At 55.8% G+C, this 69,930-nt stretch overlaps 2 protein-coding genes across 5 annotated transcripts in view; one reads left to right on the top strand and one right to left on the bottom strand.

Moving 5' to 3' along the window:
• Positions 1-5,411: 5,411 nt before the first annotated feature.
• Positions 5,412-42,946, bottom strand: Slx9 (SLX9 ribosome biogenesis factor). 4 transcript variants are annotated; one of them, XM_076868089.2, is made up of 6 exons: positions 42,900-42,946; positions 36,045-36,153; positions 18,038-18,106; positions 12,475-12,622; positions 8,638-8,706; positions 5,412-6,325 (listed from the first exon to the last, which is right to left on the bottom strand). In XM_076868089.2, the coding sequence occupies exons 1-6, from the start codon at positions 42,906-42,908 to the stop codon at positions 6,202-6,204; spliced, it is 528 nt and encodes a 175-aa protein (XP_076724204.2). In that variant the 5' UTR covers positions 42,909-42,946; the 3' UTR covers positions 5,412-6,201. The 4 variants fall into 4 exon arrangements, with proteins under 4 accessions (XP_076724204.2, XP_076724203.2, XP_076724202.2 ...); XM_076868088.2 differs by having other exon boundaries at positions 42,807-42,942; XM_076868087.2 differs by having other exon boundaries at positions 8,638-8,703; positions 42,765-42,942.
• Positions 42,947-65,105: 22,159 nt separating this feature from the next.
• The window catches only part of Itgb2 (integrin subunit beta 2), a 13,870-nt gene continuing 9,045 nt past the window's right edge, over positions 65,106-69,930 (top strand). The window contains exon 1 of the mRNA XM_077110432.1: positions 65,106-65,464. The gene's annotated coding sequence lies outside the window, so the exon portion shown is untranslated. The remainder of the gene's footprint in view (positions 65,465-69,930) is intronic.

Raw genomic sequence — 69,930 nt, forward strand, 5'->3', positions numbered from 1 at the left:
ACCCACCCAGAACTGCCTGAGAGATGGCCTCGGCCACCCACTGCTGAAGACCCTGTGGGCGTCTGCCTCACATCCCCTCAGCCCCGCCTTCACAGCTGGCAGGTGGAGCTGCGGGTTCAGGACGTCCCTGTGGTGCCAGGAAAGCAGGGGCACAGTGGGGGCCTCTGCTCAGGGCTTCCCGGCCTGCAGGCCCAGTCTGGCTGCAGGACAGACCACTAGTGCCCCGGCCCCCGTGCACAGCCCCACGGCAGCATCACCAACCCCCACGCCCCACTGACTACAAACCTCAAAGGGCAGCAGGGTGCACTGGACACGGCAGGCCCGCTGTCCTGGCCAAGTCTCTGACCAAGGTGGGGTCATGTGGTCAGGAAAAGGGCGCTCCCGGGAAGGCGCTTTCTTCCCCTCGCTTATCTCTCCTTGTGCCCCACCTCCCTCCCACCTGGGGAGGGGACGCCAGTCGGGTGCACTGGATGGCATTTTGCTGCTGACTGGAACCCCACGGCTTGCACAATTCAGGGGCGAAAGGTCATCTGGATCAGGGCTTAAGGCTCAGCCCATGGCCAGTGGCTGCTGAGGCAGAGCTTCACAGCAGCTGGACTGGGTGGTGGAGGAAGCCACTCGGCTCCTGGCTGCTGGACGGATCCACTGATGAGGTCAGAGTCCCCATGACCCAACCACCATCCCAAAGGCCCCGCCACTGGACACTGCTGCACCAGGGACCAACCATCACACCAGCCCTGGCTAGAGGTGGACGTGGACATTGCTGGGTGGGCCCGGAGAAAAGCTTTTACAAGAGAACAGAGTATCCTTCCTAGTAAAAGTAACCTTCCTAGTTCCTTTTGCCATTGTTCTCGTTCCTTCTTCCTCCGGCCTGGAATGTGCATGTGATGGTCGGGGCTTGCTCGGCCACACTCTAGGATGAGGACAAGTACGAGGCAGTGGCGCTGGGGCTGCTGATGGCATCATGAAGCCTCCACTGCCCCATCCACAGATGAGCTTCGCATGGGATGGGTCTCCTCTCTCCTGCAGCACGTGGCAGGGGCTGGCCAAAGATCACACCAGAACAGATGGCTGAACGAACGGGGTGGAGCTAGACATGGCCCTGCCCAGGGACAGGCTTGGGCAGTGGCTGGGCCACAACAGGCAGGCCAGGCTGCTCCAGTCAGATCCTGGGCCACACGCCAGAGACGCCAGGGTCCCAGGAGGTGAGAAGAACAGCTGTAGAGATCCTTCCTGCAGAGCTGAGCAGAGGCCTGCCCTGTGCCCAGCCCCCAATCACGCCTCATCAGGTAATGAGAACCCGCTCCCCACCCCAGCGGAGGGGAGAGCCAGGGTGGAACAGACCACCGCCTCTCCAGAAAACCCAGACACCAAACGACAAGAAGGCTTGTGGCTCACTCAGGAGGTGCAGTGGGGGTCGTGCCCCGGCAGTCCTGACATGGGTCCTGCCTGTCACCTACTGAGGTGACTGGGGGACACCAGGGGAATTAGGATCCCTCCATGAAACCATCTCTCTCCAGATGAGAAACCAAGGTGCCTGGATGCCTGTGTGCATGTGCACATGCCCAGACATGTGCGTCTGCATGTGTGTGCAGTGTCTGCGCACGTGGTATGGGTGGACCTCACGTGCCCTGGGTCAAGGGCTCACGGGCAGGGAGCAGCCCCTCGCCTAGCACCTGGTGCCCCAGGTCTAGTGGACCTGGCAGAAGCCTTCCCTGGGGCCTCATCTCCCCACCAGGGAGGACAAGTCCCACTCCTGGGCTTCCCGCCAGGGATGCCCGTCCCTGGCTCCAGAGCCTGTTTCTGGTGATGTGGACAAGAGGGATGAGGCCCCAGGCCCCAAAAGGCCTTGCAGGGACCGCCAAGCCTCTGCATCTGCTCCTTCAGGAAGAAACGTCTGGATTCGGAAACACAAGTGACTGCTCATTTTTCTCCGAGTGATATCCTACAAAATTCTGACATTTCATTTCAGTCTTAAGGAAGACAAAACACAACCCAGCTCCAGGAGTGGGCCTGAAATCACTGTTTTGACTCACATTATTTTTACACCTTTAGAAGAAAAACAGCCCAACTGGGACTCGTTGGCTTCACAATGGGGCCAGGGTCTGTGGGGGAGCCAAGGCCAGATGCCCCAGGAGCAGGGCTTCAGAGGAAGGTAGCAGGGCCACCTCCTGCCATCTGCCAGCCTGCAGCTCCTCGCATCCTCAGAAACCCAAGCCAGGTCACAGGCTGCAGTGAACACGCTGGAGGCTGGGGGCCTGGTATCCCAGGGAGTCACATGCAGGCAGGACCTGGGTGGCAGCCAGCACTTCCCAAAGTTTCGGATGATGTTATCACTGCACAAGGTACATTCCAGAAGCAACATGCCTGCTGTGTATTCAGCACTTGGCTCCAGAGCAGCACAGGAGCCTCAAGGGCATATCCACCCAGGCCTGACCCCAGCTTGGGAGCCGCGTCAGTGTGGGTGTCTTGCCCACCTCCAGCTGTGCTGCAGGCCACTGCCCACCTGCCTGGGACAAGTCTGGTGATGTCTCGTTAGCCTTCACTCAATAGCCATGCTGTGGCTCAGGCTGGGGTGGACAAGCCAGAGACAGCCTCTTCTGAACAAAGCCTGTGTGAACAGGTTGGTCATGCCTCCAACAATCTTCAGTGTGGAAGTGTGGAGCCAGGCAGGCCAACCCCTCAGGGCGGGGACACAGGCCCTGCTGCTTCCGGCCACCCCCAGTGCAAGGTACAAGCTGCAGCAGTGCCACCTGGCCCCCCTCCACCTCCTCCAAGACCCCCTGCTGGTGTAACCCACCTGCTCCTCCTGGGTGCCCTAGTTGGCTCATGGCCCTGACAGCAGGGAAGGAGGCCAGGCTCTAGGTGGATGGAGACCGTGGGGGGGCGCTGCTGGGGACGTGGGAGCCAGGTGCAGGGGGAAGCCACCCAGCCCTCCACTCACTCACCCAGCAGCACCCCTTCTAGGTACCCTACACAGCGGGTCTGCGCCCTCAGGAATGAAGGGACACAACCAGCAGGGAACCTTCAGGCACAGGTGTGCAGGTGCACAGGGTGCTGGGAAAGGGCGGGGAGGTGCTCAACCTCAAAGAGAGAGTCCTGCCTCCCAGCCCAGCCCCTCTGGCAGGGCCCCTCCCCACAACCCCAAGCCCAGCTCTGCTGCATGCAGGTCCTTGCCTGCGTCACCAACACCTTTCTTCCCTGCCCCACCAAGCCATGTGTCACCAGGCAGGGATGGGGGCTTCTAGAACTGCAGGGCCCTCCGGACTGGTGTGCTAGCTAGCCTGTAATCCCAGAGGCTGAGGCAAGAGGATTAAAAGTTGCAGACCAGCCTCAGCCACTTAGTGAGATGTCATCTTAAAAACTAGGCAGGGGGCTGAGGATGTGGCTCAAGCGGTAGCGCGCTCGCCTGGCATGCGTGCGGCCCGGGTTTGATCCTCAGCACCACATACAAACAAAGATGTTGTGTCCGCTGAAAACTAAAAAATAAATATTAAAAAAAATTCTCTCTCTCTCTCTCTCCTCTCTCTTTAAAAAAAGACATTAAAAAAAAAAAAAAAAAAAAACTAGGAAGGGCTGGGGTGCGACTCAGTGTAAAACGCCCCTGGGTTCCATCCATCCTCAGTACAAAAAAAGTTCTGGTACCCAAGACACCCCCAACCCAAGGACATCTTCAAATTTCATGTCCTAAGACCTCAGAATGTGACCAAAATTGGAAACGGGAGTCACTGCAGACATGACTGGTAGGATGAGATCACGAGGAGTGAGGCTGAGTGGTGTGCTAAGACCAGACAGACACAGGATATGGCTGGAGCCACGGGACACCCGGCTGTCAGCAACACCAGCAGCCAGAAGCAGAGGTGCTGTCCCCTGATGGCCATGCAGGGAGGGCAGCCTGAGGACCCCAGGCCCTGTCCAGCCACAGGGAAACGTGCACTTCAGTGACATGAGTGTCCTGCGCCTGCCATGGCTGCCAGTGGGCACTGAACGCAGTTCCGACCTCAGCATCTGCCACACACACACACACGGGTGTACTGGGACGGGACCCTATCCTGGGCCAAGGTGTCGTCATCTGCCATGGCAGTCCCAGGGCGCTGTTCAGCAAGGGAGGCCCCCCGAGATGGGGGTGGGGAGGCAGAGCCCCAGGCTGCCTGAAGTCTGCCACGCTGCTCGTCAGGCAGCTGGTACCTGGGATGGCTGCCAGAGCAGGGAGAAGGGCCTGCAGTGGGCAGAGGTTGCTTCCTGGGGATGGTGTGTCCAGGGTGCTGGGTCCTGGTCCCCTCCCCTCCCTTCCCCAGACCTCCACAAGTTCCCTTCCATGGGCAGGTGCAGCCCAGCTCAGGACAAAGGGGTGCTGGGCAATGGCCTGGGCCTGCCTAGAGACCCCACTGTGTGGGCCCCTTCCTCCAGGGAGGCATCGTCAGCCGTCCCTTGCTGACAGAACCCTGGAAGAAGGAACTTGGAAGGAGGGGCTCCTTCTGTCCCATCGTTTCACACCCTGGCTGCGCTCTGGGCCTGCTCACCTCGCAGTGGCCAGGGAGGTGACAGAGGAGAGGAGGGCTGGGGTCCTGACACTCCTTCAAGGGCCTGACCCCAGACCTGACCTCCTCCCACAGCACAGGCCTCTGGAAGACTAAGGTCCCGCTCCAGCAGCACCCTGCCCGCCCTACAGGCGCCCGCTCTCTAGGAGACATGTGCCTGTGCCTCCCCACTGTGCGTGGGCCAGTGCTGTGCGTGATGAGGCGTCCCAAGCAGGGTCTGCAGCCTCTGCCTGTTAGGGAGGCCCCACGGCCTTGCTGGGCCTCAGAGGGCTTTTACCTGCTATTTACCCTTTAAATCGGAACTCAGGGCTCCAGGGTCTATTCACGAAAACAACTGAACCGAGGCTTCTTCCCTTAACCTCACTAAAAACCTTCATATTCATTTTATGAAGACAGCGGTGACCCAGACCAGTTGCTGCAGCACGCTCAGACCCCAGTGCCCTCCACACGGGCGGCTGGGGAAGTGGCGGGCTACTTGGGGAAGAACAGCCTGACCTACCCTGCCCAGAGACCCTGCCTCCACAAGGTTCCCCAGCAGCACAACCCTGGGTGACAGGTGCTCTGCTCCTGTGAAGAGAGAGGCCACACCCCACTCTGTTGGGCGACCGAGAGGCCCACGCAGGCAAGGGGGTGCCCGTTTAGCTCCTCTTCTGTTAAGTCTGCCCCATGTCCCAGGACCCTGGCTCCTATCCTTGTTCCCAGCAAGCTGGAGGCTGGCTTCACAGCCTGTGGTCTGCTCTCCCCAGTCGGACTCCCAAGGTAGCCTGGTTTCCAGGCAGAAGACAGGGCCCCCAGCCCTGATAGGTGCATCACTAGAGGTGGCCACGGGCCAGGACAGCCAGGTTAGACAAAAGCACTGAAGACCAGGAAGCCAGAAGCACTCTCTTAAAATAGCACATCACGAATACACCTTCCCCAGGAAGACACCTCGGGCTGTGCCAACTATCACGAGGAAGACATGGCCACCTGCAACCCAGCCGCCGAGCCCCGCTGAGCTGTGTGCACCCTTACAGGCCTGTCCACAGTGCCCATCTGTTCTTGTCACGGGCAGCCTCTGTGCAAGGCCATCTGTGCCCAAGTTCACAGAGCACAGCTTGCAGCCCACAGACGATGAGGCCCACGTAGGAGGGAAGGGCGGCTGCTGAGGGAGAGCCCACGGGGTTGCACAGCACCGGGGACCTGTGGGCTGCGTCTGTGGAGGAGCTCACCAAGCAGGCGCTGTCCTTGGGCCTTCCCTGTGATCAGGGTCACCTGCAGTGAGATTCCTTCTCCAGATGTGCTGTGGCTGCAGCAGGGCATCGGTGGTGCCTCTTGGTGACGTCCAGGTGGGACTGGCAAACCCACTGGTGTCTACCGCAGGAGCATGGAGCCCAGCCTAGGGGTGTGGCTTGTCCTGAGGGGAGGTGGGGCAGCTGTCCTAGGGTCAGCCCTGCTGTAGGAAATGCAGGAGATTCCAAAGTGGAAGTGGACCCATGGGAAGGGCCTGGTGACGCATAGGAAGGAATCCATGAAGTCCTCCATTTGTTCTAAAGACTACTTTCAAAGACCTGGGAGACGATGTCCATCTAGGCTCAGGGGACAGTCAGAGGCAGATAGCCCTCTCTGGGCACCTCTGTCCATACGTGCGTCCCTCAGAGCTCACAGCACACCGCTGCCCTTGTCAGAGCTGGCTGCCACCTTCCAGCTGCATCTGGTGAGCCAGCTGCTGCCCTATGGCCAGCAGGGGGCTGGCTCTGTAGGCTGGGCTGGTCAGCAGCTCTTGAAACCGGGTCCTTTCTTCCTCACTGAAAGAATGGAGACCAGAGGTCAACAGGTAGCATGGCAGGAGTCCCCGCAGAGAAGAGAGCCAAGGGCAAGCTCTCAATACCCCGGGACCAACCTCTCCCCACATCCCAGACACTGGAGTGGATACGTGGAACACTGTGCTCAGTTCTCAGGGAAACCCGACAGATGGGGAGTGACAGCCCTGGAGTCTCCTCACAGCCCTAGACCCACCTGTGGAATTTATAGTGGGGGTCGCCCAGCGTGCTCAGGAGGGGCCTGACGGGCTGGTGCTAAGGTAGGAGCTGAGAATGGGGAGTGGCAGCAGCACGCACAGCCCAGACATGCTGCCTTACATAAGAGGTGGCTTTCTCCCTGGCAAGGCCAAAATAGATGCACACGAGAGCCACGAGCAGGCAGGGAGAACACCAAGGGCCTGGGTGCCATGGTGACAGGGTGGCACAGCCCCAGGCCACCCTGACCCCTACAGCCAGCCTGTTCTGCTTGGAGATGCAAAGACCACAGGGCCAGGCCCTCTCACCCTTTCTCCCTACCCCAGCATGGCCGTGCCACCCTACAGGAGAGCTCTGTACTCTGCACTTCAGCCAGGTGACCAGGGGGTGACAAAAGGAACCTAAGTGCAAATCCCACACGTGAAACCGAGGCTGGAGGCTCCAGGACAGGCTGCCAGGGCTCACAGGGACAGCCTGAGTGAGTGCAGAGAGGGCCAAGCCCATCCTCTGGCCTTGCCCTGGAGGCCCAGGGTGTTGCCAATTGTTAGCCGATGTCTCACCCTGCAGCAGGAGGCTGCCACCCTGGCCCAGGCAACTACTGGGGTGCTGGTCAGTCATAGCTAGGACTCAGTGATGGGCCCTAGGCCAGGACCTGGGCCACCCTGGCAGTGAGCTTGCTGGCCGGTGGCAAAGTCCTGAACTGGGTTCAGAAGTCTGGTGCTCAGTCAAGGCCAAGGGCTGGCAAGGGAGCCAAGACTCCCTGAAAGGTGCTTGGAAGCACATGTGTGGGTGGAGGCTGCCTGGACGCAGCACAGGGCTCCTGGTTCCTGGCAGCTGGGTTGACCCCCAGGGGCGCACTGCACCACTGGGGGTGCCCATCCACCTGAGGACAGCCCCTTCCTCGGTCAGTGGCACCTGCCCCCAGGAGCACTGAGACATGTGCCCAGCCATTGCCCCTCAGGAACAGCTCTGCCTGAGCATGCAGGGGACGAAGCACATACTTCCCTCAGGTCTTGGGGTCAAGACAACCAATTCTCTGGGTGATCCGAGTGCCCCATGTATACTGGTAAGGTACCATGGACACAAGGAGGAATCTACAATTCTGGCTTCAAATCCAGGTAGTAAACAAGTTGCTTCCTCTTTCTCCCCTCAGATACTGCACACAAACAACAGGAAACCAAACTCAACCTAACGAGGCCAGGGGTCACAACCCTGAGTAGCCTCCAAAGGCAGTGCAGTCAACAGGGACAAGGGAGACTACTGGGCACCACACACACAAGGCTGGAGCTGGGTAAGTCCTAGGAAGCAACAGCCCTACCTAGCTACCCTGCAGAGGCAGCTGCCTGGGCAGGCTGGGCTCCAGGAGAGGCTGGGGCAGAGAGACAAACAGGGAGCAACAGGCCACAGAGAGGGTTTTTGCCTACACAAACTGCCTTCAAAGCTTCTGATGAAGAAGTTGGTTCAAATTGGCACAAAATCTATAAGAAGACACAAACTCAGGGTCAGAAAGTATCCAGAGTGAAATGGGTTAGGGGAGGATGTGGGAGACAGAGAGGCCCAGCCGATGCACAATGGTTCCAGAGAAGAGCCAGACACAGGAGGCCCCGGTTCAACACAAGCTCCCCCCAGGAGCAACCAGAGGTCCTAACCATGCACAGGAGGCACAGGGGGCCTCAGCACACTGAAGAGCATTCCACACGAAGAAACGCCTCGGCAGAGTCACCCGAGACAAAGAATACAACTGCTTCTGAAGGAGCAGAGACCTCACCACGGTGTGAAACGGGATGGACCCTGTTTCGCTCAGAACAACACCTGGGCACCAACTTCTGCAGACAATGGGGTGCTGGCCCTCCTGATGGGTTCCTGGCCTCGCTAACAGGGGGCTAACTGCAGCCAGGGCACACGCCCCAGCAGGGGAAGGAAGGGACACAGCGTGGAGGGTGTGGCAGTCCCCTGGAACGCTGCCCTTGGCAGCTGGCTGCTGCACTCAGGGCCTGCCTGCAGGACCCACTGCAGCTTCTCTCTCCAGGAATAAGGAAGACAGCCACCCAGAGTCAGCACTAAGCAAGAGCAGAGCCTCAAGGGGCGAAGCCGGTACTCACAGCAGCTGCCGTCTCTGGGCTGCGCTCATCCGGCTGAGCTCGGCTGGTCTGGGTTTGCTGCTCACCCTGCTGTGGACAAAGAGAGGCCACAAAGTCAGCCCAGGACCACTTCACCCCACACCTGCCCTGAGTGTACATGGCTCCCAGTTTCTCGGACCAGACGGTGCAGTCCCCGCGAATCTGCTCTGCTCAGCTCATGCAGGGCTAGCCTCACCACCATGTCCAGAGCTGACACCCACACAACTGGGACTTGTCCACCACTCAAAGCTCCCATGTGACACGGAAGAGGCGACCACCAAAGGGTGCATAGCTCCCGACTTTCACACTGAATCCCCCACCCACCAGGCCTGAGCCAAGAGCACGCCATCCAGATGGACAGCCAGTTAAGACCCTGGGCCCAGGGGACACGTGAGACTGACTGCCAGGGCAGAGAGCCTGCTTGGGAAGTCTACACCACTGCTGCCACAACAGGCAAGTCCCCAACATCTGCCATCCTCTGACCTCTCTAGAGGGCCATGCTCTGTGACTAAGGAGTGCTCCACCTGCCACTCTGCTGTGACGCCCCCTGCAGGAGCTGAGGGATGCTCCAGGAAGGGGAGACACAGCCCACCACGAGGCTAGGGCACAGACCAGGCCACTGTGACATGCCACTTCCTGGGAAGCTTCAGACCACCTCAGGGGGCCAGACTGAGGGGCGGGTGGGAGTGCCTAGCAGAGCTCCCACAACTCCTGGGGACAGTATCAGGCAGCTCTGCCCATCAACCCTGTGGTCAGCGGGAGGGAAGACTGTGATGGGACATCCACTGGGCTTCTCCCCAGGGAGCTGCCAGGCAAAGCCAGACACCCACAGAGGGAGGTGGCCCAGAGAAAGGAAAGAAAACCACCAAGCCCCAGGCCAGTACCTAAATTTAGCCTCCAGAACAGGAGACCTAATTTCTTATTCATGTTTCTTTTAAAATATGAATGAAAGACATTCAGTGTCTACTCAAAATAGTGCCTGAGCTCCAGCTTTCTATTACTCTAGCCCTGGCCAGTCTCCTGACCCAGAATACCAGGAGGCACCCCGAGTCCTCGGGCCCGCCTGCTCATCCCTCCAGAGGCCCCAGGAACCATCCAATGAGGCAGAGGCAAGTGGGGCAAGGGGCAGTGGAGGCCAAGTGCCTCTGGGACCACCATGCAGGGGAGCTTCTCTCCCAGTGGACAAGCAGCTGGCTCCACTGCCTCGCTGGCTATGGGAGCCGCCTGCGAGGCTCAGAGCGGACTGGGCCTCCCCCACCAGCTCTCCAGACTCCACGGGGAGGGGATGGTTGGAAGCCCACCCAGGTCTCCCTGTACTCTGTCCTTGTGTCTTGACAACTCAGCTGGCTTTAGCCTCTATGCCTCTGCTATACAACTGTGACCAAGGTGTGACAGCTCTTTGGGAGTCCAGCAAGACCTTGCAGAGATCACCAAGCCGGAGAGTGAGCAGTCCTGAGCCAACACTGGCAACTGGTGGCAGAAGTGAGGCGTCTGGGGAACCACTCCCCACCAAACCCCATGTGAACGGCACAGGCCGGCACACACATGGGCGTCTCTCTGCCAGCTGACTCCCCAGGAGTGAACAGCGCCCCCAGTGCCAAACCTTGGCATCACCCCTCTAAGGCAAAGAACCAGGGCTCCTTGGAGAAGCAGCAGGTGCCGGGCCTGAGCAGGAAACACATGAACCCAAGCACCTGCTGATGCCTGCAAGAGAAGCACTCAGTGACCCCACCCTGACAGACAGGTCAGAGGGACCCAGGGGCTATGAGGGGGCTGGGACAGCCTCAGCAACAGGGGAACAGCCCTGGGCTAGAGCCCAAGTACAAAATACACCTGTGAGTCCACACCGCCATTAAGCAAGCATCTGGTCAGCAAGTAAGTGGGGAACGGACAAAGCCCCCACTGTGGCAGAATCCCATGTCACTTCTCCACCCCCAACCCATGCACGGACACGTGAGAAGCATTCCATCTAAGGACACCTAAGATGTGCCTGACTTGCCCCCTCAGAACTTTCAAGGTTGAAGCCAAGGAGAGTGAGAGCCTCACAGCCAGGAGGAGGCTTCGAGACACGAGGGCCAAGTGTCACATGCTGCCATGGGGTCCTGGGTAGAGGGGAGGACTTCAGGAAGTATCATTTGAAGTTTTCTATACTCTGGCACACCACAGTCCCTCCATCCCGAGGATGGCAGCATCCCAGAGGGGGCCGCTAACAGGCAGCTGGGGGCCAGGTCAACAGGCTGAGCTCTGCCACCGGCCTGAAGCTGCTTTCAAGTGGACAGTCTTCCAATGGCTGCCCACAGCCAAGATGCCCTGACACCTGGGGTGCCCAGGAGGAGGGCAGGGACCCCAATGAAGAGGAGGCTGAGCAGGTGGGATTGCCCCTCCCACAAGCAGCAGCCCAGAGCAGCCCAGGCTAGCCCAGGCCAGCCCAGCCCACTTGGAGCGCCACACACCCCTCCTCCCTGGGCAGACGGCCTGTTTACACAGCCTTCTCCCTGCTGGGAGCCAAGCACATTTTTCAGATGAGAAAACTGAAAAGAGGGAAGGGACCCTTGGCCAGGGTCACATTGTTTGCTCCAGAACCAGGAATGGAATCTGTACTGCTGGCACTGTCCAACATCCAGTCTCGACCCAGTGGCAGCTCCTCGTCTGGACCGAATGTTCTGGGAGCGTCTGTGTCGGGAAGCCGGCCTGTGACCATCTGGCCCCGTGGCATGTCACCACCAGCCCTGTGGAAGGGCAATCCCTCATCTAACTGCACACAGCCCGTTTCTCCTCAGATGGAAATTCAGTAGGAGAAAGAATTATTTTTAAAGAAGCAAAATTAGAAATGACAGAAATAAATGATGAAAGTCCAGCAACTGTGACAGAACAAAATGCCCCTGATGCTTCCCATCTGTCCCCTCAAGCCCCTGTCAACCGGTGCCCAGGCCAGACCTGCCCTGCGCCTGTCTTCTCTTTACTGTCCGATGTGGATGAGCTGGGCTCTGTGCACTGAGCTTGCAGGCGGGTTCCACACTCCTGCCGGGCACCCCTGGCCCAGTAACGAGGAGTGCCTGTCCCCCGGGGTTGCCCTCTGCAGGAAGTGGAGGAGCCCTGTGGTTGGACGTCCATGCAGTAGTGCCAGGAGGTGAGGCAGCTGGGCCCTAGTCTGCGTGGTGGCCTGGTGCTCACTGCAACAGGGGGCTGCCCTGGAAGGGCGCCTCCTCCCTGCGCCCTCCCCTTCCCGCTCTGCTCGCTGGCTGCCTGAACAGAGCAGCGCTCCTCCACCATGCCCTTCCATCACCCTGTCCTGCCTCTCCTCAGGCCCAGAGGAAAGGAGTCAGCCATCTACCAACTGAGACCCCTAAAATCAAACTGAACATTTCTTCCTGTTATTCTTGTCAAAATTCTGATCACAGGGACTAAACCAGGGAGGGAGTGCCGTCAGGTGGCTGGCAAAGGTCAATGGGAAATGGACGCTGTGAGAGCAGCGGGAAGAGCAGGGAGGTGCACAGCATCTGCGGAGGCCTGAGCAGGCTCAGGCACACATGCAGGGGCAACTGAGAGAAGGCTGAGGCCAACAGTAGGACCAGCTGCCACTGAGCCAGGAGTGACAGCAGCATGAGAAAAGAGCTGTCTGCAGAGCTGGCCAGGTCACCTGCCGGGGGTGGACCTGGAACTCGGCCTGCAGAGCCACACTGGCTCAAGGCTTCTACACAGTGTGAGGGTCCCGGGTCAAGCACGCCTGAAGCACTGGTCCGTGGCCCCTGGCCCACTTCTCTCCCTTTGGGACACATATCCTCTGGCCACAGCTCTGGAAGTGTGCTGGACACTCACCCTCTGGTTTGCGGCCGCCTGCCTGCCTCCAGCTCCTGAAGCTCGGGCAGGGCGTCCCTCAGGGGGTGCAGGTCCCCCACCACAGCCATGGCCCTGCGTCTCCGCTCCTCCTTGAGCTTCTGCTCTGCCAGCTTTATGGCTTCGATTTCTGAGGCAGAGGAGACAGGAGTTAGGCACAGAGTAGATGCCAAAGTACAAGACACAGCTCAGAGCCATTGGTGGCTGCCCATGGTGACATACCCAGAGAGGCCCAGATGCAGGCCCACCAGCGCCCTGATCCCAGCTCTGCCTCCTCCGTGCAGGCAGACAGTACCTCCACCTCCTGCCGTCCCCAGCACCCCACTCCTAAGGACTGGGGGAAGGCCGGCTCTGAGTTATTTTTTCCCCTTAAGCACAGAGGCACACTTTTTAATTACAGGGCTGATTATGAGCCTGGAGCTGTGGCAGCGAGGACTGCTTCCTCTGCACAGAGACGCTGGTGCAGGGCTTGGGCACAGGGTTGGAGAGTGGGCACAGAGGTACAAACATGCCCTGGGCTTAGCACCTACAGGCTGCCAATGGGAGAGCTGCGCTCCAGGCAACTAGGGCTTGCATGGCGCCCCACTGAGCCCTCAGAAGGGAGAAAGCCCCATGTGGGGAGGGGGGTAAACAGTATACGCTGTGCAACACAACAGCGAGTGGGGAGGGCCCAGAGGAAAGGCCCAAGGGGGCAGAGGGCCAGAGACACAAAGGGGAGGTGTAGGCTCTACCCTGTACATAGACTGCAGAGGGCAGAGGCAGAAGGCACAGCCTTAGGGTCTGATGTTCACCTTCACAACCACCATGAAGATGCGTTCCAATACGACGCCTGCCTGCAAGTGGCTGGTGGGAAGGGTGCAGATCCTGGACAAAAACCTCCTTCCCAGGTACTGCAGCAGACAAGGCCCTGTCACTCAGCCCTTCACCAAAACCAGTCTCTCTTTGTGGGAGCCAACACACCCTGGAGAGCTGGACTGGCCCTGGTGGAAGGAGGGCAGCGAGCAGGCAGGGCTGCTCCAGGGCAAGGTCCCTTGGGGCTGCAGACCCCAGAACCAGGACAGCTCGGCAGAGGCCTGCTGTGCCCCTGAAGACAGACACAAAGCCCACACGTCAGCTGTAGGAGTGCCCAACTGGGTAATGCACGGCATGCAAGGACACTCAGTGTTAGGGAGGTGGCGATTCCCACAGCCCCAACTGAGGAGGGACCAACGGGGAGAAGCCTGCCCCTGCAAGGAGTGCCAGGAACAGAGCCGGTGAACTTCACCAACCATGGCAAAGGGTCAATAATGCCACCAACAGAAGGAGCTCCTCAGAGGAAGCCCTGCTAGAAGCCCCGAGCAAGCATCAGAAGACTCCAGGATGAGCCCAGTGCAGGGGCAGGAGACAGCGGCCTCATGGCAGTCCCACCTGGAGGCTCCTGGCTCGAGACAGACAGACAGACAGACAGACAGACGGTGTGGGGAGTGAGCATAGCCAGTGGCCGTGTGGGCAAGGCCTCCTGTGCTCTTCTGATTGACCATGATGTGATGCAGCCTAAGTAACAGGATGTTAAGCAGACCCTGAAGCTCATTCTCAATGTTATTTTTTAAAAAAGACTCAATGCATAAGAATGGTCAAGCACTGTTTTAAACAGAACAGGCAGCAAGAGAGCAGCAGAGCTGCCCCACCTCCTCCCTCACACAGCTCCTAAGGGCAGTTACAGGTTAAGCAAAACACCACAGATGAGCAAAGAGGAACCAAAGGCCACTACCACAGTGAGAGCTGCGGACTTCACCCGACACCATGGGAAAGAAACCAAAACTATGTGGACACGGCTCGCCTATGGGACTGGCGAACTCCAACAAGTGACTAACGACCAGCGTGAGGACAGCAGGAGCAGCAGTGGGCGTGCGCGGCCAAGGGGAGTCAGATGGAACCAAGCAAACTCTCAAGGGCCACCATCCTCTGGCACCCCCACCCAGGGGCACAAGGACCTCAGCCCTGAGGATCTGGCGACATGCTGCAGGTGTCAGTAGTGGGAGTGAAAAGCAGAGCAAAGGGATAGAAGGTGACGGGGGAGGCTGGGCACCCAGGAGGAATGGGAAGGGCAGGGGACACGAGCTGGTCCTCAGGCCTCAGAACAAGCCAGTGTGACCCAAGGACAGGAGCAGAGCCACGTACTGACGGGAGTTCAACACATCTCAACCCAGGGAAAATCAACTCCCACAGAAAACATGCATTCCCAAAGCCCCTAGGCCCCACAGAATAGCTCCCTGGCCTGACATGTAATGTCACTGAGATCACAGGGTAAAAGAGGAATGTAAAAAAATCAATCAAAGATTTTAAAAAGTCAGTAATACTTTTATATACTAGAAATGAGAGGAAATTCCATTTAGAATAGCCCTGAAAACTATAAAATACCAAAATAAGTTTATCTAAAGCAAACACACACACACAAAACCCTTCTATATTGAAAACTACATAACACTGGTGATTATTAAAGAAAATCTAAATAAATGTTGAAATATACCATGTTCATGGACCTGCAGAGCCAACACTGCTGCAAGGGCGATGCTCCTCAAACTGGTGTGTAGTGCAGATTCAATGCAATCCCCATCATAACTGCCGCTGCTGTTCTTAAAGAAAGTGATGTGCGAATGGTCAAAATTATACGGAAATGCCAAGAACCAAGAATAGCAAGAGCCACTGAGATGGAGGATGTGTGCACTTCTGCCTTCCAGCCTCACCTGCAGCTGCCACAACCCAGACAGGATGAGCTTGTCAAGGTGCAGTTCAGACCCACCCCGGAGGCCTCCTGGATACCACAGCCAGCCAGTGAAGAGAGCCTTCATCAGGAATGGTGGGCAATAACTGCACAGCCCACACAGGTCTGCCAAGGGAAGGAGAGCGGCCCTCCCACTGACCCACGGCAGACAACATGAATGCAAATCCAGACCACAACTTTGAAAAGAAAGCATCCTCACGACCCAGGGTTAGGCAAAGTTTTCTCAAGTAGGACACACACACCATGACCACGTAAGAAAATACAGAAGAAGCTTCTCAAAATCAAACTCCTGTCATCAAAGAATCTTTTTTTCTAAGAAAAAAAACGGGCAAGCCATGGTCTACAAGAAAATATTTGTGAAATCACAAATGACCAAAAACTGGTCCCCAGGACTTATAAAGAAAAGTCTCTGCCACAGTGTGAGGACTAACTGCACCATGACCCCAGGCCAGGGTCGCCAGACAGCCAGGCCTGGAGACACACCCCTCCAAGGCTGCAGGCCACCACAACTCTCACACAATGCCGCTGGAGGTGCAAGTGCACAACTACTTCAGAAATATGTCTGGCAGCTGCTTGTAACACTAAACACACACCTACCCTATGACCCGACATTCTATTCCTAAGTATTTACACAAGAGCAACAAAAACATGTCCACAGAAAAGAGTTGAAAAGAATGTTCATTACAGTCTTATTCACAGTGGCCAAAAATGGAAAAATCCAGGCGACCACAAACAGAAGACTAGGCCACAGAGATGCTTCTTTGCCATGAGGGGCATGGGCTACCGCATTGGGCAACCTGGCAGGAAGACAGACACAGAGCACATTCCACAGGACTTGGCTCACAGGAGTCACCAAACCTGGCCTTCAGACAATCACAGCTGACCGCTACGCTCCCTCTGGCAGCTCAGGAGGGAGATATCCTGAAGGGAAGGGATCTCTGGGTGACGGGAAAGGTCAGTGCTCTGAAGGGGACTTCAGCTGCAAGTGTTCTGACCTGTTAGACACCAGGGTTCATTGTATGTAAATACAGTCTTCAAAAGGGGGGGCAGGGGAGAAAGTCTCCATAAACCAACCGAACTCCAGCAGAATTATTTGGTGTGAAGCCTACTGAAGCCTGCAACCTTCTTTGGAATCATTTAAAAATTGTTGATGGATGGACAGGAAAGGATAAATAGTTACATAATAAAGACAGGGTTAGTTGTAAAATGCATGTGGTGAGTCCAAGGATGTTCACTATAAATTCTTCTCACTTTTCTGAATCAAGTTTTTGAAATTAAAAAAAAAAAATACTAAGTAAAAACAACTTGGAGATGTAGCTGTAGCTGCATCCAGAGGCCAACATACAGCCTTTCGTTGCTAATGAAAACAGAGGAACTAGGTCATTCAAACAAGTCTAAGGAAAGCCTGCACAGGAGATTAATAAACAGACAGTCATCTGGAAAACAAGAATAGGAATGACAATCACAAATTTTCTGTATTGGACGAGATAAAAGGTCACCAATCAGAAATGGTGGGGGTGCAAAGAAAGACTGATGGAGAAAACATGGCAGATGTTTAGGAACAGGAAGCACACACATCCTCAACTCGACATCAAGGTTCAGAGCTGACTTGGTTATTTCAGGGGAAGACATGAGCAGCAAAAATCAACTCCAAGACAACAAAACGACCTGGCACAGAGATGAAAACTTACACATCCCACATATGTGTAAGAACTACAGCCCTGCTGGGCACAGTGGCCACACCTGTAATCCCAGCAACTCCGCAGGCTGAGGCAGGAGGATCCAAGTTCAAAGCCAAGCTTGGTAACTTAGTGAGACTGTCTCAAAATTTAAAAAATAAAAAGGGCTGGGATGTGGCTCAGTGGTTAAGTGCCTGAGTTCAATTCCCAGTACCAAAAATTAAAAAAAAAACATACCCAGAAATGTTCAAGTCTGAATGCCCAGGATCCATTAACTTTTACCTTACTAAGAGTATTTTGTACAACTTTGTGATAAGGAATTGTGAAAAAGAAAATGAAGGAATGAAGCATTTCTTTCAAAACATACAAAAAGTGACAGAAAACAAGAAATCAGTCGTGGAAGGAACTGAAAACTGCCCCAAGCACTGCCTCTGGAAAACACGACACTGTCTTTAGAATCTTCAAGAGTAACTCGATCCATATTTCAACATGTAGGAATATGAAGAACAAGCTCCAAATTAATTTTACAAGGTTGGCAGAATAACACTAAAAACATAACTGATAAAAAAATCACAAACAATTTTTGGTATTTTTCCAAGAAAAAAGAAAATCTTAGGAAAACATTAGCAAGTATCCAGCATCACAAATAACTACATTTTCCAAACCAAAAGGAGCAAGGAGAGAGGTGTGGCCTACTGGAGAGGTCTGGCTGGAGGGAGCAGAGCCGCCTCCCAGAGGCCCTGGAGGAGGACCCAGAAACAGGTCCTCTGGACCAAAAAGGGGACAAGCACAGCAGCTTTCCAAGGGAGCAGACCCTGACCCTCAGGGGCTCACAAGAGGTGGGCAGCTGCACCCCAATCCAGGACAGCCCACTGCACTCTGCTGTGTGACCAGGCCTGCCTAACGCCCTCCAGCACCTCGGTGGTCAGCGGGCCACAGCAGTGGTCATGAATGCAGCTGAAGTTTCCCCCTTGGGTGTCTGCCTCTGGTTCCTGGTGCCCCCAAGTGGGGAGAACAGCTGGTGCAGAAGCCCAGTTATGGCAGAGGTGCCACCAGCTGAGGACAGCAAGGCAGGTGCCCAGCAGACGGGGCACAGACTTACTCTGCAGCCATCGCTCCCTACGCAGCCTCAGCTTCTCCTTCTTGGGCAAAATGGCCTTTGCCTCAGCACCTGAGGAGAGAGAGTAAGTGGGTGAGTAATGAGCGTCCAAGACAGTGTTTCTGCTCAAGCAGGCAGCCCAGAGCTCCCACAGGGAGGCTGAAGAGCCTGAAGTCGAGGCCAGGGCAGCAGTGCCAATACCCAGGCCGCTGTGACTCACAGCAGCTGGGCCATGCAAGCCCTCAACTTCCATAGGCTCCGTGTGGCACTGGGGACAGTTTATAGTGTGCCAGCACAACCAGGTAGCTCTTTAAGGCAATGGCCACAGACCCCTGGACTTCCCCAGAAAGTTCAGGCCATTACTAACAAGGAAGCCTTCCCCTTCTCTGACCCACCCCAAGCTGACCTTCAGGACTGACTACAGGACAGCCACATACTAAGAGGCTAGTGGACAGCTTGCAGGGAGGAACCTGAACTGGGCAGAAGCCTGTGGACGGGTAGCGGGCTCTCCAAGGAGATATCCCCCTGAGAGCACAAGTGTTCTTCCAGTGTGGACAGGAAGGGAGTTACATCCAGTGTCTGCTCTTGGCTGTACCTCAAGGATGTGTGCCAGGGACTGGAGGAACACCATCTGTTGGTCCCACAGCATTGGGGTTCCTGGGACTCCATCTAGGAAAGCTCTCAGCCCACACCACAGCCCCAGTGAAGGAAGAAAAGAAGGATTCCCGGTGGGGTGGGGTGGGGTGGGGTGGTGGAAGGCAGCCAAGCTGGACACCTTCACTGTCAGGGACCCCCAATGCTGGCCTCGTGCCCACTGGCCCCATCTAGTCTGAGGATGACAGAGGACTCAGCTGTCATCGGCTGCTTGTCCCTTCCATAACCGGGCTGACCACATTCAAACTAGGAGCCTCCCGCACCCCAGGTCTTCTCCCCGTGCTGCACCTCAGAGAGCTGGAGGAGCACACTGCCCCAGGGCGGGGCAGCAGTGGGAGTGGGCGTGCTCCTCTGACCAGACAAGCGAACAGCCGGGCCCACAGACGCGTCAGTCCAGCGCCAGGTCTCAAGCCCTGCCAGCCACTTCTGAAGGTGATCCACTCAGCACAGCTTCACCTGGCTCCAGGGCAGGGGAAATAAGCACAAGCTGCACCCAACAGGGAGGGCCGCTGGTCCCCTGCACAGCGGAAGCCACCGCCACACTGCAGTGCCACAGAGCCTGGGCCAGGGCAGCTGTGCGCTCACTTAGGGAAATGAGGAAAGCTGGAGCAGTGTGTGCCAAGCTACAGACAAAGGCCAGGGACAGCTCCCTGTCAAGGGCTGCCAAGCACCCTATGCCCTCTACCACTGACCTACGTCCCACCCCACCACCAGGGTGGCCTTGAACTTGGGATCCTCCTGCCTCAGCCTCTGGGTTGCTGGGCATACAGGAATGCACCACTGCACGCGGCTCTGACTGATGTTCTTAAAACATCAGGTCACAGGCAGAGAAGATGACCCTGTGAGAAGACACTGTCTACACGCTCAGGAGAGAAACCAGGCCTAGGAGACATAAACTGCCACTTAAGCCACAGGGTCTGTGGTGCTGCTGAGGCCCCTGGGCTGCTGGAGACGCCCACCTCCTCAGGAAAGATGCAGCCAGATACAGGCCTTGTTCCCCAAGGCCCACACTGCCACCACCAATCACCTGTGAAGGCAGACGGCCCCTCTCTGAGCTCAGGTTGACCACCCAAAGCCACTCAGAAATGGCTACACTTCAGCTAGGAAACTGATGAGCTGGGTGTGGTGCTGCATGCCTGTAATCACAGCTACTCAGAAGGCTAAGGCCCTCAGCAACTTAGTGAGACCCTGCCTCAAAAATAAATAGGGCTGGGATGTAGCTCAGAAGTAAAACACTCCTGTGTTAAATTCCCAGTACCAAAAAAAAAAAAAAAAAAAAGAATGTGACAAACTGGCCCCACTTCCCAAATGGGAAAACTGAGGCTCAAAAGGGGCAGTAACATGTCCAGGGTCACAGGGAACTGTTGTGGATGAGGACCTCAGTGCAGTGTGATAGCTGGCCCTGATCAGAGAGGTAGAGCAGTCTCGGTCGGGCTGAGTGGAGACTTCACCTGTGCGCAAGGGACCACATTGCTGAAGGGATCCTGGGAACATAGGATCTGGAAGTTTAGTCCCCCAAATAAACCAGGACTCAAGATGTGGTCGTAGGTGTAACTTCACTGAGCTACCAGAAAGGGCACTAGGCCTCCAAGTGCAGGATATGGGACTTTCCAGGCCCATCATGCCCATGTGCCCCCAATGCACAGACCTGGGGCAGGACCAAAAATCATGTTCCCTGTGGTGACCTCAACTAGGCCTGCCTCACATTATCCAGAAGTTAACGGATGGCTGGCACAGGTTGGACAAGCAGCCCTGCAGAGGCCTGGGCATGACATTTGGAGCCTCAGGCAGCTGTAAGACTGGCACTGCAGACAGCCACAGCTCAGAGAGAGACCAGGTGGGCTATCGCCAGCAAGGGTACACTACCTGTGGTCGGTGCAGAAGCAGGTCTGAGGACAGAGGCCAGGACCAAGCACTGGGCTGCAGGGGTTGGCGTGTAGGACAAGGGACCCCTCACTTGTCACTGAACCCCTCACAGCCCGTGTGTCCTCAGGCAATGGGTAGAATGAACTTCTGCTATGATGTGTAAGTTTATGCCATAAACCAGAGAGAATGGTCACCACCCCTGGAGAAGAAGACCACCCTACAGGGAGCCCCAGCAAAGTGCATCCCTGGCTCAGTCCTGTAAGTAGGAAAAGGAGCCTCACTGGCTGGGCACAGTGTGGGTGGCGATGAGCTCATTGTGTGCGGCTCTCTGCCCAATTCTGCTATAGAGCAGAGCAAACAGAGCTCCCTGTGTCCTTGGCCTTGACTGATTGTCCTAAGGTGACGTGGTTGCAGCCTCAGGCCCACTCTCCCCAGAACACGTCTGTACGAGACTCTGTCTCCTGACTTCTGATGCATGCAGATTTTCCTGGCCAGCACAACAAAGAACTCACGGTGTCTAAGGACAAACAATACAGAAGCAAGTTCCATCAAGCTACGTCAGACATCACTGCAGGAACAGGCACGAGCCTCCATGCCCTGACTCCCAGGGGACTCAGGCCCTCTCCAGAGCTACGAGCCAGAGTTGGATAGTCTGTGTCCTTGCTTCCAGATGTACCTGGAGCCAGCTTGCTCTCCTCCTCGCTCACCCCTGCCCTCTCACTGCCTATCTGAAGGGAGAGGCTAGAACTGTGCACACCTCAGCCCAGGTGGAAGGGGGACAGGGGCAGGAATGGTGAGGTGAAGGGCAGGCAGTGGGGCCCAGGGCTCCTCACAGCTGCTCCTCTGGCTGGTGGGACAACCTCCTAGTGCACAGCACCCCAGCACTGCAGCAGGTACAGGAGTGGGGTGGGGTGACAGACCTGTGCACATGCCAGTGGCCAAGGAGGGTAGGGAGGGTGAGGTATCCACATGGCTGGGCACAGCATCAAACCACAAGTAAGGTGATAACAGATCCTGAAGGTCAGGTGTCAGGGATGCTGTGGGTGGGGCTCAGGGCACGGAGGGTACGGAGGGCACAGAGGGCTGAGAAGAAAACAGGACTGGCCCAGCAAGGACAGTGTCGGACAGAGGAGGATGGCAGCCCAAGCAGACTGCCCAGTGGTGGTGCACCCCAACCGCAGCAGGAATGGATTCTCTCTAGTGATCCCTGCAACTTTTCTGTAATTCTGAAATTACTTCAAAAGAAAAAAGAAGAATCTAAGGCCAGTAGAAACTGACCCAGACAGCAACCTGCCTATGTCATGCTGAAATGAAGGAAGCTGGAGCAGGCCAGGTTAGGAATCCTGGCGAGGGCCCCTCTAGCTGGCCCCTGGGAGCTCCCAAACATGCATCTCCATGGTACCCAGGAAACAGGACCCAAACAGGCCATTCCCGCAGAGCTGGGGTATGGAATGCTGACTGCAGAGGCTGCTCAGGGCCACTGCAGCAGCCCTGGGGGCTGCAGACTCTGTAGGCTGCAGACTGCTTTGTGGGCGGACATCTGCCCCCACCTCCTTGGCCTTTGGACAGGCCCATAGTCACCTGGCAGACTGAACCCCTCCCCCAAAGTTTATAAGGTTGCAACTCTTGACAGCCCTATGGGCACAAAGCCAGGCCCAGGCCCGCTCAGCAATAGGGCAGGTGTGTACACCCCACCATGAAGACAAGGGGCCTTGTGTGACGTCAGCTGGGCTATTTGATGTCTGAGCTCTGAAAAGGCACACAAAACAAGCAAACTGATTAGTGGCTGCTGCCAAGCAGAGGCCACTCTGTGGAGCAACTGCAGCAGAAGCAGAAGCTGGGGTACAGGCCCTGTCCTGACCACGTCCATGACCAGCAACACTTCTGAAGAGGGACAAGGTGACAGCCTCGCGGGGCACATCATCCCAGCCTGAGCTTCTTTACTAGAGAATCAGAACTAAGAGCAGTGCCAAGAGTCCAGGCAGGCCTGGCCCAATCTGAAGCACCATCCGACCCAACACAGCTTATTCTCAAGGACGAGTAAAACGCCCCAGAACTGTAGCGAATCAAGCCAGCATGAGCAGTCAACCGAGTGCTGGGAGCCCAGACTCAGAGCCTGCACCCTGCATGTATGCCAGGCCACCTCTGCACAGAGGCCCAGAGCGCCACCAGGTCCTTCTGGCTGCTCAGTCCACTCCACACCATGCCAGAGAAGCCAAGTTCCCAGTGTGGGTCAGCTGTCCATTCTGCGAGACAAAATATCTGAAATAAATGGCTTAAAGGAGGAAAGTCTCATTTTGGCTCACAGATTCAGAGGCTCTAGTCATGACCCGTGCCCTTCACTTTGGGCCTACGGCAGCGTGTGTGTGCTGGAGCACAGCTGTCACCTCGTGGCAGCAGGAAGGTGAGAGGAGGAAGCTGGGCTGGAGCTGGAGCTCACTGGGGAGCACTTGTCTCCTATGTGTGGGCACTGGGTTCGATCCTCAGCACCACATAGAGATAGATAAATAACATAAAGATATTGTGTCCATCTACAGCTAAAAAAATATTAAAAGGGGGGGGTCTCCAACATCCCTTCAAGGGCACGCCCTCAGTGATTGGCTTCTTCTCATCAGATCCACCTCCTCTAGTCTCTACCAGCTCCCAACAGCACCATCAGCTGGGGACCAAGCCTTTATGTATGAGCTTTTGGGGACATTTAACATCCGAATCACAACATCTCCATTAAACCAAACCCTGCCGAACCCTAGCCAGTGAGGGGCCAGTCATTCCCTCAATGGCTCTAAAATGACCTCCCTGCCCCTCCCTGGGAGGATCATCTCTCAACAGCCCAAGGTATCTAGCACCTGGCAGGGATCAGCTAGGACTGTCCAATGCTGCCCAAGCCCAGGACCAGTCTCAGTGTAGGGGAAATGTTGGGGAGAACTGATGGATCACCCCGCAACAGAAACTCTGGGGCTGATCATGATGACTGCTGCTGACTAGCCAAGAAGGTTAAGGAGGACAAGCCTTGCTTAGAGCAGGCACTATTTGCAGTCTGTGCCAGTGTCAACCCTGGGCTGAAATTCAGCGCACCAGCGCCTCCTGGTGACCACACAGATGCACAGCTGAGATGAGTCAGAGTGGGCACAGACTGAACTCTCACAGGACAGCAGGCCTGGGCCACTCCCCACACCATAACTCCTCTCTGAAGCCTCATGAGGGCCTAGAAGGCAATTGACAGGGGCCCACCTGAAGAGGGGGCTTGGCTCAAGAAGGCAGCTGGGCGGCCAAGGCCATGACTGTCCAAAGTCACCGGGGTTTCCAGACCCCCTCCAGAGGGCTCCAGCTGATGACAGCACTAGGGGAGGGTGGTTCTTGAAATAGCCTCTCTGACCTTGATCTAGAAACACCCACCATGGCCCTGCCTTGCAAGTGGCTGTAAACAACTCTGCTGCCACACCACAGCTCGCTGCAATGGCCTTGGTCACCAGAGCCCACTTGGCCGGCAGTCCCCGTGGCATGGCCAAGAGCTCCTAGCCCAGAGAGGACAGGTGGCTCTGAGCACCCTCAACAGGAAGAGTGAAGGTGAGATGCTGCTAGCAGTCCTCCTGGAGGCAAAACCCCCGAACCCCCTTGTGAACAGCAGCTGCTCCAAGGAGCCACACCACGCCACAGCACATTGCTCAGCTGCACAGAGCACACCAGGCCCCTGTGATCCCTCCACTCTACAGAGCTACCAGGAAAATCTGTGCACCGGGCTTCTCTGCAACAGTGTCAATCTCCGCTCCCACCTCACACAGGCCTGGGGACATTTCACCACAACCTCCAGCAAAGGCAGCTCTAGCACAGTGAAAGGGTGGGGGTCACAGCGTCACTCTGGACACCAGGACAGGCCTGATGGAAGGTGCACATGGATACGAGAGATAACTTAAAAGCACGACAAAAGCCAGTGTGGTGGCCTCCCTTGTAACTCCCACTACTGGGGAGGCTGAGGCAGGAGGATCACAGGTACAAGTCTGATCTGAGCAATATAGAGACCATGCCGCCAAAAAAAAGTTAAAAAAACATAAGAGTTACAACACACATGCATACAGAACAACAACAAATCTTACCATAAAGAAATTTAAAATCTTCACAAGGTAAAAAAATCAAAATTACATAAACAAATTCAAAAGGAACTACTAGTGGGGGGATATCATCTGCAGAAAATAAAACAGGACCCTTTCCTACCACATAAGCAGCTTTTTCAAATTAATAAGAAAAAAACTAAAAGCCTACATGGGGGCAGGAAAAAGGCACAAACGGGCAGCAGCTGGGGCTGGGGTTTTGGTTCAATGGCAGGTCCTTAGCGCCACATTACAACAAAGGCATTGTGTCCAATTACAATTATAAAGTAAATGTTAAAAACAAAACAAAAACAAAAATCAGGCAGCAACTGAGGAACACTGGCCTGTGGAACCTGTCATAAGGAACTGCACATCTTGGGCTGCGCCTGTGGCCTAGTGGTAGTGCACTTGCCTGGCATGTGTGAGGCACTGGGTTTGAGTCTCAGCACCACATATAAATAAAATAAAGGTCTATCAACAACTAAAAAATAAAAAAAAAAAAAAAAACTGCACATCTTGCCAGGAGCAGAGGTGCACAACTATAATCCCAGCGGCTCACGAGGCTGAGGCAGGAGGATCACGAGTTCAGAGCCAGCCTCAGCAAAAGTGAAGAGGTAAGCAACTGAGTGACACACTGTCTCTAAATGAAATACAAAAAGAGCTGGGGAAGTAGCTCATGGTAGAGTGCCCGAGTTCAATTCCTGGTACCCCCCCACACACACCAAAAAAAAGAACTGTGCATCTTGTAAGATAGAAACCATTGTCTTCTCTCCATCCTAGCAGGGCCCCAGGTCTGGACCCAACGGGCATGTACTAGAGGGGCACTGTGACCAGGACTCCCAAGGGCAGCATTTCCAAAAGGCCACGTGGCAACATCCGATGTCCTAAACGTTCAACTCATCAAAACCCCACTATGGTTGTACCTCCAAACATGTAAGCTTCTGTTCACAAAGATGTGCACACAAAGACAATCCCACGTTGACAATCACATCACACAACCAACAGAACCTCTGCACCTCCAAGAGGAACGCTGTGGGACAGGCAGGAGGATCAAGAGTTCAAAGTCACTTCCCAGGACATTACCAGGAGGCAGTGCTTCAGGACAAGCCCAGCACCAGAGGAACAGAGGTGCCTCTGAGCTGCACCTTGTCTTTCTGCTTCCTAGTCTCCTCTGTACCTCTGTAACTAAATAAAGAAAAACCCAAAGGCATTTTTAAACACTGAGGACAAACTACCAAAATCAGAGCTAATGCCCTGGAAGAAAACTGGCAAGATTATTAACCATAGGGCTCCATCAGCACATTTTCTAAAACACACAGCACCAGGTTTCCTGGCTCAAAGCACCCTTTCTGTTGGTAAGAAACCTCTCCCAGGATGAGTTCTCGGTGCCTGAACCATGCTGCAGGTCAAGGGGGGACTCCAAACCCTCTGACTGACTCACAACAGAGACCACATGCAGTTCCCAGAGCTGGGAGGCCTTGGACAGTAGTTCACATCGGCAACTCCACTCCCGTCCTGCTCCCCATGCCGACCCTCTCTCCCACCTCTGCCCATTCTGTCCCCATCACCTTCTCCTGGGTCTGAGACAAGGTAAAGGGCTCATCCCACAAGCTCCTTCCCTCAGGAGCCCAGGTGGGCTTTCAGAACCACAGACACGCTTCCATGGTGGACAAGACTGGCTGACATGCAGAGCCTTCCAAAGCGCCATCTTAGGTAGCCCTGATCCACAGCCAACATCAGCCTCCTCCTGGATGCTGCCGGGTGAGGGCTCCACATCTGCCCAGACCAAAGGGCAGCCATGGAGAAGATGACCAAGCCCCAGGTGCCCTCCCACCTCTTTCTGCAGTCCACGATGGGATACAAGATCACAGAGCTGATACAAAAGACAAATAAGGACTCGATACCCCACGGTCTCAGTGGGCACAGAAGAGACTTCTGATGACCCACAGGCATACATGGCAGGAGCCAGGACTCCCCAGCAGCACGCCAGCAGTGAGCTGGAGCCTTCACTCCACTACCAGTCAGGTCAGCACGGCAGGAAAACACATAAAGGGATATAAATGGGAAGAGCTGAGCCAGACATAGTGGCACACGTCTGTAATCCCAGCTACCAGAGAGGCTGAGGCAGCAGGATGGCAAGTTTGAGGCCAGCCTAGGCAATTTATCAAGTCCTGTCTCAAAATAAAAAGGACTAGGGAAAAGTTCAGTGATAAAATGCCCCCAGGGTTCAACCCCCTATACCACAAAAGAAGGAAAAAAGAGAGAAAAGGAAAGAAATAAAACTGTCATCATTCACATATATGACATCATTGTGTATGAAGAAAACCCAAGAAAGACCTACAGATTACGGGAATTAAGTAAATTCAACCAGACACCTAGTACCCTTAAGCTAAGTGCACACAGCCGCCGAGGCAAAGGGCAGCCTGCCAGCCACACTGACCTGCGCAAGGAGAGGAAATAAGGCACTGGAACAAGAAGTGCCCCCGTCACCTCACTGTGGCCAGCAGCACTGACCTCAAGCAGCGCAGGTCAGCCTTGTCACAGCAGTTCTGGGGCCGCCTCTGCATCTGCTTCAACTACCCGTCTTTCTGGGGGAGCATCAACTACTACTTCATTTATTCTTCTGCTCAGAACACAGACTCCCTGCAGCCAGGCCCACGGGGAGGGGTGCCAGGCCCTGTGTTGTGGTCTACTTGCTGGTCAGGCGCACAAAGAACACAGGTGAAATCCACGGTGCTTCCCACAACTGGAGTCCAGCCCAAGGAGTTCCTCAGGACGTCCCTGAAGACCTGCCTGCCATGCACCACACACCAGCACAGCCTGGAACCAGCATGTCTGCAGAACCCAGCATGGGGAGGAACCGCACACCCACACCAACCTGCTCTAATGCCACGCGGCTTGAGGTGCCTGACCCACAGCTGCCTGGCAACCAGCCACATGGAGGGAAGCCCATAGCCAGGCATGCACACAGCATCCCTCTATACTGCCGTCTGGGAGGGCTGGGCTCAGAGGACAATCTGCAGCACACCCAGGACAACCAGCCTCACTGGTCCTGCATGGGCACCTGCATGAGGGGTTTGGAAAATGCCCATGGTAAAGACACAAGAGGGAAGCTGACAGGTCAAGGGCAGAGCCCAGCAGGCTCAGGACAGCGTCCACTGGACCCAGAGGCAGTAATCTGCATTCATCAGCAACAGGCCCCCCATCGGCCCAGCCAACCAGCAGCGTGCTCTGGGCACTCTGCCAGCCAAGCTCCACCCCAGCAGGGACGTGCTGAGGACTTCCAACAGCTGCAGCCGCCCCAACCAAAGGGCCACCATTCAAGACAGCATCCCCTCCCTCAGGAGCACAACTATGAATCAGCTGGAGACAGAGCCACAAAGAAAGGAGGATGCAGTCTCTGAGCTTGTCATGAAGAACTGCCAGGTCAGGCCTATGTCCCTGACAGAAAGTTCCAGAAATGACTAACATCTCGCCCACAGAAGGTAGCTCTAACCAGACACCTCTCCTTCCCTGTGGCCAGAGAACCCGGGGGACAAAGCTTAGTCAGGGTCCCAGTGACTGCTAGGCACTGGCTGCCTCCTGAAAGGGTAGGGCGCCACAGCTCTGAACAGGCTGGTGAGCAGGCCAAGACAGGGCCCGGTCCAGAGGCCACATCAGATGAGACCAGGCGTCGACTTCCTGACATTGCAAGTGCTGTTTCCTCACCGCTAAACGTCATCTTCTACACGAGTAATTTTCAGAGGAATCAGGACTCTAGTGGCCATGTCTCTGCCACAGGTACAGCATGAGGAGCACTGAGCAGAGTGACCCCAGGGCTGGCTCCACATCTGGAGAGGGACAGGCTGAAGGGGCATGCCAGCTGTCGCCCCTCCTCTGAGACCCTTCTCGCCCCCAGAGCCAGACAGCCAGCATTCTCTAGCCCCTCCTGCCTCCCTTGCTGGAGAGGCTGCTGCTGCAGAACCCTGGCCTTCACAGTCGAGGCTTTCACCACCACCAGCCGGCAAGGAGTCCCCTCTGTGCCCAGGTGGACATCCCACACGATCCCTTCACAAGCTGCGGAGCCCAGGGAGCACTGAGGTGGCTCAGGAGGGGGCGAGCCCAACCAGCCCCTCGACATGTCCTCCTACTGCTGCCTCACAGGAGACTCAGCAGATCACATCCACAGGGCAGGGGATGCTCACCCATCCTGCTTCTGCCTGGAGATGAGCTTCATGCCCAAAGTCAGCAGACAAGAGCACCAAGGCCATCTGATAGGCTGGAGTGTGGTGCACAGGCTGGCTGAGGGAGGGGCACAGGAGGCAGGGACTGCCAAAACTGTTCATAAGGCCTTTAAGCCCAGCAGGCGGCTCTAGTCCACTGTGCTGTCTGGAGCAGGTGACAGTCACCACCATGTGCAGGACAGGGAGTGTGGGGGTCATGAGCATCACAGGCACAGCCTTGCCTTGTCACCTGCCTGGGCTGGCCCCTATAGCAGAGCTCACAGGGTCCCATGGCACCATGAGGATGACAAATGGCCAAAGAAAGCTCAGACTGCCGGGAAGGAAGTGGTGGGCAGGACAGAGCCCAGCCAGCTGGCTCCACTCTGGCTCCTAATCACATTGGGGCCAAGATGAACACTCTGGCACTGCCCTGTGCAACTGTGACAGCAGACCTAAGGAATGCCACTGCAAGGGCCACACAGAAACATTCCCTGAGCTAGTCAGGCACCCTGCCAGGCCCAGGTCTCGACAAGGATCTTCTCACAGGCAGGCTTCTGTCCCAGCCCTGCCAGCACAGCTGTCTTTTAAAACAATGCCTAAGATGACCCTCCAACCTCCCCAGCTTCCAGGCAGCGTGAGGAGCTAACTGTCCAGACGGGAGGTCCCTGCATGTCTCCCCCCAGGACTGCCCTTCAGCTAGGCTGCTCTAAAAGGAAACAGATTTGCTGCCCTCTGCTGGACAGAGCACCGCACAGAGGAGGGACCACAGCCTCACAGGAGACTCACAGCAGATCACATCCACAGGGCAGGGGGGTGCTCACACATCCTGCTTCTGCCTGGAGATGAGCTTCATGCCCAAAGTCAGCAGACAAGAGCACCACGGCCATCTGATAGGCTGGAGTGTGGTGCACAGGCTGGCTGAGGGAGGGGCACAGGAGGCAGGGACTCCCTAGACCCGCCACAACCCCTCCACCCCATCAGAGAGAAGCCACTTCACACATGGTCCAAGGCGAAGCCTCTTCCAGCACAGGCCCTGGCCCAAAGACCAAGGCTACTTTGGTAGGGGGCGGAGGGTCCTTAGGGGTGGAGGCTGACTGAGGGGGGATGCTCTGGGTCAGCCTCAGCTCACACCCTCCCCCCAAGGAGGAGCCACACATTGCTGGCTGCAGGGCCCAGCAGATCCCAGCAGGCAGCACAGAGCCCCTGCCTGTAACAGGCTGACTGCACGGGCGCAGAGGGAAGCTGAGGGGCAGAAAGGGATCCCAGACTGGCTGGCCCCAAGGTTCCAGCAGAAACATGAAGACGCCAGCAGTCACGCTCCCAGAGGGGTCAGGCCAGCCACCTTCCGGGGAGCAGGCACAGCCTGGCAGGCAGTGAGGAGCCCACGTGTGCATGTGAGGAGCCCATGGTAGTCGCCACCCTCCCTCCTCCAGCTGTGCCAGACAGAGGTGCACAGGATTCTGCCATCTCTGCCATCTGACTGCAACCAGGCAAGGAGGGCGTGTGGGAAAAGTGCTGTGCTAATGCAGGCAGCCCGGCAGGGATGCAGTCCTGCGCACAACCTGCACCCACACGGCTCGGCCAAAGGAGCAGGCAGCTGTGAACACCCACACCTGCTGGGACCAGGCCCTGACCATTAGGAACAGAGGTGATGAACACCAAAAATGGAAGGGGGGCTGGGAAAGAGGGAGACGCGTGGTAAGGAGAGGCACAGCCTATTGCCCCAGGACTCCAAGGCCTCTAAATACCTCAGCCAAAAAAAGGGGCCCCTCCACGCCCATGGGGACTGCCTACTTGAAGGTCTGTAGGGCTCACCCTGTGGGGCCAGCACTCTCACATTCCAGCCACCAAGCTGGCCCGCAGGACAGAGAAGAGTCAGCCTGCCACCTTCCGTCAGAATGCTGTTAGGTCCAACAGTCACCTACACGGCCCAGGGTGGGAGAGGGAGGGCATGCACCAGAGCCCTGGGGCCCAGTTATAGCCAGCCAGAGGCAATCCCCAGGAGATGAGCTGCACTGTACAAAGGCCCTGAAAGGCATCTCAGGATCCCCCAAGAACCAGTGTGGCTGGGCTGGGTGGCACTGCAGTCAGGGGCAACTTCTCCCAAATCCTCCCGGACACCCAGGCAGGATCAGGACCTCAGGAATGCAGAGCCCCACTCCCCATACCAGGATATCAGTCTAGAACTCCAGCCCTTGTAACCCTCAAGGGTGGGCTACAGTGTGGGAAGCCCCTCTGAACAAACACCTTCCAATCTTGATGCAGGGGGCTCCGGTAGTGACTTAGGCCTTGTCCCAGCTCAGATAGCAAGGCGTGGCTTCAGGTATAGGCATACCCGCTAGGGTTGAGTTACACTCACCTGCTCCCTTGTAATCCTACCCCTTCTGCCCTTTTTCTAAGAATAGTGTGTGTGTCCCCCCCCCCCCCCCCCCCGCGCCAAATAAAAGCTCACTTCTGAATGTGCCCCTGTCTCTCTCTCGTCAACCTCTAGTGACTTTTTCTTGCTCTCCCTTTTGGGGAGATTGAGGCCAAGAGCCAGGGAAAGCCATCCTGAAGCTTGTGTAAAGGTAATTCATGTCTGTTTTACTTTGTGTCGCCCCAAATTCACAGGAGTGACCTTAGTTCAGCCGCCCACGCTGAATGGGCTAAGGGAGCCACAGACACAGACCACACTAGCAGAGCTTGTGAGCATGCAGCGCCTGGCCCTTACTGAAGGCATTATATACATGCACTCTCCAAAGGACGCTGTACAGCATGACCTCCAAGGCTTTGGCTGGCTGGCTGTCGGCTAGCCCTCGAAAGCACTTCTGCCATGGAGGAGACGGGGGAACCAGCTGAGTCACAGGAGCTAGGCAGAGGACAGGGAAGACCAGACAGGGTTGAAGGAGGTCATTGCCAGGCAGGGTGCAGTGGCAGCAAAGCTCCGGGACCCACAGGCTTTTGTGACCTGTCCACAGTGAGTGAGTACACAGTTCAGGTGAGCATAAGGATTCACAGATTCCTCTGGAACCACCTGGCCTGGTCGTCTGCCTCCCTGGGTCCTCCCCAGAGGAGCAGGGAACCAGCATTTGCCAACCGTGTCTGGGCCTTTCTGGATACGCAGGTAACCCCAGCAGCTATGAGGCAGGTCTGTCACTACCTTATGGACCACAGGACCGAGGGTGGACAGTGCCCTTGATCACAGGACTTGTGAGCAACAGTTAGGCCTGGCCCCACTGGGCAGTCACAAAGCCCTCTCCTCTCTACTAGCCAGTCTCATCCACAGAACAGGATCACTGCCCGCTTGCCAATGCCAAGGACCACTTCACAACAATTAACTCATCTTAGCCTCAATAATCAGCAGAACTTAAGAGGTAAATGCCATGACCATCTCCAATAGAGAAGCCCAACAGAGGGAAGAATCATCAGGTGTCTAGCCAAAGCCACTGGCTGGAGGGGAGCAGAGCCCTGAGCCCCTCAACCATACCCAAGGCTCCTATCCCATGCCAAAACACAGTCACTGCTCTGACACTCTCTGACATGCTCAAGGGTTCCTGTAGTCCCACCCCAGGGCTGTCATGGGTGTAGAAAGGGCTCCTTTGGGGCTGGGGTTGTGGCTCAGTGGTAGAGCACTTGCCTAGCACGTGTGAGGACTGGATTCTCAGCACTGCATATAAATAAAATAAAGCTTCATCAACAACTAAGAAAAAAAAAATTTTTATAAAAGGGGGGCCTCTTTTGCACCCTGATGTCCTTATTAAAGTAAGGAAGTACCTCTCTGGGTTTACTCCTGGAAAGTGACATTTGTGGTGGTTGTCTTCCAGGCTTAGGAAGCCGATGCCACCTGTCTCAGCTATGGCGACCTAGAACTGTCTGATACATCTCAATTCAGTATGAAAGACAAGGTGACCCCAAGTGAATGCAAGTTCCCAATGCCCCCTCTCTGCAGGGCAGGGCTGCTACTTCCTAGGTACGTAATGAGCCTTGGTGGCTGCGAGGACCTCTCCACCAGGGAACCAGGAGGACCCAGTTGTGCATAGTTCAGACAAAACCAGAGGACTCCATGGGGCTCAGGTTCTGTCCAGGAGACTGGGAGGTGGGAGGGGCTCTGAGGAGAATCCCAGCCTCAGGGTCCCTGAAGAGTATGAAAAACAAGGTTGGGAGCCCTGAGGCAGGACTGGTGCTATGCATGCTAAGGGTGCCTGGTGATGCCGGTGCCTGCACAGAGCCATTCTCTCAGCAAGTGGGCACTCAGGCCGCTTCAAGTCAGGTGTCCTGAACTCACTGAGAGTATACTCAGCGGGGTATTCGTCAGCAGCCAAGGACCTGAAAACCACAGATGGTGGAGAGCCCCGCACTTGTCATGGATGACCAGAACTCAGTGGAGCTTGGTCAGCCTGAGCCCAGTGAATCCAGGGAGCTCAGGGCTACATTTCCCTCACACTCAACCACAAGCCTTACTGTCCACCCAGGAGGGTGCTGCAGAGCCACAGAGAACATGCTGTAAATAGAGGCATTTCTCTCCTGCCCAGTGGCCCTCCTACGTCCCATGGACCTTTCTGGCAGGACCAGGGACACCATGTTGGGCAGGTGCACCCCAATGTGTAGGATAGCTCGAGAGGGACACACTACAGGGGCAGGAATTCCAGAGCCCAGTGGATCTCAGAGCACCCGGCACAGAAAAGAGAAGACCATCTCTCTGCATAAGAGGACCAAGGCTGAATAAGCAGAGGGGTCCGAATGGAAGTGAACTTCACGTCCACCTGACATACAACAAAGCCTGTTTCACAGTTGGGAAGGGGTTACTTTAAATAGTGCAGCAACACACAGGGAAGGGACTGGAAAGAAACCTGGCCAGAACTGCTGCTGGAGAGAATCCACCAGGCCGCCAAGGTGGCCAGCTCTCTGCAGCAAATTTAAACACTCAAAAAGTTAATTGCATGAAACTATGAAGAGCTAGCCTCTACAATACATAAAGCACTCTTTCAAATCTAAGGAAACTGACCAAAGTGGCTCCAAACACAGACAAACCTTGAGAGAATGAGTGAACACACAGGTCATGGAAGCAACCGTAGCTCCTAGGCTCCAGCCTCAGGCAGTCCTGGCTCACACTGCAGGCCGGGGCACAGGGCAGCTCCCACCAGAACTCCCACAGCAGTGGGTTAGCAACATAGTCAGGGAACCCTGGGGACAGGATGCAGCCCAGAAGCAAAGCCAACAGCTGCTGTCCACTCCAGGGAATGTGCCCTAAGACTCTGTAATAGGAGGAAGCCAAGACAGAAAGGACAGCAGGAGACTCAAACACCTGTCCCCAAGCAATCCTAAAGACCCGAAGCAACAAAACAGGTGAGAACCCTGGAGATCCACTGACATGCAACCCCACCTGAGGTGCAGTTACAGCTTACAAGAGCTGCCCACAAGCAATAGATGCAGACCTCAAAAACTCACAGGAAAATCCCAGGAGCTGTGTGTGTACTCACCCAGCAAGAGGTGTGAAGAGACCAACCTTACACGTGACTGAGTCACACTCCCTGGCTGGGTGCTGAGGCGCTCAGTTGCAGGAATGTGGCAGAGCTTTCCCCACCCTTCTTGGGTGCGAGGGTCAGTGTCTAGTACATGGGTGTGTCTTGCTACGGCCCCATGGGTCGAGCTACACTCACTGTTCCTTTGTAATATAACCCTTGCCCTGCTTAGGATAGAATCTTCCATGGAAGTGCCTTGTGTGTGTCCCCTTCTCTTACTGTGCCCTTGGGTGTGGCCTACCCAGGTGTCAGTCAACCTGCTGACAGTGGACATCATGAAGATAGACTCAGCCCCCTGAAACCTGACCCCTTGCCTCATTTGAATAGCTTCTCCTCAATAAAAGGGGTCAGCACATGTTCCCGCTCTCTTTCTTTGGACCCTTAAGGTCAGAGAGGCTGTCACAGCGACACCAAAGAAAAAGGTATTTGTGTCTCTTGTGTGGTTATTTCGTGCAGCCCAGTTAGCCCAGTTTAACTGGAGTGACCCCTGAGCCTTTTAGTCGTGAGAACAGAAACCCGGCAAAGAGATAAGAAAATTATGTACAGATTCCATGGAGTGCTGGGAGACCACAAAGAATGACTGTCAGGGGCTGGGGCTGGGCTCAGTGGTAGAGCACTTGCCTAGCACATGTGAGACACTGGGTTCAATTCTCAGCACCACATTAAAATAAACAAAGGTCCACCAATAACTAACAAAATATTTTTAAAAAATGACTGTCAGAGTAGAAAACAAAAATGACAGCTACCTAAACTCTGAAGATTAAAGTGCACAGGCTAGGGATGTGGCTCAAGCGGTAGCACGCTTGCCTGGCAAGCGTGCAGCCCGGGTTCGATCCTCAGCACTACATACAAACAAAGATGTTGTGTCCGCCGAAAGCTAAAAAATAATTATTAAAAAATTGTCTCTCTCTCTCTTTAAAAAAAAAAAAGATTAAAGTGCACAATGGGAGGGTTAAAAAAAAAAAGACCAGGGCAAACAACCCTGCCCAGAGGGGCTGTGTTCCAGTCACATCCACTGCCGGACTCAGGGCTCTGCTGTCCCAGGGCAGAGAACACCACTTAGGCATCTAAGAGGCTTCTCTCCAGAACATGTGGTGGTGGGTAGGCCCAGGCCCAGTGCCTCACTTCCCAAATGTGCACCATCAGGCAAGGCCACCCTCCACCCTGCAAGCCACAGCTCAAAACAGAAGCTTGGGCTAAAAAGGCTGCTTGGTCAGAAACAAAAGACACCAGGAGAATGCAATTAGCAAAATCCAAAATAGGGGGTATGTGACAATAAAAACAGCCTCCTGCCACATGATGAAAACAGCCAAGAGAAACAGCAGAGATGGCGGGAGGCAATGTGCAGCCCACACCAGCACCTGACTTGTACAAGGAATTTGCATGAGACGGTCAGGAAGCGGTAGTCGTATGTGTGCAATATTGAGGAACTCCTGCCTATTTACCTAATTTATGTTCTTTTAAGAGCCCTTAAGAATGGACACTAAAGAGCTTAGGAATGAAATGCTATGGAGTCTGGCACTGCTTCAAGATAATTCCATACCTGTCTGCTGCAGGCGGTAATGGCCGTGTGTGTTTCCCATCACTGTTCTACTTTAGTATCTTCAGACAAATCTTTTAACAGTACAGGTACCATGGGTAACCTACAGGGCACCCAGATCCCTCCCTCCCTCCTGCACCTCCCGGGGCAGCCACGCACCTTTCCTGAGGGAGGCGAGGCTCCTCTGGTCCAGCTCCAGCCTCTGCACCAAAGCACTGGGGTCTATCTGGGTCTTGGCAAAGACATCAGTGTGGATGAACGCCCAGTCCTAGTCCCCACAAAAGAAAGAAGACATCAGGCTGGCTCCATGGTTTGAGAGGGAAACATGTCCCCACTCTTCTCTGCCAGGGAGGACCTGGGTGTACCTGTCCCCAGAGCAGGCTGTGCCAGGCCACCACTTTGCCTCCATCCACAGGCAGTCTCTGCTCCTGCTATGCCTCCCGACTATACTGCAAGGGGCAACCTCAGTGGGCAAAGCCTCACCAAGGAGCCAGCTCCCTCCAGCCTCTCACGGGCTTTCTACCACACTCCCACTTCACAGGAGATTCTGCCCTCCAGGTCACTTCCAGCACACTGAAGGGGGAGGGACCCATGCCACCTGGCTCCTTCAAGGCCCAAGCTCCATGACCTCTACAGGGACTCACCATGACCCCCAGGGAGGGTTCCCCTCTTGCAGAAGCTAAGGGCACTGAAGATGATGGCAGGTGGAAGAAGAGATGAAACCCAAACAGAAAATGTGTGTCCTGTGCTGTACCATCAGGGATGGGAAGCTGAGGTTGGAGCTCTGTACAGACAGAGCCTGTGGAAACAGGTCTCGGCTTCCTTTAGCCTCCCACATGATCTAGTCACTTCTCACAACTGCCTCGGGCCAACCAAGGGCAGCAGCACTGGGGAGAAGCACTAGAGGTGCAGCTGGATGGCAGAGCACGTGTGCTTAGTATCTGGCAGGCCCTGAGCTCAACCCCAGCACATAGGCGCGCGCACACGCACACAGCACTTAGGTTCTGCCTGTGGATCTTTATTTCCTTACCAGCGCTCCCATGTCATGTGTAAGCTCTAAGCAAACCAGAATGCTTTTTTCCTGTCCCTGTGTCTTACATTGCCCCATCCAAAAAGCCCTAAGGTCAGTGTTGCCTCCCCACCTGGCAGAGACAGAGACAGGAGGGAGGCAAGGCAGAACCAGCCAGTGCCAAGCAGGGGCAGGGCAGGACCACAGCTACCTGCGCTTCTCCCAGGGGTCGGAGGAAGTCTGCAAGGGAGGAGGAGAGGTCAGAGGGCTGCCTGAGAGGGAGAGGCCCCTAGGAGGGGAGGGCCTGGTGGGTGCCCTCTGGATCACCACATGCCCAGGTCTGTACCCATACTGGGACACTTTCCCAGAGTGCCACTCGTATCTCATCACTGCACAGCTGCAGAGATTAACACATAGAATACTGACTTTATACTGTCTGGCTGTTCAAGGACAGGCAAACAGTATCAATGTAGAAATTAAAAATCCTGCTTCCCTCTCTACTCCACATAAAAGTTCAATGACTGCATTCTTCATATATTCAAGCTCTATTTGTTGCTTTTTCCTCCAAATATGCCTTTTTTTTTTTTTTTTGCTTTCTGCTGTGTGGCACAGGTGGCCTCCTGGGCTCAAGTGACCCGCCCACCTCAGTCTCCCAGTGCCCTGTGCTGTCGTAACTGCTCCTCCCTCTCACTGGGCTCAGTGTCTAACATTTTCAGAAACACTTCCAGGCTCCATGGCCCACTCTGACGTCACATGTCATGTTCCAGCTTCCTGCTCAACTCACTCATGTGAGTCACTTCCTTCTCCTTGAGGTTAATCTTGTGTCCAGCAGGATTTGACCTGCTGCTAGAATCTCACAGGCCTGGCTAGCACAGGAGGAAAGCCAGAGCCACAGGGGAGATGTGGCCTGGACAGGCCAGTAGAGTGAGAGAGACTCCCCACAGCAACCATCTCAGCACAGGAAACTGTCCCCTCACGGGGCCTCTGGCCAAACCCTCTCCACCCTCACCTCACAGAAACGACCCAGGATCTAGGGCTGGGACCTCAGTGGGAAGGAGGGGCAGGTGCCAGTGTGCCTTCCCCCACCTCCTCTGGTCCCATGCTGCCTAGGCAGGGCAGGCCAGAGAACAGGCTCCCCCCCTGGCCACCTGGAACAGAAGCTCCACACCAAGCAGGCTGCTCAGTCCTGATCAGCCCCAGCCCAACTCACCAGCAGGCCCCAGAGAGACTAGAAAGCACCTCTACTTCCCTCTAGGAGACAGGGTGTCACCTGAGAGACACTCCTGCTGTTCCTGTCCTCCTCCTCAAGCCCCATCAGAGATCCTGTCAGGAAGAGGTAGACCATAAGAAGGGAAAGAGACCTTGGCAGGATGAGGAGAGGGCCTCCGGGCTCCCAGTGATCAGCAGCACCAGCTAAACAGAGTGGGCCAAGGTTTAACAGAGGCCAGGGACAGGGACGCCAAGAGCCCTCTGGACACAGCCAAGAGAGGGTCCAGGCTGCAGTCACAGCAGACAGGGGCACTAGAAAGCAGGGGCCCAATGGCAGAGGAACTGGAGCACAGCCTCTGAGAGAGCACCTGCTGACCCAGAGCAGCTGCCAGGATGAGCATTCCTGGCCACCAGGCCACCAGGCCACCAGAGGCTTCAGCACACCAGGCTGCACCCTCCTGGCAATCAGCAGGGGAATTCCCAGGCCACCAGTCCTCGGCCACAGGAGGGTCAAAAATGTAAACATCCTGAGCTGTGACAGCAACCTCCAAGCCACAGATGCAGGGCCCAGGGCAAAACCTCAGCAGGCCAAGAGGGCCGAAGAAGAATCTCTGACACCTGGGGGCTTACACTAAGCCCAAGGGCCTGGCCAAAATACAAAAACAGAAAAAATATCAGAGGCTGCACATGGACAGGGAGAACAGATAGAGCTCCCCATGTTCAGAGGTCAGAACAACAAGCAAAATGACCAAGCAGACGTCATCAAAATGATACACAAAAAATGATACACCCAATACAGAAAAGCATGATCCAAGCCCCAGAAACTGCCTTTGACAGGCCCATGTTGTTGGCAAATTAAGATCTGAATACAGACATTATAAATAATTCCACATGCTCTGGCCTAAATATGCCTGTGCCCACCCCCACTCACACAGGAGTTTAACCCCCTAAGTTTTCCCTTTCTTGTACCAAGCGGGTGGAAACAGTCACTCCACTATGGTGTGTACAGGTAAGGCCTTGGGAAGTGATTAAAGTAGGTCACTGGTGATAAGAGAACACAGAAGGATACACATCTGTCCCCGCCATGATGTGATACGGTAAGGGGTGGATGTGAGTGGGGGAGCCTGCATTATCCTCTGTGGACTTCAGGCCTCCAAAATTGTGGGCCAAATAAACCTCCTTTCCCTATAAAGTGCCTGCCTCAGATGTTTCACTATTAGTAATAAAAAGTTAATTCTGTCTACAGAATTCAGGGAAGGTACAGTGATAATGTATACTAAACAGAACATCTACAAAGAGAAAGTATTTTTAGAAAGGAAGGAAAGAAATTGATTTTTTTTCTACAGGCACAAAGTACAGGATCAGAAATGATCAGAGGCTGTACATGGACAGGGAGGAGATTCTCACTATGGGATTCAAAAGTAGATTTGAGCTGGCAGAAAAAAGAACTGGCAAATTAGAAGAAAGTTAGATAGAGACTATCCCATCTGAGGATGAGAGAGCGAACAGAGCCTGAGAGCAATGTGAAACACCATCATGGACATCAACATAGATATGACTCAAGTCCTCGAAGGAGAGATGAGACAGGCAGAAAAAATATTCAACCAAATAAGGGTGGAAAACAGAAGCAGGGGTGCACCCTTGTAATCCAGAGACTCTGAAGCTGAGCAGCAGAATGCAAGTTCAAGCCTATCCTGGGCAACTCAGCGAGACCCTGTCACAAGATAAAAAAATAAAAGGGCTGAGAGTGTAGCTCAGTGGTAAAGCATCCCTGGGTTCAATCCCCAGGACTGTCAAGAAAGAAAGCCAGACAGACAGACAGACTGAAAGCCTGCCGAACTGGACTTTGGAAAGAATTAACTTCAATCAACACCAAGTATGATAAATGAACTCCAAAGAGAACAATGCAAAGAGATACACCAAGACACATCAAAATCAAAAAGCTTAAAGGCAAAGACAAAGGCAAATAAAAATATGGAAAACAATAAAAGAAAAAAAGACACATCTTATAGAAAGAAACCCCATAATTCTAACAGCAAACTCCTCGTCAGAAACAACAGAGGCCAGGAAGCCTGGAACCACGCATTCCAGTGCTAAAAGATTAAAATGTCAACCAAGAACATGTCCAGAAAAACTATCCTTCAGAAACACAAGCAAAATGAAGACATCCATAGATCAACCATGGCTCAGAGAATCTGTTCCTTGTAAGAAGTGCTAAGAAGGCCGGGCTCGGTGGTGCACACCTGTAATCCCAGTGGCTGGGGAGGCTGAGGCAGGAGGGTTGTGAGTTCAAAGCCACCTCTGCCAACAACTAAAGCACTAAGCAACTCAGTGAGACCCTGTCTCTAAATAAAATACAAAATAGGAGGGATGTGGCTCAGTGGTTGGGTGCCCCTGAGTTCAACCCCCAGTACCCCCACCTTCCCAAAAAAAGAAGTGCTAAGAAGTTTCTGAAGGTGAAAGCAAATGGTAACAGAGAGTAATTCAAACCCACAACAACACCAGGAGCACTGGAAGGCACGCATGTGAATACCAAGGGTGATTCAGTAACTCACAGTTAGGCTTGTGACACTCACAGACACACCTTCCACAATGATACCACAACGAGGGTGGAAGGAGCAGAGCCACCAGAGGAAAGACCATGCCACTGAAATCAGTATAAACCGGAAGCATGTTTCTGTATTGTAAGCCTTAGATCAACCATTAAGAACATCCATGGAAAACCCACAGAGAACATCACAGATCAGGAACAAGCATGTCCTGGAGTTCCAGCCAGAGCAATTAAGTAAAAGAAATAAAAGGCATCCGTACTGGAAAGGAAAACGTAAAAATACTTTCTCATAGACGAGAACAACTTGTACAGAGAAATTCCTAAGTAATCCACAAAAATCATAAACAAGTTCAGTAAGGTTCCAAGATACAAGAGCCATATGCAAAATTCAACTCTATTACTACACATGAATAATCCAAAAAGGAAAATAAGAAAACAATTAACAACGTAACAACGACATTCAATGGACCCAACCTCACACCACACATGAAATTAAATTAGACCAAAGACCTAAAATGTTTAACAGCTGAAATATAAATTATAAAGTCATAGATGTAAATCTGTGTCTTGGCTAAAGCAATAGTTTCTTAGATGAGACAAAAGCAGAAGCAACAAAGAATAAAGCCTCTGAACTTCCAGGAAAACTAGAAACTTTTGTGCTTCCGAGAATAGAATCAACAGGGGGGGGGGAAAACAGAGAATTGGAAAAGAAAAATCTGCAAACTTATCTAATAGGGATATATTACCCAGAACATACAATGAATTCTTATAACTCTAAAGGACAAACAATCCAAATTAAAATCAGATAAAAGACTATAAACAGATACTTCTCCAAAGTTCCACAAATAGCCAACAAATTCATGAAAACTTCATCACCATTAGCCCTTGGAGAAATCCAAATCAAACGATGACAACAGATTACTTCACATACAGCAAGTTTCTAACAGAGAAGATACCAAGGGTTAAGGACATGGGGACAGCCAATGGGGCAACCACTGAAGTAAACAATCTAGCAATTTTTTGAAAGAGCTAAAGTTACCATATGACCCTGCAATTCCCCTCCATAGGTCCACAGAAATATCTGTACATGAGTGTTCACAGGAGTGTAATTCATGGCAGCTAAAAACTGGAAACAGAACAGCATAAACCTCCTCATGGACAAAGTGCAGCATGTTTGGGATGCCTGTACGTGGAATATTATTAGTCCTAAAAAGAATAAAGAAATCAACACTACCAAAAGAATGCTTCCAGGATGAACCTCAGGAACGCGTAAATGAAAGAAGGCACACAGCCTCCGGAAAAACAAGGTGCTAAGCAACTCAATGAGACCCCGGCTCTAAATAAAAATACGAAAAATAGGGCTGGTGGTGTGGCTCCGTGGTGGAGTTCCCCTGAGTTCAATCCCCAGTAAACCACTCGCCCCAAAAAGAAAGACGCCACACAGTACGTTACAGTACTACTTCACAGGTATGAACAGGCATCTAGAGAAAGACGCAGCGGGCGGCGGGGTGACGGAGGGGCCTCAAACGTCCCGGAATCTCCAGGAAGGGCTACGCAGGACCGTGCGGCTCAGGGCCAGAACACCGTCCTGCCGCTCGGCCGCTCAGGACGTGTTTTTTGACATCTTGGTGCGGAGGACTGGAGCTAAGGATGCTCACCACCGAGCCTCGTCCGCAGACCTCTTCTCTTTTGAATTCTGAGACAGGGTCTCACTAAGCTGCTGAAGCTCGTCTGGAGCTGGCCTCTGCTCCAGGGCCAGGCTCGGCGGACCTTCTCCTCTCCCCTCCCTGCTCCTCCCCTCCGGGCACTGACCTGTCCGGGAGCCCACACCCTCCAAGGGACCGTACCTAAGATCTCAGAAAAGGCGCTCCCAGGTCAACACGAGAACCTCAACCCTACAGAGAGCCCGGGGACGGGGCCTTCGGGTCACCTCCTGGAAAGCCCACTCCCCGGAGGGGGAGATGCGGACGGGCCTGGCAACGCCAGGGCCCGCCCAGCCCGGGGCCCGCCTGAGGCGGCGGCCGCGCTCCCCGGAGCCCCGCAGGGCCGGAGGCTGCCCGGCCCACCGCACGCGCGGCGCCCGCCCCCGGACCCTCCTGGGCCGCCTCACCTTTGCCCCCGCGACACCGGCCGAGGCGGGCGGCAGGGTCACCTCCGGGCGCGGGACGGGGGACGCGGGGCCGGGCGCAGCCTCCCCCTTGGGCCGCACTGCAGCCTGGTGCACACGGGCTCGCAGCTCCCTCACTTTGCCCATCTTGCCCGCGCCGCCGCCGCACACACGGAAGAGCCTCCCGGAAGCCGTCCAGTGGCGCTAGCCGCCGGTCAGAAACGCGCTCCGCCTCCACCGGGTTCCGCGCCTGCCTCCCGGAAGCGCCGCCCTCTCCGACGCGCGTGCGCAGTGCTGCCGCCTGCTGGCTGGAATGCGGCGCTTCCGGGCTGCGCTGGAGCGAGCTGTGGCAAATACCAGGAGGAACTGGCTACAGTTGCAAAGACCCCTGGGGCGATGGAACCAGCGAAGGCCTCCGGTGCGTGAAGGAGAAATGGCCTTTCTCTATGGAAGGACTGGGACAGAGCAGGTGCCTCTGGCCGGGGCCAGGCCGCGATGGTGGAGCTGGTCCTTTTGACTTGGCATTGACCTCTTTGTGTACACTCCTGCATTTAGGCGCTACCATAGTTCCCTGAAAGTGGACATTACGGTCAGCTTAAAAGGGAACTGTCAGATCGCTGGCGGTGAGCACTGACGAAACTGCCCGTCCATCAGCAGGGCCTCCTGGCCAGGCCTGGCTCTCAGCCAGTTCCCCGGCCAACTCCATGGGTCAAGGGGCTCTAAAAGTCATTCTTCCTGTCCCAAGCCCTTCCCCTCCTGCCATAAGCCCCATAAAATTCCAGTCCTGAGGTTTCTCCTCACACCTGTCCACTTTGTTGGTCTGGTGAGTTCTGCCCGGGAGTGAGTCTCAATCAAGCCTCCTTCAGGGGCCTTTTAAAAATCTGCCTCCTCTTGGTTGCCGCCTTGCCTGACCTTACAGGAAGGAGGCCAGCACTTTGCCTTCCAGGGCAGTCCGCCATGCGCAGCCCACCCAGCAGGGTGATTAGAAAAACAGACCACGCCTCAGCTGTACAGTTCCCTTGGACACACAAAGCTGACCTAACTAGAATAAAACAACAAAACAGGCCTTGTTTTAGGCCACAAAGCAAGGGGTGGAGACTAGGCCCAGCCCAGGTGGCAGTGGTGACTGTCCATCAGGGAACAGGGAGTGTTAGGACCCGGCCAGACACAAACTGCACAGATGAGTCAAAACCCCTTTATTCAGGACTGAAGTCGTGGTTCAGGTGGACCCACTGTCCTGTTGGAAATGAGCCACTGAAGGAAGGAGGGGCTAGACTTATATAGGTCGGTGAGTGTATGGGTCTGGGCACTCAGGAATGTGGGGTCTGCTTTATAGATCCACGAATGTCAGTTTGAGCACTCAGGAATTTGAGTTTGGGGGTTGGGGCCTGTGGTCAGCATCTGGAGAGGATTTACTTTGGGAAGGATTCATGCTTGCCAGAGACTATCTTTCAGGTTTGAAGAGACACCTTCTCCCCACCTGCAGCCAGCACCTGCGGGACACCAGGACAACCCTGTTGGACCTGCCTCTTCCCCTGAGTAATCCTCAGGTCAAAGTAGCACTTGTGCGGCCCTCAACACCAGCAGGAAAGGTCTGGGGGTATTGCAGTGGGAGTCTTCCTGCCCCTCACCCCAGTCCTTAGTTCCCTCCCCGTCTCAACTCAGATTATTGGCTTCCTATTTGCTTTCTAGAAACTTCCAAACAAAAAGAACTGTACCGATGACAATAAATTTTTCATTTTCCTTATGTCACATTGATACCACCAGTTATATTGGTGACAAGTTCTGCTTCCTCACATGAAGTCTGAACATTAGTGAAGCACACCAAGGCAAGCACACGAGGCAGGGTTTATTTAAAAAGGGGTCACATAGACTTCTCCCTGGAGGGAGGAGAGGGGCACAGCTGGTGTCCTGATGTCCCAAGAAGTGAGGTGTTGTCACAATAGCAAACGGTGGGACTTACACAGTCGAGGGAGAGAAATAAAGAATGTCTACACGCTTCTGCCCTTTTCAATGCTTTATTCACTCCATACAATTTCACACTATAGGTTCTTAATCAAGAAAACAACAATCCTTAACTCTGGGCATGGCAATAGACATAATCAATTCACAGCAAACAAATCTAGATTAATTGTAAGCACTGCAAACACACTTAATCATGACAGCTCATAATAGACTGCCGAAGTCTGGCTGGGCACAAAATAACCGAGCCGCCACAAAGTCTTGTAGGTTCAAACAGCAACCCTTTATTCCCGAACTCTCACCGGCACTCTACACACACTTCCCTGGAACACACACACTTCACCGGGCTCTGTGTGCCAATTCTCCCAGAACCCTGCAAGAACTCAAGGGGAACTCCAAAGTAGGGAGGCAGCAGGATCCGCCCTAATCCCTGAGCCGCCCTATTCCTGAGCAGGGTCACCTTTCAACCATTCCCTCTGGCAAAAATGCCAGGCGTCATTCCGACTAAACTGTGGCTCTCAACAACAGACATTCCCTGCATGCTAAGCTCAAAAGTCTTCAGCCTTAGGTTTTATTTTTTTTTTTGAGAATTTTAATATTTATTTTGTAGTTATTGGCGGACACAACATCTTTGTTTGTATGTGGTGCTGAGGATTGAACCTGGGCTGCATGCATGCCAGGCGAGCACGCTGCCACTTGAGCCACATCCCCAGCCCCCAGCCTTAGGTTTTATATCCAGCAGATGCCCACTCACTCAGACCACGGTGACCAGGTCTGGAACCAAGGCCGGCTTTTCCTGGTGTGGAGTGGACGCCCAGTTGAGGAGGGGGTCGTAAGGAGGAGTTGCAGCTCTCACCAAGGTGCAGATGAGACTGTAGAATGTGAGAGTGGTGAGGGTCACGCAGAGGCTCAGGAAATGATGACAGTGATGGGATGTCAGGTCCTCAGCAGGCCTCCAGCTCGAGGGCATCCTTGTTTCCGCTGGCTGAATCCCTGTTCATCAGCCATGATTTATACTAAATTTTCAGGCTTTTGACCCCCCTTTCAATCCTTGTCAGCTACCACTGGATTTCTCAGTGACATCATTTACCTGGGGTCAGAAACGTCTGGTCTGGTGGTCTCCACCCTGATCTTCTCGCCAGGGCTTCCCTCTGTTTATCAGGGAGAGGGGAGGTGACTGGAGGGCTCTGTGGGTGGGCCAGGTGAGACTGCAGGTTTCAAACTGGAGTTTTAAAATGGAGTTGCTCAGGCTCAGGCCTCAGGCCATCCTTACGGGTGTTCTTTTTATATATTCCAGGCTTCCTTTGTACTCCTGCCCTCTCCCCTTATCTTTCTCCTTCCTGACTAGGGCATTTGACTAGGTCCACGAATGCTCCCCAGACGGCCCAAAGGTGGGACACCAGTGGGCTGAAGGGGGAAGGGCAGGGTGGGGCAGCCCAGGACACAAAGGAGGGGCAATCCTGTGACAGGGTTACCTTAGCAACAGGTTGGAGCAGGCCAGGTTACCTTGATAAGGTGGAGGGAGGGCTTTGAAGGAATTAACGTCTCAGTCCCTCAGGGGACAGTCTCCAACTTGCTGGACTCACTCAACATTGGCCTCCTTGATCGGACCTGACTCAATTTACCTATCTATACTGACTGAGTTGACCCGTCAGTCCACTCTCTCTACACTGTTCTCCTTCCATGAAATAGAGGGCTCCCTTTGTGTCCCCATGGCTCGGGGCAGTGCCAGGGACCTCTGTACTAAAAGCTCCAAGTCTCCTCTGACCCCTGGGCCACTGTCTGTGACAACTCTCCCTCACAATCTGGTAGTCTGCTCTTTCAATTCAGTGGGGAAAGTCTTGGTGTAGCTATTAGATATGGAAAATGACAAACCCCAAAATAGTGTGGCCTGGGGACAGGGAGTGCAGAGAAGGGAGCACCCTGATGGCATTGATTCTTTGCCAGTAACAGATCAATCCCAAGAAAAGAAGCATTTATCCTCACCCAAATAAGTCCTTTCCCAGGGACAGTACATGGTGACCTGAAGGGAAAGAGATAAACTCTGAATGCTGACCCCAGACCCTTCATTCTTCTCCAAGTAAAAATATTGCCCAGTAAAAACAAATTTTGAAACTCTTTCAAACCTGTTTCCTGAATGCCCAAACTGACCGCTGTCCCTAGACTCTTCCTGTGAGGATGGCCTGAGGCCTGAACCTAAGCATCTCCACTTTAAAACTCCAGTTTGAAACCTGCAGTCTCAGCAGGCCCACCCACAGAGCCCTCCAGTGTGGCCCTCAGGCACCAATAGGTCACTTCCCCCACCCTGACAAGCTCAGAGTGAAGTCTCTGGCAGGCTGTCCTCACCCAATAAGGGGGAAAGGCCCCCCCCATAAGAGGGAAAGGCGAAAAGATCAGGGTGGGAACCACCAGACCAGATGCTTCAGCCCAAGATAAATGAAGTCACTGACAGCCCCCTTGGCAGCTGATAAGGATTGAAAGGAGGGTCAAAAGTGAAAGGAAAGTGGGCTGGGGATGTGGCTCAAGCGGTAGCGCGCTCGCCTGGCATGCGTGCGGCCCAGGTTCGATCCTCAGCACCACATACAAACAAAGATGTTGTGTCCTCCAAAAACTAAAAAATAAATATTAAAATCCTCTCTCTTCCTCTCTCTCTCTCTCTCTCTCTCACTCTATTTAAAAAAAAAAAGTGAAAGGAAAGTGACCACAACACTCGGAGCGACCAAGAGATCTTTATTGCAGCAGTGCAACAGAGGAGAAAAGGGGGGGGGGGGGCTGGGGAAGGCTGTTCTGCCTAAATCTAACAGGGTCTCTGGGTTTGCAAGCTACCTTGTTGGCACAAGGGGGTTAAGTGCTCGGCCTTGAGAGAGGGGCTGAGTGTTCAGCCTTGAGCGGGGGCTTGGGCGTTTGGGCTTGAAGCAAACAGGTGATAAAGAACCAGTCAGAGGGTTTGAGTGGCCAGGTCATCCTGCAGCTAACTTTGTTTGGCATGACCTATATATAGACAACTTATTCAGCCTGTCCTGCACCTAACAAAAAGCCCCAAAATTTGATATAAATATTGGAGCAAATGAACGGACATTCAGCCAGTCAACACTGATGCCCTCATGCTGGAGAACCGGATGAGGACCTGGACTGACATCCCAACTCTTCTCCTCCTTTGCCTGATTCTCAGCATCTTCCTCATGATAAACCCAAACTAATTCCCTCTTAAGATAGGGAGCCATCTCGCCACAAAGGCATGAAAAGTCAATTTTGGCTTCACTATAAATTACTGCGATTTCTAAACTTGCTTGGAATGCCTGCCCATGCCTTGAACTCACCCATGCCTGGCTTTCCCTGACCAGATAGCCACCCCCTCTGAAACTTTAGTGGTGCCTTATAAATTCCAGCTTTCCCCAGCCAGATAATGACCCTCTTTGAAGTTCTCATGGCACCTCATAAATTCTGATATTGGGATCTGAATTCACTCCCTAAGTACTGGACCAGCATTAGCCAGCCTTTGTGTTAGGCTTGTCAAAATCCTGTTATCTGTAAGTTCTCAAGACAATCCCCCCCTTTTTGCAACTTTCTGTGCTATAAAACTGTGCTCCTACAGAGCTGTGGTGTTGTCTTCTCTTCCCACTGGTTTCGGGAGAGACAGCCCCAGCCCCAGCCCCAGCCGGTCAGAATTACAAGCTTGCTTTAATTTGATTTTAATTGGAGTCGGTGGTCTTTTCTTTGCATCGTGGCTTAACACCTCACTGCTCTCAAATGCTACAGCCAAATCTTGACCCTGCTGAGAGCTGCAACTTCTCCCTATGACCCTCTCCTCAGCCAGCCATCAGTTCCACCCAGGAGAAGCCTGCCTTGGTTCCTGACCTGATCACCTGGTCTGAGTGGGTGTGCATCTGCTGGACTCAGAGCCTAAGACTTGAGACTTCTGATCTGACACTTGAGCTTTGCATGCAGAGGGAATGCCTGTCATGAGCCTGTCATGATGAAGTGTGTTTGCAGTGCTTGAAATTAATCCAGAATTGTTTGCTGTGAATTGGTTATTGAAAGGCAAGTGACTCGCTGAAGATGGAAATTAACCAGGAGATTTTATTGGGGGGCTGTCCGAAGGGGAAGAACAGAAGAGGACAGGAGCAGCAGCGTGAGCCTGCGAGCCTCAGCTTCAGAAGGGTGGCCTTGGCGACGTGGAGGGTGCTGATCGGCAGGGTGACTCAGGAACGGCAGAGCAGACACTGTGTCCTGGTCAGAAAACTTTTGACTTTGGAGCCCTTCAGAGAGGAGGTGGAGGGGTAAGGGCTTATATGATGTTCTTCTTGAGACAGAGATCTAACTTCATCAGGGAGAAACCAGAAAGCCAAAAGGCAGTCTCCCACACACCCAACAATTATTAGGGGCTAGCATTAGGGTCATACCTATAGAGTAGGCTGGGATGTGGCTCAAGTGGTAGTGCGCTCGCCCGGCATGCGCCGGGCGCTGGGTTTGATCTTCAACACCACATAAAAATAAAATAAAGATATTGTGTCCACCTAAAAAAAAAAATAAAAAATAAATATTTAAAAAAAAGAACCTATAGAGTAAAATTGTATTGAGTGAATAAAGCATTGACTAGGGCAGAAGCACATAGACATTCTTTATTTCTCCCCCTGGACTGCGTAAGTTGCACCTTTTGCCCATCGCTACACCTCCCCATCTCTCCAGTGAGAGATTCCTAATGCCCCAACTGACAAGCTCATTAATTAAGCACCTCTCAGTATGACTTATAAGTTATATTATATCCTCCTTTGTCCAGGGACTCATTTTCCACCAGAAGAGTGGGTCCATTCCCATGGGTGCAATCCTGTTCCTGAGTAAAAGACTGAGATGCTCTGTGAAGTTTGTGTCTGGCCTGGTCCTTTTGTGCTAACAGTAGGGAGAGAGAGTCATCAAGGTCGCTGTGGATGTGCAGGAATTTGAATCTGTCCAGAACTGGGCCAGGTGGTAGCCTGCTGCCTCCTCTGCGGCTGGTGATAAAGGGGCCCAAGGAAATCAAGGATGCCCGTGGAGCAGTCTGCTTAGGAGAGGAGATCCACCGGGGCCCCAAGGTAGGGGACACGGCAGGAGCTGCAGCTCCGTGCAGAGCCATGTTGGGCTTGGGGCTCAAGGCACACAGGGTGCCTCCACCTAGAGGGATGCCTTCTGCCCACTCCCACTCCTGGAGTGGTGGGTGCTGCTGCCAGATCAGTAAGAAACTTGATTCCAAAACGCTTCCCAGCAAGCCACCTCTGACCAGCGTCTGCCGCAGGACCACCAATTTGAGAGAGGATGCTGCCCTGCTGCTGAGCCCTGTCTGCTGCCTGCTTCCTCCTTGTGGCCTGGCCTACCTGGCCTCCACAGCTGTCCCCGCAGGCCTCTGCCCTGAAGGCTTTGCAGGAGGGCGGAGGCTCTCTGGACCCTGGACTTGGACTGCAGCGCGTGCCCTGCACAGGAATTGCCCCTGTCACAGGAGTTCCGGGAATTTCCTCCTCTCCGACTTTTTGCTTCAGCGATAAAGCCAGAAATCCCAAGCCTGGGTGTGAAGGAGAAGGGGGTGACCAGATGCCCTGGGACAGGGAGCCCTGGCCTTCCCAGGCCTCCCCAGCTGCAAACCGGCTTTGGATATCCCGGGGATAAACACCCTCCTTGGGCGCAAACTAATTTTTCTGTTGATGCGCCAGCGAATGTGCCCACATGTCCGTCTGAACCCTGCTCGGCCCCTTTTCTCCCCAGAGCGGCCTCCGGGCCACACCACCCTAGAGGGGGAGCCCTGGCGGCCGCGCCCGCGTTTCAGGCCCCGAACTGCGGATGCTGCTCCTGCCGCCGGGGGCGCTCGTGCCCTTGCTCTGGGCTCGCCGCTCGGGGCTCGCCGCCCTTCTAGCCTGGCTGCTCCTCCCGCCCAGGGCCGCGGGCAGCTGGCCGAGCTGCTGCTCAAGGCCAGCGGCCCAGCGGGCCCAAGCGCCCCTTCCACCTGCCTGGTTCCAGGCTTCCCCTCCCGGAGAGCAGCGCCCAGCGGGCTGCGGGCTGCAGACAGGCCCCGGGCCGGTCTCTCTTTCCCAGGAGGAAGGCTCCCAACCACCCCCAGGGGTCAGCCAGGCTTGGAGAGTGGGTTTCCTGCTGGCCTCGGGCCTCAGGAGACTGGCCAAGGCCCGGCCTTCCCGACCTTGCTTCCCGTCTACAGGGGGCTTCAAGGAGGGTCTCTGAGGACCCACGAGTAAGCCCCAGGAAGCCTCTCCAGCAGCAGCCAGCTCAGTAGACTTGGATGGGAAGTGGCACCCTCAGAGTGGGCACTGCTAGCAGAGGCCCAGGTCCTCCCCTGCTGCAGCCCGCAGGGAGCAAAGTCCTGCTCAGGGCAGGGGTCAGCTTCTCCCTGGCCCCTTCTTTGGGACCAACTGGCAAGCCAGAGGAAGCTGCTCTGGGAACCGAGTGCATGTAATACCGCAGGTTATGGTGACCAGTCCTGCTCCCCCACATGTTGAAGTCTGAACATTGGAGAAGTAGGTGGAGGCAAGTTTACAAAGCAGGGCTTATTTTAAAAGGGGTCACATGGACTCCTCCCCGGAGGGAGACGGGGCCATAGCTGGTGTCCTGGTATCCCAAGAGGCGAGGTATTCCGCCTTTTTATAAGTCCTAGGCTTCCTGTGTTCTCCTGCCCTCTTCCCCTTTCTGTCTCCTTCCTGTGGACGTGAGGAGGCCCAGGAATGCTCCGTGGGATGGCCAAAGGTGGGAGCCAGGTGGGCTGAAGGGGGAAGGGCAGGTGGAGCAGCCCGGGACACGTTATTAACAACCTTACTGCTCCCAGTGGGGAGGGGCAACTCCTGGGACAGGTCACCTTGGCAACAGGTTGGAACAGGGACAGATTCTTTTTTTTTTTTTTTTAATATTTACTTTTTAGTTGTGGTTGGACACAATACCTTTATTTTATTTATTTATTTTCTTAGTGTAGTGCTGAGGATCGAACCCCGGGCCCCCCCACTTGTGAGGCGGGCGCTCTACCACTGAGCTCTAACCCCAGTCCCAGGGACAGGCTCTTGATGAGGGTGGAGGGGGCTCTGAAGGAATTAGCATTTCAGTCCCTCAGGGGACAGTCTCCAACTTGCTGGACTCACCAACACTGGCCTCCTTGATGACCTGACTTGATTTACCCGTCTACACTGACTGCCTCTTCTGGCTTCACAGCAGCCTCCAGGGTCAGCTGCCCAGGCCTGCCCCTGCCCTGCTGGCCGTGAGCTCCTCTCTGGCTGCAGGTTGGGAGACAGCCCAGCTCCACCAGGGCTGATGCTGCAGAGACGCCCCAGCTGCTTCCCAGCAGCCACCAGGCCTGGGTGTGCCCTCTGTGCCAGGTGGTGGTGCTGGCACCTGCTGTGGCCAACCTCCGTGCTACCTCTGCACTGCCAGGCGAGCTGACTTGGTCTCCAGGACCAGACTGACCAGGCAGGGCCTGGCATGCTGGGCTGGGAGAAGACAGCTGGGTTAAAAACCATGACCAGGCACCATGGCACACACCTGTGACCCCAGCTTCTCAGGAAACTGAGGCAGGAGGATGGTGAGGTTGAGGCCGGCCTGGGCACCTTAGCAAGACCTGCCTCAAAATAAGAAGGCCTGGGATATGGCCCCTTGGCAGAGGCCCCCCCAGCCTGTTCGAGGCCCTGAATTCGACTCTCCATACAAAACAGACGAGCAAAGACATGTGTTTCTATGTCCTGTTGGTCACCCGTCCTCCCCACATCCTAGTCCACAGAGTGACCTACCACTTGGCTTCTGGGGTCACTTGTGCCTACCTGGGACCCAGTCCGCAGCAGATGGAGCCCCTCCCGCCTGGTGCTGGGCTGTGAAGTTCCCACCTTTGGAAACCCCTGGGGTAAAAATAACCCAGAGGACTCGAGTTGGATGCTGGGGCAGTCAGGAGGAAGCAGTGGGGCGTGGGAGGAAGAGGGCAGCGGAAGAGGGGGACAGCGTCTGGGCGGAGGGAGGCCCAGCACAGGCTCTCCCCTCTTTCCCTCCCTGCCACCCTCTTCTGAACTAGACAGGGGGCTGGCTTCTGGGTCTGGGTCCTTCTGTGTCTTAGGATTTGATGAACTGATTTGTAACAACATCCTTTTCTGAATACATTGGGAATACATGGCATTGTAGGCAGTTGGGAAACACAGAAAACTGTTTGAAAATGTTGAAATCCCGACACCATTGTCCAGGGCTGCACAGGGCATGGTGGCCACCCAGGGCCTTGTGTCCTCCCTGTCCATATGCAGACTTTTTTTTTTTTTTAATCCTGAGGATTGAACCCCAGGGCACTTACCACTGAGCCACATCCCAGCCCTTTTTGTATTTTATTTAGACACAGGGTCTCACTGAGTTGTTTGGGGCCTTGCCTAGTTGCTGAGGCTGGCCTGGACTTGATCCTCCTGCCCCAGCCTCCTGAGTTGCTAAGATTACAGGCTCGCACCTCCATGCCCAACCGGCTTTCGGCCTTTGCGGACCTGGAATTTCCACCGTTGCTCAAGTGTGAAAGGGTGAGGTCTTCTGGCCATTAGCCCAGCCCTCCCTGTGGGACCTCCAGTGAGTCACTTTCTCCGTGGGGGTCACACCCACAGGAGAGAGAACAGGCCCTGCTGGAGGCCGGCTCGACCTCAGCCTCACCCCATGGGGACAGCCTCTGGGTCAGGCCCAGTCATCTAGAGGGACTTCCAGCCCTACCCTACCTTGCATGCCAGGCTGCTGGGCCCTGACCCCACCCCATGTGTCCTCTGGGAATTTCCAATAAGTCACCTGCTCCAGCAGGTACCTCACCCCCTCTTACGGATGCAAAAAGGGGAGGACATCCAGAGCTGACCTGGGAGGTGCGGCCAGCGGCCCACACTGCAGCCCAGCTTTCTGCAGCCGGAGGTCACTGCTCACCTGCTCAGCGCTGTGTGCAAGGAGCCGCCCAGCCCTGGGGCGTCTCTTTTACCATCTAGGGGTGTAAGTTCATTGTCTCTGTTCAGCAAAGAATTGAAGAACAGGACACAGAGACAGCAGCAGAAGCAGGTTTGTTGAAAGACAAAAGATAACAGGGAGAGACTTCTCGGGAGAGAAGGGCCCAGAGCTGGGAGTCTGCTGGGGAGTGGGGCCTGTTCCTTTTATGGTCTCTGGAGTTTCCTCCGTCCGTCTCTCCTCCTGTCCACGCGCTCCTCACTGTTACAGGTTGGTGTCCCCCGTGTCCCCGTGACTGTTTCAGTTTTTCTGTTGGGTCCCCTGCTTGGGAGCACGAGTGCAGAAGTGCCTGCTCGTCAGGTCCCCACGAGTCCACGAGGTCCTCCATCAAGCAGGAAGGGGACCTCATCAGAAGACCCTCTGCACGTCCTGGGTCCGGCCCTGCCCGACCTCCTCAGTCGCCATCCTGCCCTGGCTGCCTGGGCCCCTCTGCAGCTCCCTCGTTTCCGTCAGGACCTCAGGGGAGAAGGAGAGGAGGCAGTCTCTAGCTTGCAGGGCTTCCCGGGGGAAGAGGGGAAGATGGGTGGCCTTGCAGGATGAGGGCCCCCAGAAGGGCGAGGGTAGGGAGAGATGCCCTCCTGGCCGCACTGCCACCCCTGGGCCCAGATGGGCAGAGATTGGAGCACCCTCGGGGGTATCCTGGGGGAGCTGGGGAGCCAGATGGAGTTTGGGTCCCCTTGGGGAGGAGGAGAAACTGGCGGGAGAGGTCCAGACAGGGTCGTGGAGAGAGGGAGACACGTGGGAGGCGTCAGCGTTGGTTCCCAACTCTGTCCCCACTCTGCTGTCCTCCACGCTGGTGCCAACACAGCCCTCCTGTGTGCTGGCCAAGCCGGCCAGGCCCTGCAGCGAGGGAGTGGCCCAGGCCTTCGCCACCACTTGACTGCCTCTTGGCGGACACATCCCTGTGACAGTGCCACAGCAGACCCAAAAGAGCAGCTCCTGACCGTTAGGGACATGAGAGTCGCAGGGCACACAGAGGCCTGGCGTGGGACCCTGAGGAGGGAAAGTGTGGGCAGCCGAGGTCCAGGCAGGTGGTCAGACATGCCTGCGGTGTGGGGTGGGGAGTGAGGAATTGTCCTCCCCCATCCTCTGGCCAGCCCCGGTGAAGGCCCAGGTCCCATCCCACCCACCTCTGGGAGGCGAGGGGGAGCATTTGGTTCCTGCCCATTACATCACCATGATTCTAGGAAATGCTCCAGAGAACGGGGACTGAACTCACCTGCCTTACTGCCTTCGACTTTGTGTTCACTGAGCCCCTCTGCAGGACCCTGCCATGTGCCCTCACCAGTCCTCGCACCCAGAGAAGGAAGGGCCCCGAGTGTCTCCACGTGCACCATTGCTTGGGCCGTCAGCCCCAGGTCAGGCTCCTCCGTCCTTCGTCCCTCCTGCCCCCAGCCAGGCCAAGAGCTGAGGAAGTGGGAACAGAGTCGTGGGGGTGGATGCACGGCTTGACATGCAGGGGCACCCAGTCCTGAAGAATTTCAAGGTAGTCTGGGGGTTCCAGGAACCCACACATTGAACAGGAAATGGTGATTTGGTTAGAACCAGAAAGAGAAGTGACACTGAGTGCAGGCAGAGCCCCCAGGCCAGACTGGGCCTGGACTAGGCTTAGGCACCCCATCTAACCTTCAGCCCCCACACAGGTCAGCCCCTACACAGGCCTCGATAGTAGAGAGAGGAATCAGGTTTGAATGGCAGAAAAGCATTATGACCTTCCAGAAGGCATTAGTTCCCTTTCTACCACCAAAGAGCTGTGTCCCAGTTTTATTTTTAACCCATGTAGAATTTTGTTATTCTAATCATGTGAATGCATTCATTGCTGGCCCATATGGACAGACTGCAATGACATGATCTTCCTTATACAACTTTTTGGTTTTCCTCCAGAGTTGATAATTGCTTAATTTTTCTCCTTGCTCAATTTCCTTTGAATCAGACCCAAGTCTCCCCCACCCCACCCCCTCACAGGTCTGAAAACACTTCTCAGAATAATTCTCCACATATGAAGAGTGTCAGCTCGGCTGTGTCTAATGAGGGATGGGTGTCCCATGCAGGTCCCCTCAGTGCTAGCCCAGCACCTCTGTGCACTGGGCCTGAGCCCCAGCCCCTCCTGGGGTGGAGCCAGACCTCCTAGGGTGAGAGAGGGAAGCAGGATGCTACCTCCCACAAAGGGAGAAGCCACAGAGAGGAAGGGTGAGGAGGAAGCGCCTGTCCTGGGCCTGGGCTGTGTGGGGAGCTGGCTGTGGGAGTTGTGGTCAGCACTGGGGCTGCAGTGGCCCCACCCCCACCTCTTCCCACAGGGCCTGGGGTCTCGCCTGCCTGTCTTGTGTGGCTCAGGGGATCAAGGGAGAACAGAGTCCCGTGGTGGTTTTCTGGGCTCACCCCTCCTACGCCCTGCCTCCTGTCAGCCCCGCCTCCTGCCTCTGCCTGATTCCACCCTGCAGGAGGAAGTCAGTCAGAAAACAAGAAGAGGCAACCTTGGGGGCAGACACAGCAAAAGGCAGGGCTGGTCAGGAGGGAGAGCTAGGCGCCAGCCACTGGGGAGGGGAGGTGGGGAGGGGCCAGAAAAGCAAAGCCAGAGAAGGAGGCTGAGGCCCGGAATGCTGACCAGCTCTGCTCTGCTCCCACGTAGAGTTCTCCAGGGACCAAGTGTGTCCTGGCTCTGGGCTGATGGCTCATTCCTCTCCCTGTTCCTCTGCGGGACTGGACCACTGGTGCCTCTGTGAGTGGTGCTGGCCTCTAAGTTCTCCTCCCTCACCAGGCCCCCAGGCTCAGCCTCCAGCCTCCCCTCAGTGCTAGCCCAGCACCTCTGTGCACTGGGCCTGAGCCCCTGTCGCACATTCTCCACCACGGGAGCCTCTTAACCTTCAGCCTCTGTGCAAATGGGGTTTCCTCGGTGGGACTTTCCAGCATCCTGCCGGTGTTCCTCAGCTTACCATTGCTGTGACAAAATGCCTGAGAACAACAATTTAAAAAGAGAAAAGATTTATTATGGCTTACAATTTTATAGGTTTCAGTCCATGGTTGGGGAGTGCTCTACCACTGACCTACATCCCCAGCACGGTCCTTGGTGGGTTGGCTCCCTTGTTCTGGAGCCTGTGATGAGGGACAACATCATAGCATGTGACAGAGGAAGGTACTCACCTTATGGTGGCCAGGAAGCGTTATGGTAGGGAGCACAGTCCCAAACGCATTTCAGTGTGGACCCATGAATGTGTTAGTGCCTGAGCAGTCAGAGCCTCAGGGCCCAATCACCTCTCAGAGGGCTCCCTCTCCCAACATGATGCACTGGGGCCACCTTGAGCCTTGGCAGGACATTCACACCCAAACCACGGCACCGCCTGTCACCAAGGAGCCCCTGCCCTGCTCTTGGGCTGCGTGGGGAGGGTGGCCGGGTAAAGCGAGGCGGGGACACAGGACAGTGCTCTGGATGGGAGGGGACGGGAACAGTCTCCCTTCTCCTTTCTATGCACCCCTGGCTGCCCGCTCTGCCCAGGCTGGACCTCCAGGGTCCCCCCTTGTCCTGCCTGCTGCTGGCCTGCTCTTCTCTGGAGCTGACCCAGCGTTCTGGAAGGCAGGGCATGCACCCTCTGCACAGGGAGCCCCACCATCCATCCACAGCAAAGCCCCCCACTGGGCTGTTTCTAGAAGGCGCTGCCCAGAAGGTGGGAATGGACCTTCTAGCTGGCCCAGGGCATAGAGGACCCCAGAAGGCTGCTTGCCGCTGCTGAGAGGCCAGGAGACCGTGGCCCTGGTGCCTGCCGGAGCTGCTCCTCAGCACGTGCAGGTCAGAACGTACCCCAACTTCTAGCCTGGACCAGGAGACTCCTCCTCCAAAGAAGCTGCAGCGGCCCTAAGCTCGCAGGGCTCTGGGGACCGGCCCTCCAGCCTGGCGCCCCGCCACGGCCTTCTCCAGCCACCACTCTCTCATGCTCCTCCGAGCTGTGGTCTCCCCTGACCTGGCCAGGCCTGGATTTTGTATTAAAAGCTCCAAGTACTTGTTGGACCCTCACATCAAGAAAAGCCAGCAGCCTCTGACCCCAGACGTGCATCATATGTGGGGTGAGGGACAAGGACCAAGGGACAAGTACCAAGGGACAAGTACCAAGGGACAAGTACCAAGGGACAAGTACCAAGTGAGGGACAGTGGAACAGGGTCTGCAAAGGGACACAAGGTCAGGAAGGGCTGTCCTGTCCTCGGGGGGCCTCCCTGAGGAGGTCAATGTCCTGCAGGAAGTCCAGGTCCTCATTGTCCCCTGCACACCCCAGCCTGGCCGGGTCCCCTCTTGCTGGACGGCTCCTGCTGTCATTGGATGCTTGCCTGGCCCCTCTTGCCTCCTGTGCCATCGCATCCATCCATGGCCACAGCCCAGAGAGCCCCACACTTCCCAAACTGAGCTGTGTTCCGCCTCCTACTGCTGCAGGTCCCCAGCTTTGCCCCCAAGTGACCTTCCTGCCCCCATGGGCCAGCCCTGGCTTCACAGACCACCTCCTTCCCTGAACTCCTGCTGGGTGCACAGACACTGGGGATTGCCCCGGCTTCCTCTGGACAGAGCTCTGTCATGGAGTGCCATCTGGACACCACCACAGCTGTCCGTGTTGCACAGCCGCAGTGCAGGCATCGGGTCTCAGATTTCTCTGGGTTGGAATTTGAATGGTGCATCTTTCTGACCCCTTCCCTTTCTCCTACCTGCATCACCACCTGCAAAATGGGTTTCATATGAGCAGCAGAGTTGGGTCACTTATTTATTTATTTATTAGTTGAAGATGGATACAGCACCTTATGTTTATGCAGTGCTGAGAATGGAACCCAGTGCCTCACAGGTGCTAGGTAAGCACTCTACCACTGAGTGACAGCCCCAGCCCACTCGGTCAGGGTTTAAAGACCCCACCGGCCTGCATTTGTCTTGGACTCCGTGTGATCTGAAATGGCTGGAGTTAGGCAGGCTGTTCAGTTTTGTTTTCCGTTTTCCTGTGCAGTTATGAGTTGCATAGATATTTATACGTCACGTCTGAGTTCACCCATTGGCTCTTGGCTTATGCTCCAGGGATTGACACCCACAACCTCGCTGTCTCCCAGGGAAGTGCAGAGACGGCTGGCAACTCTGCCCCTTCCTGTGTGCCCCACCCCTTGGCGCTGTGCTGGTCTTGTAGTTTACATCCGTATGTCGAAAGCCCACCAGACCATGATGCAAGTTTTGTGTTTGATGCGTTTGAAGGAACTTAAGAAAAAAGTGGCCAGTGGTGTTGGCCCTGATACTTCTCCTTTCCACAGCTCTGTCTTCATTTCTAAGTTTCCAGGTTTCTCTCTGGGATCATTTCCCTTTGGCCTGCAATTTATTTCCACTATGTTTTCTGGGAACAAATTCCCTTAGTTTTCCTTCATCTAAGAATATATCTTTATTTTCCTTTCATTCATGAGGAATAGTTTTGATGGATACAGAAATCTGGGTTGAGAGTTCTTTTCTTTAATGTCTCTAAAAACTGTTCTGTGATCCCTTGGCCTGCAGGTTTTCAGATGAGGAATCTGAGCTCCCGGGGGTGGGGGTGGGGTGGGGGTGGGGGGTGGGGGGGTTGTTCCTCTGAAGGTGTCTTACCCACCCCCACCCCAACCCCACCCCCACTCCCACCCCCACCCCCCATACCCCCTACCTCCACCCCAGCCCAATCCCCACACCCCCACACCACCCCCACCCCCTACACCCCCCACCTCCACCCCAACCCAACCCCCACACCCCCACACACCCACACCACCCCCACCCCCTACACCCCCCCATCTCCACCCTCCACCTCCACCCCACCCACCCACACCCACACCCCCCCACCGCCACCTCTACACCCCAACCCCACCCCCACTCCCACCCCCACCCCCCATACCCCCCACCTCCACCCCAACCCAACCCCCACACCCCCACACCACCCCCACCCCCTACACCCCCGATCTCCACCCTCCACCCCCACCCCAACCCCACCCCCACTCCCACCCCCACCCCCCCACACCACCCCCACCCCCCATACCCCCTACCTCCACCCCAACCCAATCCCCACACCCCCACACCACCCCCACCCCCTACACCCCTGATCTCCACCCTCCACCTCCACCCCACCCACCCACACCCACACCCCCCCACCGCCACCTCTACACCCCCACCCCACCCCCACCCCCCACCTCTACCCCCCCACCTGCAGGTGTCTTACCCTACCCCCTACCCCCTCCCCCACCTCCATTCCCACCCCTCCCCCACCCCATCCCCACTCCCCCACCTCCATCCCTCCACCCCCCACCTGCAGGTGTCTTACCCTACCCCCTCCCCCCCTCCCCCACCTCCATTCCCACCCCCTCCCCCACCCCATCCCCACTCCCCCACCCCCACCCCTCCACCCCCCACCTGCAGGTGTCTTACCCTACCCCCTCCCCCCTCCCCCACCTCCATTCCCACCCCCTCCCCCACCCCATCCCCACTCCCCCACCTCCATCCCTCCACCCCCCACCTGCAGGTGTCTTACCCTACCCCCTACCCCCTCCCCCACCTCCATTCCCACCCCCTCCCCCACCCCATCCCCACTCCCCCACCTCCATCCCTCCACCCCCCACCTGCAGGTGTCTTACCCTACCCCCTACCCCCTCCCCCACCTCCATTCCCACCCCCTCCCCCACCCCATCCCCACTCCCCCACCCCCACTCCCCCACCCCCCACCTGCAGGTGTCTTACCCTCCCCCCCACTCCCCTCCCCCCACCCCTCCCCACCACCTGCAGGTGTCTTACCCTACCCCCTACCTCCCTCCCCCACCTCCATCCCCACTCCCCCACCCCCACCCCTCCCCACTCCCCCACCCCCCACCTGCAGGTGTCTCACCCTCCCCCCCACTCCCCTCCCCCCACCCCTCCCCCCACCCCTCCCCCACGGTGGCTTTCAAGACTCCTTTCTTCCTCTTCTGTTGTCACAACCTGAGTGAGATGAAGGGAGCAGGTTCTCTTTGAGCCCGTCCTTTCTGATGTTCACCGACTTCTTGCGTCTGAATGTGCATGTTCACCAGTTTGGGGGAGCTTTAGGCACTAGAGCTTCAGTCCTCTCTTCTGTGCCCCCCTGCTCTCTCTGCCGGGATCCAGGGACGCGTGCTGCCGGCGTTCTTGTTCCCTGAGCACGTTTCCCCTGGGCTCTCTGTCACCCACGCTGACACGCGGGTCTCCATGTCCACTCACTCTTCCTCCTCTGCCTTCACCTTGTCCTGTTAAACCCATTCGGCAATGTCTACTTCTGCTGTTGTGTTGTCGACTCTCAACGTCCACAGGCCTGTTTTCGTACTTCCGCATCCTCCTGGGAATTCTCGCCTTTGCCTCTATCTCCTCAGGCCCTGTCCACCCCGACTCAGACAGTGAGAGCATTTCAACAGGGGCATCCGCATGTTGGTGTCTGACGGTCATCTTTTCTCTCACAAGGCCTCTGGGTGTTCTCTGTCGTTGTTGGAACAGTCCTAGCTTGTGGTCTGGGCACTCTGGACATCATTCAACGAGACTGGTCATCAGGATCCTCGGGACGGCATCTCGTTCTGTTCTTGCAATCAATCTGGTTAGGCCGGGCCACAGGTCCAGACCTGCCTCTCGTGGGCAGTGATTCAGGGTGAGTTCAGAGCCTGGCAGGGGGTCTGTGTCCACCTCACACTTGAATCCCTCTGGTGCAGTCTGCGACCCTGGCGGAGGCCCGCCCACAGCAGTTCTCAAAGCTCTTGGGTCGTTTCCACACCTGCCCAGCTCAGGGCGAGCCTGGAACTTGAACTCAGCCTTCTGGTTCCCTCTCCTGGTCTCCTCCTTATGACCTTCCCTACCCTCCTGGGCTCTGAGGACCCTCGCCCAGTCCTCCGCCCACAACGCAGGGTGTGAGCCTCCTGGCCCTTCTTCCTGTAACTGGTTCATCTCTGGGACAAAGGGACTCTTGCTGTCCTTCTCTGCTGTAGCTGTGGGTCAGGATTCTACCTTGGGGTCCACCAGGAGAAGGAAACTAAGACGGGGGCTCCCCCCATGCACTCCAGCCTCAGGGACCCCCTGGCCGCCCTGGTCAGGAAGGAGGGCCTCTCTTGGTCAGGCCTCCAGTGCTGCCGTAAATCTAAGCCAGGCACTACGGCGGGGGAGGAAACAGTGCTCTTGCCACCGTATCAGCCCTTTCCCAAGCTCTGATTATCGCCTGGTCTGTCCGTTATCTTATTCCGTGAGCCGCGGTCCACTGTGATTGGCCTTGGAGGGCCAGTAGCCCACACTGGCTCCGGTTCAGCTGGCACCAGAAGTACCTGTAGCTTCGTGCCATTTTAAACTGCGAGGAGGAAGGTTCTGAAGGCAGAATCCACGTGCCCACGCTCGCTGTCTTCAGGGCCCTTCATTGATTTTCTTGGTTTGCAGAGCCGCGCCATCATGACCACGATCGCCGGAATGTTCCGTCAGCCCAGCAGGTCCTCCTGCTGGGGGCTCTGGGTCCCCCCGTTCCTCTTTAAAGGTAAAACGTGTGGCTTTTAAAAACTCTGTGTATTCTCATTCTTCAGGTGCACACTTGTGGGGTCCAGTGTGTATTTGGACACATGCCCAGCGCGTGACAATAGGATCAGGGTAACTGGCATTTCCCTTGAATACTTATCATTTCTCTGTGTTGAGAACATTGAAAATCCTGCGAGCTGTTTTGAAATATGCAGTTGATTATTGTCCGCCTGGTTGTCTCCTGCGCTCTGCAGCCTGGGAACTCATTCCTCCTGTCCAGCCGCCCCTGACCCGACGGTCCCGGCCTCCCCCAGCTCTGCCCATGGCTGCTCTGCTCTTGGTTTCCTTGGAGCAATTTTTAGCTCCAGAAAGAGTAAGAACGTTGGTGTCCGTCGCTCTGTGCTAATGTGTCCCACTGAGCGAGCGTCCTTCACCTGCCACCACGCACCTGTGCTGCGCCCTCCGTATCCGCGTGCCCTGGGGTGGATGCCTGGGCGCCCTGCCAGCAGCGCGGCCGTGAACCTGGGAGGCCCCGAGACCCTCCGGGGTTCTGCCCAGGCCGTGCCGGTCACTGCTGCTTGTATTCGCAGGCCTGGAGCAGCGCCCTACTCTCCTCCGCGGTGGCAGTACCCGTTGTTTCCCACCAACAGTGCGTCAAGTTCCGCTTCCTCCGCACTCTAACTGGCACTTGTTTTCGTCTTTATGGTGACAGCCATTCTAACTGGGGTGAGGTGACAGCTCCCTGCGGTTTTGATTTAGCACATTGAGTACTTTTTCAAATATTTGTTAGACATTTGTGTGTCTTCTTTTAAGAAATGTTCGACCAGATCATTTGCACACTATTAAATTGGATTATTTCCCCTTTTTTTGCTGTGGGACCTGATCTGAGAAGAATCTGAATGTTGTGGTTTTGAGATGAATGACCTGATCCTCTCCCTCCAGGTCACGTTGTCAATGTGGCTCATTAATCCAGCCTGAACGTGCCACAGTGCATTTGCTTATTCTATGCCACGTTCGCCTTCAGCTTTTCAGGGTGCTGCGTTTTCTTCAGTGCTCTCCTGGTCAGGGCTCATTTTGCTGTAGTGTGTCTGAATCCCCCCTCTCAGGAGGCCTGTGCGATCTCCTTGGCAGCCCGGGAGCGACCTGGTTACTGTTGTCCCACGTGTTTTAACATTAGGTTCTGCAAGTTAGAGAGAGGGAACCCTGTCCCCCAGGCCCACTCTGACACTCCTGTGGCTGTGTCAGACCAGCACAGTTGTCAGGGTTTGCGTAATGGGTCTTTTTTTTGGTACTGGGGAATGAACCCAGGGGTGCTTACCCACCCAGCCCCAGCCCCAGCCCTTTTATATTTTATTCAGAGACAGGGTTCCACCAAGTTGCTTGGGGCCTCACTAAGATGACTGGCTTTGAACTCACGATCCTCCTGCAGCCGTCTCCTGAGCCACTGGACTATAGGCGTGGCCACTGCACCCAGCTAAACTTTTTTTTTTTGCTATTCCTAGAGAAAATTTCACGTGCATATGAAAGTGGGGGGAAAGGGGTGGGGGACACACAGGTCCCCAGCACACCTCCTTGGTGCTCCCAGCCCCTCCCCAACCCCAGCTCACCCTGGTCATTTGGAAGCACATCTTTACCACAGAGCTCTAAAAGATGGGCCCTTTCACACACCACAAACAGTATCTCACCTGCAAAGAGCCACAACTTCTTTTTTTTAATATTTATTTTTCCGTTGTATTGGACACAACATCTTTATTTTATTTATCTATTTTTACGTGGTGCTGAGGATGGAACCCAGGGCCTCGCACGTGCTAGGCCAGAGCTCGACGGCTGAGCCCCAGCCACAGCCCCACAACTTCTTAATAATGACAATGTTTGTGATTGCTTGATGTGTCCCTAGGTCTCTTACCCCGAGACTCCCCCTGCAAAACCTCCGGCTCCCCTCCTTGGCTCTCCGTGACCCTCAGTGGCTGTCTCGCGGGGCCCTCTCCAGCCTGGACTGAGCTCAGTGCCCTGCAGGGCAGTCGCACGCTCCTCGGTGCCGGCTATTTCCACAGACTGGAGACTGGACATGAAGGCTTGGTCTGATCGGCTTCAGCAGACAGCTGGAGATGGACACAGGCCTTTATTTTATTTTATTTGCTTAATTTTTGAATGTGGTGCTCAGGATCGAACCCAGCGCCTCACGCTGCCAGGCAAGCGCTCCACACTGAGCCGCCGCCGGGCCCCTGTACTTTCCTTTCTTCCATGATGCACACTCTTGATACTCTGAAGGAGACGGAACCATTGTGTGTGCATATCCTTAGATTTTTTTATCAAAATGCCCACCAATGAGTACTGTTCCCCTCCCGGATCACACGGGCAGCACTGTGGCCCGTCCGCCTGTCCTCTGCTCCTCCACATTGCTGATATTTTTACCATGATTTTGTAAACCAGCAGGTTGTACACTTCATGAGTTTTACCTATTTTGGTTCAGTTTTTCATCGTCCACTGTACTCTCACCCGCCTGTCCACGTCTAGGGACATCTTTCACGAAGGGTTGAGGGTGGTGATCTGAGTCTTGGCCATCTGACGGTCTCCTCTCTTCCTCCTGTCCTCCTGTGTCCCTCCCCCTCCCTCCCCTCAGAGCACGCAGACTCTCTACTTTTCTTTAATCTTATAAGACATCGGCAGAGTGTTCCAGGTGCAGGACTGACTCACCCGGCCCTGGGCCACCCAGTGGCCGCCTCGGTGGGGCCTCTGGGCTGGAGTCTTCTGTCGTCCCAGGGTCCCCCTGTCTGCGTGTCCCTCCTGGAGTCTGTGCTGGAGGTGCCCTCTTGCCTGGCCCATGCTCACCATCCTGGGCTGGTGCCCGGCCTCCGCCCTGCCGGGGCCTCGCTCGGCGGCCTCCTTCCTCCTGCTCCGTGCTCCCTCTGCTGTCTGGTCTGCAGACGGTCTCCCACCCACCCGTCACCAGCACCAGAGACTGGGGTCCCCAGCGGTTCTCCATTTCACAGGGTTCCACTTCCCAACAGGAGAGCAGCAGAGAGACGCAGGCAGGTCCCGCCCTTGCTTGGGGCTGTCTCTAGTCCCGCCTGCTGCAGAAGGTGAGCCGAGAAACTGGGGTGAGGGCCCCCAGTGGGGCAACCAGCCACATGTCACTCTGCTTCCTCTGAGGAGCTGACTGAGAACAGGAAGCATCGTGCCTCACAACTGGGCCTTCACCGTGTCCTCCAGAGGAGACCGCGAGCCAGCCTGGCAAGCAGCTGGGCAAGCCCCAGCCAGTCCAGCCCTACACAGCGCCGAGGCCGCCAGGAGACAGAGTGGGTGAGTACGGCCTGTGGCCAGGGTGGTCCTAAGGGGGACACTCAGTGCTCGGCTTTTCTGGGGAACAACTCCCTGCGGCTCTGGGCCTGGAGTGGGCCCTGGGGACCTGTGCAGACGCCCAGTCCAGGCGTCCAGCGGGAAGGGGTCCTGGGAATGTGAGTCCCAGCCCCTTTAATGAGACCCGGCAAGGGGAGGTGGCCTGCCACCCCGGGCAGAGCTACAGGAGTGCCAGGGGCACCTGTAACTGAGGAGCCTCCATGGTGGAGCCCGGCGGGTGGGGGAGCTGTGGGCAGGGAGGCGGGCTGTTGCCCACCTCCCCAGGAGCGACACTTGCCCAGGCGTGGAGGAGGGGGAACGGGAGGAGGGGTGGCCGGGGCCTGGGGAGGTCCCCGCGCTCCAGGTGGAGCTGCTGGAGGGCTCGCCTTCTGCGGGGGGTGGGGGGGACCCAGGTCTGGGCTAAGCCTCTGGACGGTGATGCCTGGCCAGCCTGCCCCACAGCATTCAGATGAAGGAGGAAGTCCTTCGCCCAGAGAGGCCCTGGCAGAGGTCCCTGAGCAGTGGTGGCTGAGCCCTCGGGCCCTGAATCCAGTGCCTGCCGGGGGTCACAACCCAAGTAGGACCAAGGGGTGGACACCCGACAGGGCCCAGACCCATGGCCACCTGACCTTCCTGGGGCTGCGGCATCTGACAGACCAGGTCCTCTGAGGTCGGTCTCTGCTCTCAGGCACCAGGACAGGTGGAGCGTCTAGCCACCAGGGCCGCCGTCTCTGCAAGAGCACACGGGCAGCTTCTGCGGGCAGCAGAGAGGCCGAAAAGCCTGCTTCCTGTCCTGACTCCCCTGCGGAGCGCAGCTCGCTCAGCGCAGGCTGCCTGGCCCCAGTGGCATTCCTACAGAAAGGGGCACAGGCAGGCTGAGTCACAGTCATCCGGGCCACCTGGGAGAGAGCCCCAGGCAGCAAGGCCCCTCACGGGAAGTTCTGCAGAGGAGCCTCCTTCCATCCGGGCAGGGGAGGGGGCTCTGTGCTCACCGTCTGGAAGGGGCGTGAGTGAGCAGCCCCCTGGCCCCCTGGGACTCAGTTTCCCCAACTGTGAAGTGGGGGTGGTCCCGTTGTCAGACTCCAGCTGTCTCGCTTCCCTGGGGAAGAGACCCAGGGACACCTCGGGCTCCCCGGCTACTCTGTCACTCAGGCCAGGTGTTGTCCTGTAGGTGACAGGTGGCTGAGAGGTCCGAAGGCGCCATGTGCAGCCTGGGCCTCTGCTCTGTGGAGAGGCCCCCTGCAGGCCCCCCTTTCTGCAGTGACCGTGGTCCTTCCTGTAGCCACGTCCCCAGTGGCTTGCCAGTGCAGGTGTGGCAATGCCAGGTTCGCCCTCAGGTAGAGGCCAGGCTGCAGAGAAGCCCCACTCAGCGAGCCCGCACCTGGGTGGCCGGAGTCTCTGGTGACCCCTGGAGACACCCTCCAGACAGGAGGCGGAGCCCTAACTGTGACCAGTGTCCATTCTCCTCTGCACAAACTGGATCTCAAGGGGGACCACTGGTCCCCTCCTGGACTCTGCTGCAGTGTGCAGGGCCATGAGCCTTCCACAGCAGGGCAGCAGCAGGCTGAGGGCGGGCAGCCCGTGGCTGAGAGCCCCTTGTCCCAGCCTCCTGGCTGCAGTGGGCGGTGCTGACACGGCCTTAGCTTGCTGGGGCCAGCCTTGACTCTCCAGCAAGCCTGTGCGGTCAGCCTGGCGGGAGTCTGCCTCCAGTCTGGCCGTGGCTCAGAGCCCAGTCCCTGCCAGGGCCAGGGGCGATGACTCTTTGCTCCTGGGCAGGAAAGTCCCCTCTGGTCGCCTTTCTAAGGGACCCTTTCTTGGGGCAGGACCTGTGGCGTGGCCCAAGTCCTTGGACAGGGCTGGTGTCCAGAACCCCACCCTGTGCGTGAGCAGCCTGTGGTGAAGAGGTGATGCGTGGGGCCTGCTCTGTGGCACCCGGGCGGGTCTCCTCCCCGCCCTGAGGCCTTCCAAAGGCGGGTGTGTCCACACTGCTCCCTCCCCCAGGGTCAAGGCAACAGGGATCACCTGGCCGGGCTTCTTCATGAGACTCTCAGAGCTGTCCCCTGTCCCCCCAGTAGAATAGGGAGCAGGCACAGAGCCCCACCCAGGAGGACATGGGGAACTCGGGCAGTGTGCTAAAGCCAGCAGGGTGGACCTGCAGGTAAGGCCCAGTCCTATTTCTGTACAACCACTGCCCCTGCCTGGAGTTGACCCTGACCTTAGTGCCGTGGCCTTGGCCTTTCACGGCCTTTGCCCCTCCCCCGGCCATGACTGGCCATGACCTCACTTCCTGTTGGCGAAGGGCGTCGGGCAGGGCTGGCCTCTGGGTGCTGTGGTCTGGCCAGTCTGAGACCTCCCTTCCAGGGGCATGATCCCGCTCCTGGGGGAGAGGGTCTCGGGCTTCTCTCAGTCTCCAGGGCTGGGGTGTGCGGACCCTCAGCCCCGCGGCCACAGTCCCCCCACTGGAGTTTCAAGCACTGAGGGGCCCGTGTGGGCCTTCTGGTGTGAGGCTGGAGCATTTGGATGGAAACTCGGTGGAGCGGGGACTGTGGGCCTCGGCACGGGCAGTCCACGACCCTCTGAGAGCCTGGACACCCAGGCTGCCCCATCCCTGGGCGGCTTGTTGGAGGAGCCAGTGAGGGGTGTGTGAGCAGGTGCCAGTGGGCCCTGAGGCCCCATTTGGCCCCTCCCATGACGTAACTGTCCCCAAACACCTGGGCAGTAGGGAAAAAACCTGGCAGGTTGGGAATCTGGGGAAGTGATTCCAAATAGAGCCCTGGGCACTGTGGAGCTCAGGGCTGTCCAGCCTACGGCAGAGAGCCAGACGGGACAGCGGGAACATCAGGAGCACTCTCGCTGCCTCCCTTGGAGCTGGAGATGACCCCTGCCGTCCACCCGCTCACTTTCCTCCGTGAGCCTGAGTGGCCTCAGCCGTTGGTCATGCGTTTTGTGGCTGGGCCCGATTCTGCAGGGCGCTGGTGGTAAAGGCTAAGAACCTCCAATTTGACAGCTGCCTGAGATCCGGGTGCTCCGTGGGCAGGCCGGCGTGGGCGAGGGTGACTTCTGTCATTTCCCAGGGGGGTTCTGCTTTTGTGACTCTCCCGTCCACTGCCTGTGGTCTTTCCTAGGATATGCTGACCCGTTCAGAAGCTATGCGTGTCTAAGGTCTCTTCAGAGATGAAGAGCACCCTTCACCTTGTACACTAGATATCAAGTAGCTTCCTTTATGCAATTTTTAAAAGATGTTTATTTTTTAGTTGGACACAGTACCTTTATTTTGTTTATTTGTTTGTATGTGGTGCTGGGGATCGCACCCAGGGCCTCGCACATGCTAGGTGAGCGCTCTACCGCTGAGCCCCAGCCCCAGCCCCCTGTTATGCAATTTATGATGCACAAAACCTGTCATATTCAGGGTCCACCATCTTCTTGAGTTTTCCCTCGCCTGAGACACACATCTTCCATTTCCTGATTGTTTATTTCTTAAAACTAATTTGCAGGTGTTCATTGCCGCTCCTTTATGTCCACAGCAGAAGCTGTGGGGCTGCTGCCTCCCTGGGGTTCGGGCTTTAGCTTGTAGAGGACGGTGGTCCCTGTGCTCGGGTCTCTCCTTGTCTTGAGCCGTCTTCACTGCAGTGTTCTAAACGGTGATTAATAGGGGTTGGAGGTTCATTTTCCCCGTTTGGTCAGAAACCGTGGCTCCTAAAACTGAAGCCGCGTGACTTCCCGGCTGGGGGGCTGGGGAACTGTCTCTGCTGCCTGTGTTCCCGTTGGCCCTCTTGCCCCCAGACCTGCCCAGAGCCCTGTGGCCACCGATTGGTGTTCCAGCCCCTGGAGCCAGCTGCGAAAAGATACCATCGTGACCCCCCAGTTTGGGGAGAGACCCGGGGGTTGGGGTTGTGGCTCAGGGGCAGAGCACTTGAACGGCTGTCCCTGGGCTCAGGACAAGCAGGTGGGCAGGCACGTGTGAGGACCTGGGTTTGATCCTCTTAAAAATAAATAAAGGTATTGTGTCCAACCACAACTAAAAAAAAAAAAAAAAAGGTGGGGGAGAACTGTCATCACAAATGAGGGAGCGGGACGTGGCCATCAGGACCCGGCTTCCTCCCGTCTCCACCCCTCCCGGCACCCGGGCCCCACCTAACGTGCTTATCTGGGGGCCACTGACCCCCCAGCACAGGTGGCTTCCTTCTCCGAGCAGGACCCTCCCGCCAGGCTCCCATGCAAAGTTCTCTGGGGCCAGTGGAGCTGGGTTTTCTCAGGCAGCTCTGCTTAGGGTTCGGCAGGATGCCAGCCTGTGTCTGTAGTGGGAGCCTGCCCTCCAGGCTCCTACCCTACACCTGTGTCCTGCCCTCCAGGCTCCTACCCTACACCTGTGTCCTGCCCTCCAGGCTCCTACCCTACACCTGTGTCCTGCCCTCCCACCGGGCTCCTAC

This window comes from Callospermophilus lateralis, chromosome 10 (genome assembly GCF_048772815.1).
Source record: "Callospermophilus lateralis isolate mCalLat2 chromosome 10, mCalLat2.hap1, whole genome shotgun sequence".
In the NCBI taxonomy this organism is placed as follows: domain Eukaryota; kingdom Metazoa; phylum Chordata; class Mammalia; order Rodentia; family Sciuridae; genus Callospermophilus; species Callospermophilus lateralis.

Coding starts and splice junctions, on each gene's coding strand:
- Slx9 (XM_076868085.2), bottom strand. CDS start 42,908: ATGGGCAAAGTGAGGGAGCTGCGAGCCCGTGTGCACCAGGCTGCAGTG. Junction 18,107..36,044: donor CCTCGCCTCCCTCAGGAAAG/GTGCGTGGCTGC, acceptor CTCTCTCCTCAG/GTGCTGAGGCAAAGGCCATT. Junction 8,707..12,474: donor AGGCGGCCGCAAACCAGAGG/GTGAGTGTCCAG, acceptor CTTTGTCCACAG/CAGGGTGAGCAGCAAACCCA.